The sequence below is a fragment of the Haliotis asinina genome, chromosome 1, assembly GCF_037392515.1.
Source record: "Haliotis asinina isolate JCU_RB_2024 chromosome 1, JCU_Hal_asi_v2, whole genome shotgun sequence".
Taxonomy (NCBI): domain Eukaryota; kingdom Metazoa; phylum Mollusca; class Gastropoda; order Lepetellida; family Haliotidae; genus Haliotis; species Haliotis asinina.
In genome coordinates, this window is record NC_090280.1 from 6,775,680 (window position 1) to 6,836,627 (window position 60,948).

Consider the following 60,948-nt stretch of genomic DNA (forward strand, 5'->3'; position numbering starts at 1 on the left):
CCAAATCTGGTCAGAGAATGCCTAACCTAAAAATGCAAAATGACACACTATTCCCGACTACATTGTTTTCAAACGTGCAAATATCAAAAGCAATATGAAAAGTCGTAACAAGCACATTAGCAATAATATACCAGAGATATTTGTGATTTATTTTTTTCTTGCAAAGATAATTCATTAACACATTGAACCATTTTAATCGTGTGTGAGCTGATCCAAATCACAGTAATATTGAGTTCTTGAATTAACCGAGTGCTGAGTGAAGGAAGCCATACATCTCTCTTGCTAAGAATTCGACACGCATTTGTTTACCGAGGTCCATCAAGTCTAAAATTTCATATGTATTGTAGTAGTTACTTATTTACGTTAAACATTACGAATAACATGTGCTATTGCTTTTTTCAAGAAAATAACACTGTACCTGACCAGATCGTGGAATGTTCCTTTTCTCCCGCGGCGATCGACGACTGCTGCTGTTCTCAATTTTTCACGTATCCGAATCTCAAAAGCTTCCATTGTAAATGTCATTGCCAGTCTCTTGAATCAGATAACAGGGGCAAACGTAGGAATACTGCACTGTGTTGACTTCCTTGTCGTCGTTACTGGACATACCGGGTGAGAACTGCTTTCAAAATAGTCGTCTCAAAACAACTTGGGATCAAGTGACAAAATGGCGGCAACTGTGCGTAGGGGCATTGTGGGTAATAAGAAATACCTGATCCTTTTTCGACTGGCAGGCACGAAATCCTTCTCTGACCCAATTTGGATGTGATTTTAAGACAAAGACTGAAAACGACCACTTCAGTACATAAAACTGTTGCTTTCATAAAATGTCACGAGTTCGCGTGCCCATGGATTACCGGTTCATAACTTCCGGGTTTGTCTGTCAACACCTGACTCAGGTAAGTTCTATTGTTTTTACAGCTAGCTAATTTTGATAATAGGAGCCTGTTAAGTGGGGACTGCCCCAGTGAAGCCGACACACGAACCCCGACACACTAATGACCTGACACTGATTAGTTGTCAAGTATTTGAACTCAGTGTCAAAGTATGCCAACTATAAATGCTTTTAACGCTAAACTTTACCGCACTGCCTCAGTTTATTGTATAATTCACGTATATTCTGCATAAATATCATCATGTAAGTACCGAACTGACAATTGTTTTAATGACTTATACTAATCTTCCTAAATGCTTATACTCTTTCACATTCTCAGGAGTTGGCAGTCTATAGCCTGTTTTTTATATATATATTGCATCATTTACCTTTTAATTATTAATATATATCTGAACTATTGCTAAAGTGGCTTTAATTTTGTTTATTTTTATACAATATATTTACTGAAAGGAATACAAGCCCGTGCACAACTCAATAATCCAATAAGTTATAATTAATATATAATAATAGTTTGAGCAATGTTTCTATGCAGAGTCAACTCACCTTTTATTCTTGTATATAGATATCACTGTTTTATTATTTCTTTTCAGGTAAAGAAAGCGTTTGATCCTCAATTTGACAAAGCAGACAACCGAAACCTGGACTTGCCCCATTCATCCCAATCTAGAGAAACGGAACTAAGTGTGCCTAGCACCATTTGCATGTTTAGTGCGGTTATTGTGAAGTTTGTGTGCATGGTAGTTGGAATATGATGCTTCATTACATTACGAATAAACAAGAATGTGAAGGAAAAAAGTGTATAGTTTGTTCTTGTATCATCAGTTTGAAGCCACATTTAATATTGTGATATCCACAGAATGATGCGTCAGCAATTTACTTTTGTTGTCTTGTTCATCTAAGCAAAGAACCGACTCTACTATTCCTTCCCCAGGCACATTCAGATGGATACTGAATGGACACCAACTGGATGTCAGGATGGTAAACAATTACACATTTTATGTTACTTAGTTCAAAACCGCGCAATGGAAACCAACATGAAACTACATTTTCTACTTTTATGTTGGTTTCCATTTAGTGAGATCTGAGAGTTTGCAAATTCCAAGTATGGAAACCAACAAGAAACCCCCGAACTTAGTTTCATTTTGGTTTCCATTTACAGAAAAACCAAAATCACATTTCAAAAATGGAAACTAGTTGGAAACTCAGTTAGTGAGTTTCCGAGAATGGAAACCAACTGGATTCCACAATTACCCACATTACGGATGGTTTCCAGGTTTCTGGAAACCAAGTCATTTTTGCAGTGAAATATCTCATGTAACGGCCATTCGTGAAGCCGACACGCTTAGTTGTGTTAATTTGGTAGAAATAAGTTCAAAATGCCAAAGATCCTACTCATTTACTAATTCTTGATTTCAAAACATTCGAATTCTGACTTTTATAGTTATCGTTGTCCATGCCTATCATATAATTATTGCATATATATTGATTATATTTTTCGTGACTGTGCTGTGTATTTTTGTCTCATGAGAATAATACTTCTAAAATTAGGGTCAAATGTGATCCATCATATTTTTTCGTCCAGTGTCAGACCACAAACACAAACAATGCATAATGCAAGACTAATATCCTCAAGCGTAAATTAGCATGCAAACACGAATACACAATGCCTCGAGTGCCGTGTGTTAGATCGGTACACAGGTTGATAAACAGTAACAGCTAACAGATATCCGTTTCAGTGGTTAGCACGGTGCCAAAGTCAAGTGCCCAAATCCCACTTCTACTTTACTGTACTTTATATACGTCATGGCTATACTTCAATAAATTCTCACAACCTAGACACATACCTAGACGTTTTCAAAAGTTCTGTTGTTTTCTGGATGGGGGCAAAATATACTAGACACAAAAGGTTTCTAAGGTTAAATATGAACATTGGCACATATAACATTTATTAATAAATACAGGTGTGAACACAGCAAGTATTGGAGACAACCAAACGCTCATGCACGTACCAGGTGGCGTAACGTCATTGATGATGGCCTATGGACTTGCAGTGTGTTACCCGTGCAACTGCACTCATCCTGTGAAACAGTGAAATTTCTGTCAGTGTCAGATGTTTGATTTATTCCTCATTCAAACGTTCACAAATTCACATAAAACGTCACATACACATCATGCCAAGATTAACATCTGCTCAGTCATGAATCCATTGGAATGGGTCGAACAGGAATGAGTCAGCTAAAGGTGGCAGCACACTTCCAACGCCATCGCAACACGATATGTGCATTGGTCAGACGTTATCGTAACGCCAATGACGTCGATGTTCACCCGCGTTCTGGGCGTCTTTCAGTAACGACGCCAAGATAAGGCAGATGGATTCGGTGACTCTTCTTCGACGACACTGACCACACCCAGACCATTCCAGGACTGCGCCGTATCACAGCAGGAATGTCAGTTTTTGATTGAACCACGAAACCCTGCTCAACAACCCATTCTGAAATAAGCTCATTGAGACAACCGCATGCGGTGGTCATACCCTTTCTTGACTTTGTGACTTCATCGTGTGACCCCTTACTCGATTTTTATCTTCTGATGTCATCGTTACGGATATTGTTCAGGTTCTTTTGACATCTTGTGGTGGTCGGATACAGCTTATGAAGTGTCTTCTTAATTTCGTTTTCGCTGCGCTGTAATCCAATTCTGAATGCATTTTTGCGTGCACATTTTAAATGGGCTAGTGTTCATTTTGCTGAACTGTACCATTTTCCAGGTGCAGGTCGTACGTCGCACAAAAATGTATGTAAACAGTAGGACACAAGAAGGTATACATTTGGACATGGATTTGACTAGCACAATACAAACATTATCTGAAAACTATCAAGCAGTGACCTGAAGGTCAAGAACACAGTAACTATGCCCCTCTGAAATACATCCGAATCGAATACCAATTTGTGTTTGCTGCATAGATAACCGCCATCAGCCATGGGCGTACGCTATCTACCCACTCGCGACTATGTGTACTAAAAGGTTTAACATCAAACACCCAACAAGATAGACTGCACGAGATGAGACACATGATCACAAAATTGTGCACGTAGGTGTCGAGATAGAAATTTAATTATATGTGAGATCGCCAAATGCCTGACCAAAAAAATAACGGTCAAAAATAGTGAATAGCCGAATGAGTTATGACTTTTTCATTTATCAAATCATTTCTGTAGCCTTTGTCCCTACACCGTTTTTGTTGTAGTATATGCTTGGTATTGGACAAAGTATTTTGGACAAAGTGTTATTGGTCTGTGAGCATCCGTCAGGGAAATCCTGCAGGAAAGAGAAAGTATTTCAAGTCCCAAACAGCTCTGGGAATGATGTAATGATGCTGGCGATATAGAACCTAATTGTGTATACTGCGTTGTTGAATATTGATAAAATGATGCCCAACTGGTGTTAAGTATTATGAGTAATAATTTAGTTCTTACTTCTGTGACAGTAGTTTATAAAGTATAGTACGTATATTTGTTACTACTGCAGGACTTTTTATCGTCACGATATGGATAAAAGTAATATTGACATAACATTCTCTTTCTAACTATGGTTTGGGGGCAAAGCAGTATATTTCAGTCAAGCTCTCTCGATCGGTTCGTACAGTCTAACAGACAGATGGTCAGTTAATTCAGGAAGGAGCCCGTGGTTCCTCATTACAAAGCTTCATTCCATGAATAACGAAATGAGTGAAGCAACTAAACGTGAGTCGACTGACACTACACGAATAAACACGTGATACATGCATATGAATGGAAAATAATAACAATCAATATTTTAAGTATATAGCAAAATGAAAATAAGTTAAAACAGAAACATGCATATTTCTTTAAATCAGTTTTTCAGTTACAGAAATAGGAGACCTACCTGTGGCTTTACAACATATCAGCAGAGCCACCCACGTCGCTGTATCACTGATGCTCATTCTGGTGTGGAGACAAGATGAGTATTGGGAGACGTGCAGGGATGGAGGCATGCATGGCCATTCACCTTGTGTCCGCGGGCAATGACCACCCAACACAACAACAACGTGATATCAATCACTTGTCAAACACATCAAACAGGGATGCAGGGTCGTTGAACTCGATATCAATTGAAGAAGGTTACCCTTTGGTTTGCAGCCTCTTTCCAACATATGTAAACAATATAAACGTAATTCAGTCTTATTGTTATCTTAGGTATGTGAATTACAAACGTGTGTATAGTGGAGTAATGTTTAAATGTAACGTATTGTACAATATATACTACAAACAGAAATCATGGGAACATCCTGAAAGTTGATGGTCGTGCATAAAATTAAACATGGTAAGGTCATGTATACTGTAAGGTATACATTTTCTGTGCACTTTCAATGACATGTTAGAACATGCAGTGAAGCAACGTATTCAATATTTGTTTAGTTTGCGTGAAATGAAACATTGTCACAAACAGCAAGAAGCAAGGGTAGTGAAACATATCAGCACCATAGTTGAATCCAATGCCTACGCACAACAGCCTAGTGTATGCGGATGACAGACTTCCCAGGCAGCTTGCTTCACTGACGGTTCTAACGTGTCAATTGACGTTTCCATTAAGCACATAAAAAGTTGCATCTACCTTAGTATATAAATGGTCTCTGCAAGGTTAAGTTTATGTATGACTATCGTATCTATTTTCATGCTATCAATGTCATTGGGCATATAACAGCATGAGTGAGGGAGTCAGTGAAGAAGTGACTGCACTATGTGAATCCACAACAGATTTAATAGTTCATTTCTTGTTCGTTTACTTTGGAACTACTAATGTTAGGTCGTTTAAAGCATTTAATATAGCTTGGTGTACGTAATGCCTTGGTGTACGTTCTTACGAGTGTTTGTCGATTCTGTGCAAATGAAAGTTTCTTGCCTATTTAATACTTCAGTGTTGGTATGAATATTGCACAATCCTTAACACATGGATATTTTGTTTGTCTGGTACTACATGATCCTTAACACATGGATATTTTGTTTGTCTGGTACTACACAATCCTTAACCCCTGCCTAATTATAAACAGTATGGCTTGTATTTTTCTTTAAAAAAATACATATTAGTGAGATCATCTGTAATGCAGTATATCCATTTCAAGTTTGCACAAACATGGGTGAGTTTTGTTTTATGCCGCAATATTCCAGCAAATATTAAGGCGAGGAACACCAGTATTTATACCCATATTGGGTATCGAATTGAATTGACGTGTCGAGGGAATGCTTTAACAACCGGCCTATCTCAGTGCCCACGCCCCACGCGACCATGAGACTTTATCACTTCACCTCATGTGTGACCTGAGTACAGAAACACAAGCTAAGTGGTTTCATATTCTTACTATACAATTTATACAATATATGTCCTATTTCGGACATATTCAGACATGGTTTCTGGAATAACATATGTTACAAAGTTAATGTCCTTTGACAGCCTTCCCACGTATATCTTTAGGTGTATTTCACTGTTTTTCATCACCAGAAGAACATATTTGAGTTGTCATTTATCTAACATTTATGTGACAAGGTATCCATGGCAAAGAGCTTGGTGTCCTTGTACGGTGACACATATCGCCTGCAGCAGGTATGACCTTACACTGATCGGCCCTTGACGTGGCCTCGCTCTTGTTTGATCTCACGACCGTGATTGTCCACGATGCCCTCGCTACTGTCGCCACATACAGGTTATATACAGTGACCCTAGCAGGAGGGTCAGAAACCTTCCGATGTTCCTCATGTATGTCCCGCGAACCAACAAAAGTAGGCACCAGCGCAGTTGCTTAACCGATTGCACTTCACCACACGTGGATGGACCTATGTTCTTGTTATCAACCATCGTTATATATTTGGTCCTGCTGGAATATATAGTACATAACTTTCATTCATATGATGTAGAGAGTGAGTTGGGTTTTACGTCGCTTTTACCAGTAGTACAGGGATATCACGGAGGGGACCCCGGAAACTGGCATCACACATTGTACCCATGTGGGGAATCGAACCCAGACCTTGAGAGTGAACGCTTTAACTACTAGACTGGCTCACCGCCCTCAAGTGAAGTAATCGGAAAATGCAGGCATGAACGTATTCAAGGTTCTCTCACCCACAAATGCATATTAACGACAAATGAAAATGACTGAAAGGTTAAATAAGTTCATATGTACCATATAAATCTATGATTTCCTCTAAAATGTCAGAAAGTAAAGTGTGTAGTCCGAACACCTTGTTTGTCTACTCAATACAAGTGTCTGTAATCACAGCGCTAGATGTTATATTCTGCATCACTTTGTGCGTTCTTTCATCATGAGATGTAATATGTATCACGAGGCTGCAAACCAGATGGCTGTGAGTCCGGTTGCCCACAGTCAGGGGATGCAGCAGTGGGTTATTTTAAGGCCGCTTCAAATGATCTCTCTCGCTCGACTCGCTCGACTGCAAAACAAATTTACCTACATAATCCGTGTATATATTATTTATCACACCATTATGCATTAATCATAACTATGTATACATCTTAGATTGTGTGTAGTCTAAGTTAGTCTTTAATATTACGTCATCGGCTTATTTTATGCATACATGTTAAGTTGTTCATCTACGTGAGTGTTTATTAATATATTATACATTTTTATATTATACAATTTTCATCACGTTTATTGCATCATGCAAACGTTGGTCCTAATGCAGTGGTATTACTGCTGATTCTCACTTAACGTCAGTTTATAAGTCAACACATATATATGACAGTCCACACAGTCGAGTTACTGCTAGCCTATTATGAGTCCTCAGTTACAGAGTTCATCAACGAGGACTGTTGTAAATTACAACCCGTCATCTTGTACTCAGCCTCTCACGGACGGGTGGGTAGGGTAGCTGTTGCTTTTTACTAATCAAGACCCAAGACTGGAAAATCATTGAATGGCGTGACAAAATCCGGTCCAATAAGAAATGAAGAGCTAGTCAACCTGCTCACTCGATATCCACCTCACTCACTCATTCACTCACTCACTCACTCACCAATGAACATGGAAAAGCCTTTGTTGCATACGCATGGTCATCAGAACAAACAGCACGCGCGCTTTTGTCGTGACGCATGAGTCCGTAATTATCAGGGCTTAAAACGCTATAATTTAATAGTTGTTTAATTGTCAGGTGAGCAACGAAAATAACCACAATACATCTTAATACATAGCCTTTACAAAGGACATAAAAATACCATTAAGTTCCTAAAGAATCCCAGATGTTGACAGGATGACAGATTAACCTGTTGGACAGAGATGAAGGGATCCAGACAGTGTCCCGCTGCATGGAGGTGTACATGGCAGGTGCCGACACCAGGTAGACAGGTAGACCTACTGCCAGGTCGGGACTGTAGTGTAAATTCTATGTCAGCTGTGATTTTTATGGGGAATATTACATTACGATTGTATTTTGACTTACATAATATACTGAGTTGCAGCTGATCCCCATGTTTTGTCCAGCTAACTATATTATGATTCAATATATTCAAGTCCCGGGTGATCAAACGTTAAATATGCCGCAACTTGGGGTGTAAGACTTTGTCCTCAGGCTACTCGTGGTTCCGATCCCAGATCTCACCTGCTTAAGTGCATACATTGTAAACAGTGACAAAAGTATCCATATTCACTAAGGGGTTTTGACATATAGATAAAACGTGCTTAATCATTTGATAAATCTTCAGACGACCTTCAAATGTCAGACCATGGAAACGTCCGAGGAGATTAGGTTCTCATGACTTCATGTTTCATCGAAGAACACCTTGTGGTTTTAAACGTCACCTGTGACTTACCCGGATGGGTGTCATCGTACAAGCTAGTACAAGCAGCCACACATGCACAAGCTTGCATGTCGTAATATGAGCGACATATTCTTAGGTACCACGTTAAAACACATTTCGCTTCACCGCACCCACCATTATTCAATGTAAGAGAAACTTCCATTCGCTGACATGACAGGTTATCGAGTCACAGAAGAGTGCCATTATACGCATATGTGATACGTTTGTGCTTCATGCCGAGAGGAAGGACAAGGAGTTTCATATTTTATACAGGAACACAAAACTGAACATCTTATTGTTTCGAGGTGCCCTGTTAAGTATAGAGTCACTTTAATACTGGAAAGCGACAACAGGACAGTGAAGGTAAGATATTGTAGCAATGTAGGGGATTGCGTTGAGGTCATCGGGTAGGGATGTGGGCCTTTAGTGACTGGTTTAGTCCTAGTGAAGGTGATCACGTTTGCATCCTGTGCATGTGACTGATCTGAGGGACCACATCGGCCCTAGTGATGACGACGGAAGACATGGCGTGTGGCGTGAAACAACATTCATTTGTCAGTGTGTCAAGGTCTCAAGTGAAGAGAAGACAACCCTAGACAACTTTAGACATGAAACGTTGTTTGTCCATCTGAATACCTCTTTTAATTTCACACGTAAATTCAAATATAGTTGACAGTAGTGTAACAGCACGGTTGTGTCATCAAGTTTTGTCAGTTGATGGATGCAGGTGTCATGTGAGAGTTCAGTGTTCAGACTCTGTCTGCTATTAGGAGTCATGTTAACAAGGGATACCTTACGTATTTGCCTTTCTCATGAGGTTTCGTCATGCACAGGCATCCGTTGTAATAATCTGATCACCACACAACCACTGATCGGGAGAGTGAGTGAGTGAGTGAGTGAGTGAGTGAGTGAGTGAGTGAGTGAGTGATACTCTATATTCTAGAAATATTGCCACTGGTGACACCCAAAATCGGAAATCGAACCCGGATCTTCAGCGAGACGAGCGAACGCTTTAAGCATTAGACGTACCCAGTCCCCACCCCTTGCCTCCATAGAGTGAGCGATGACATGAGTTTGCCCTTGTCCCCTTGTAAACCTGGAGATGCAAGATTGATGTGAGTTCCTCTAAAAGATTTCAGATCACACCTTTAGAAGCAAGAAACACTCCTGTTCCCACACAACTGCTCACATACGTAAATAATATATTCCTGACAACAAAGTGTTGTTAGAAAATAATGTTGTGAATAATGGCGAATCCTGACTGAAAGAACGTTAATGTGCTTATTAACTGGTGTGCCACACATTCTTCTGCCTATGTCCCCTTTGCTATAACGCATGTTTTAATTCTGTCATACAATCGCATCACCTGTTTTACTTGAGTCAACGGTATCACTAACAGCAATTTTAACTGGCGCAACACCGAACACGTGGCGTTGGTGTAACAAGTGATATATCGAAAACCGTACATCCTGATGACATCAGGTATTTACGGCTTATCCCATACACATGTAGTTGGCAATATTACTGAACAAGCATAATGGAATGTCTACAATGAAGAAAACGCGTCTATATGTTACCATGAGTCACTGTCGTATATTGTGAAACAGTGTTGTAACTGAGTTACAATAATTGTTGCAAGATTCAGTAGCTAGGAGGGGTACGCTACGTAATTTAATTATTTAGTGTGGGAGTCCAGTGTAGTAATATATGACATGTCTCACTGTTACAGTGAGGTGAAGGTTATTGGTGTCCTCACAGCTGTAGTTTAATTCCTTTGTAGTGATTTGTTTGAATGTGTGGAATCAAACAAGTTTCGAATACAACTGTTAATTATATCACCATTCTGAGTTCTTTGTTTCGTGCGCACCTTATTAAATCGACACGAACAACCATTTCTACTTCGTTTTCAATCAGGACTATATTGTTCCAGACATATCACGAATATAGGAGTTGCATCAAGTGTTGCCTTCTCAGTGAACCGACTTCAGTCGTCTGTTGCACAGAAAAAAAGTGAAACAAAACCATTTAAAAAACAGGCAAAATGTAATACGTTTAACCAATCGACGTTCAAAATTTGAGGCTACATTCCTTGATACCCAGACACCTAGGACTCACGGACATGACTCGACCTGGGACTCACGGACATGACTCGACCTGGGACTCACGGACATGACTCGACATGGGACTCACGGACATGACTCGACCTGGGATTCACGGACATGACTTGACCTGGGACTCACGGACATGACTCGACCTGGGACTCACGGACATGACTCGACCGTCAACAAGTGAAATGATGAACGCTCGTTTACATTTCGCAGCAGCCTGATAATATGGTATACCTTTTCGGTATCTGAACTAAGCCAAACATAGAAAGTCTATATCAGTGTTTTGTACAATTATGACAGTCCCTCTCATAAATAGACAAAGTTTAGTAATTTGAGCGTCACCCTTTACGGAAAAGCTGCAGAACGTCCGCACTTCTGAACAGCAGGTGCAACAACAAACTGGCATACAGATGTGATGACAATGTATGTGACAGGCGGCGCCAGGGATCGACATATGTTTACTGGTTTTATCGAACATTATGACGGAGTTTCAGTGATCAACAACATTCCATCTATATGGCGTCCGTCTGTACATAATCGAGTCTGGAACACACAATCCAGTGATCAACAGCATAAGCATCGATCTGGGGAATTGGTAACCGATGACATATGTCAAACAAATCAGCGAGTCTGACCAGGTAACGGGTAACGTGTGTTATTCCCAAACAAGAAAATGACAACAGCCAATCACACAAACATCGATAGCTCTGCTAACCGCAAAACCGGCCCTACATGACTGCCCCATCGCGTTGACAAGAACTTGATAGAAGGCTTGAGGAAATTCAACAAATGAATGTTTTGACTTTACCCTTTTTACAAACAAGCCATTTATGCATGTAAAGTACATTTGTACCAGGGAAAAATGGAAATCGAATACACTTACTGGTCTGAGATCATCACACACGCTGCTCATCTTAGATAACGATCTGAGGTTTGGGGCTAATGTATAGATAGATGCACTGGCGCAGTTACATAAAGTCTATTAGATCACCCGAGCTGACCATTGATCTACCCTCCCAATATGACCTTACAAAGCAATCTATTCTAAGTGGACATCATTGGAGTACATTCACCTTGTAATACACGGTACGCAATGTACTGGTAAAGACAGCTTGTGCTACTGAAATCTCGAAAAACTCCATCATCCTACTGGCTACACGTTTGTATGTCCGCTAACCTCAAGTCCCGGATTGGCAATATATTGCATGTGCTGATATTCCAATTGTTGGGGTGGCAAAAGTTGTCTGTACGTACAATGTCTTTCAATGGAACAGGTGGGTTAACAATGCCACAAATGTCAGCAAAGTTGATATATATTCCAATAAATCGTTCCACTTTCCGAACAACAGTGGAGTAAGATGCTAGAGGGGCATCGGCCAACCCATTTATAATACTTTGTATCAGTTGTAGCAGACAGTGTTTCTGGTGCGACTGTTACAAGTCTCATGTATCATTATTATGACAGAAAGCACGCCAACCTCCTAGGAAAGGTACACTGTGAGAGGAATACTAATGTTGTACCATACCCTGACGACGGTCCCATTTGAGCTTACCCGTGGTCTACCTAGTAGTTACACCACGTCTTAAAGGAACCTAGGACCTCCACTATCTGGCTGGCTCATTACTGGCTCGAGTATGCCTTGTGTTTATTTTAACCACTACATCAAATTCATTGTCGAAGACTTCATAATCATTGTGGAAAGTTCTCATGAGATGGACTGCTCATGTCTATATCATGACCTCAGTAAGTGTACAGTTTGAAAGTTCAGGAAACGTCGCACCTTCGTCTCTGTTTGACAACTGAGTCAACCCATCTTACACGGCCGACTGAGCTTCCTACCCTCAGCAACTTGCGAAAGAATTGTGTCTTCTGTTGTCTCATCCCATTCCAGTCCATTACTTTCAACTTCGTCCATTATTTGTGATAATATAATGTCGTCTATGGTGTCATCCCACTCTTGACCTGACATCGCGACGGTGTGCAACAGGATGATTTCCAGTTCAAACTTCCCGCACAGATTTTGAAAACGCGCATTGAGGGTCTGGTACATAGCAGTTACGCTATCCAATCACTCGAAGTTTGTCGAGACAGACGATGGGTGAGCCGGTGTTGACTGACAGCTGAACATGTGTCTGCGCCCAGGACACATATTCATCTGTCAATCAGCTGTTTACACTGCAGCAGAGTATGTCAATGATAAAGCGCTATATCCTCCGCATGCACAGACACATACCCACACACTCTCTCGCACGCATGCACAGACACATACCCACACACTCTCTCGCACGCATGCACAGACACATACCCACACACTCTCTCGCACGCATGCACAGACACATACCCACACACTCTCTCGCACGCATGCACAGACACATACCCACACACTCTCTCGCACGCATGCACAGACACATACCCACACACTCTCTCGCACGCATGCACAGACACATACCCACACACTCTCTCGCACGCATGCACAGACACATACCCACACACTCTCTCGCACGCATGCACGTGAATACAGTAAGGAAGTGAAATATGCTTGAACACAACGTCTTACCTATTCAGATAAAAATATTTTCTGTCTTTTGTTGGCCAATGTAAGAATTAGCCACTTATATATATATATATATATATATACGACTAGCAAATCTTGGTCATTAGCATTTTGAACTCAGTCTTGAGCGAGTGTGCACTTCGGTTTGATTTGACATAAAGGCATGACGTGATTCAGGCTCATGTCAGACTGTTAGTATGTTTTGTTTTAACTCCCAAAGCACGAGCGTGGTGCCGTCAATGCAAGAAGCATAAATAAACTGAACCAGGCGTCAAACTCGCAATCAAAGGGACGACTCCATTTACAATAAAATGGCGTCTTAAACGTTCAGACCACTCGTCTGTTGAAGATTGGTTTGAAGGAAAGGGTTTTCATGTGTCTATCATCATAACTGCACAGCAATTAAAATAAGGGGGGCTGAAACTGAACGCGGTCGACTGCAGACGAGCGTGCACAACACAGGACAGGCCCATACGGGTTTGTCACTGATGTGCCACCTCCATGTACAGTTTCATCAATACCGGGATTGCGTTCTGGACTGAGGCATTATTCGGACTGATCAGAAGGCTTAATCCTTCATTGACTAATAGTGGATGAACATTCCTTGGGCTACTTCAGAATCTGATTGGTTCCGCTGGGCAACATTGGGCAGTTTCGTTACTCTGGTCAAGACCATCAAGATGTTGAGAAAAGATGTGACCTTCACCTTGACATGTGTGTCATGACGAACCTCGATCAGTTACAATAGTTTATCCAAATTTAAACAAAGTGTTACAATCTGTTAACATTGCAATATCCATATAGAAGCTGCTTTTACTTTCTTCGTTTTGTGCAGGGTATACATTGAATATGTCGGATTTCGAAGTTAAGGAACAACGTTCCACTGTTGTTTTCCACAATTTCGGAAATGTCCATGGGGAGATGAAAGCGTTCGCGGATCTTGTGCACAGGATGTTACAGAGTCAATAAAATATAAGTGATGCCCATCGTCCTTTTACAGGATGGTACAGAGGGCACCCAGATCTGCTGATGATGGATTTCACTTGACGTATGGCATCATAATATATACGACAGAGCGACATACTCTACTTTCTTCATCACTTCAGATTGTGGACAGTGAAATGGCTTCACGTAACGTAATGCTCTGTCACTGTCATGTAAATATATACCTTCATTAGTCTTCACTAAGGTTATTTGGTCTGCATTTGCAAACGTCCCATTTATGGAAGTGCTAGGCCATGCGCTTGTGATGAGGAAGCGCCCATTTAGCATTCACCGATAATATGTCATCTTTCGCTGTTTCACATTAAAAGACTATTGTGGTGAATATCACGACATATCCCACAACTACTACTGTAGAATAATGTGGTGTTTCACGGTAATGAGTTCTTTGAATTATGCTTAGTACTTGGAAGGTTCAGCCGGGTGGTGAAGGATACACTAAACTTCCTACGTGGTGCCATCCCGTCTTGATAGTAATTTGTCCCTGGGATGACTACTGAGAGGGAAACAACTATTGTGATTCTCTATTGCCACAAACTATTGCAATAGCGATAGGCTATTGCGACCAACTATTGCAATGCTATTCCGAGAGTGTGTATGTTCTCCTTGAGTTGTCTCATGTCACAAAAATAGCTCTATCATGTGTATACCTATAATCATCAGGAGTGGATAGCCCAAACACAGCCACGAGTGGCTCATCCAAACACAGCCAAGAGTGGCTCATCCAAACACAGCCACGAGTGGCTCATCCAAACACAGCCAAGAGTGGCTCATCCAAACACAGCCACGAGTGGCTCATCCAAACACAGCCAAGAGTGGCTCATCCAAACACAGCCACGAGTGGCTCATCCAAACACAGCCACGAGTGGCTCATCCAAACACAGCCAAGAGCGGCTCATCCAAACACAGCCAAGAGTGGCTCATCCAAACACAGCCACGAGTGGCTCATCCAAACACAGCCAAGAGTGGCTCATCCAAACACAGCCACGAGTGGCTCATCCAAACACAGCCACGAGTGGCTCATCCAAACACAGCCAAGAGCGGCTCATCCAAACACAGCCAAGAGCGGCTCATCCAAACACTGCCACGAGCGGCTCATCCAAACACGGCCACGAGTGGCTCATCCAAACACGGCCAAGAGTGGCTCATCCAAACACAGCCAAGAGTGGCTCATCCAAACACAGCCAAGAGTGGCTCATCCAAACACAGCCAAGAGTGGCTCATCCAAACACAGCCAAGAGTGGCTCATCCAAACACAGCCACGAGTGGCTCATCCAAACACAGCCACGAGTGGCTCATCCAAACACAGCCAAGAGTGGCTCATCCAAACACAGCCAAGAGTGGCTCATCCAAACACAGCCAAGAGTGGCTCATCCAAACACAGCCACGAGTGGCTCATCCAAACACAGCCACGAGTGGCTCATCCAAACACAGCCAAGAGTGGCTCATCCAAACACAGCCAAGAGTGGCTCATCCAAACACAGCCAAGAGAGGCTCATCCAAACACAGCCAAGAGAGGCTCATCCACACACAGCCAAGAGTGGCTCATCCAAACACAGCCAAGGGTGGCTCATCCAAACACAGCCACGAGTGGCTCATCCAAACACAGCCAAGAGTGGCTCATCCAAACACAGCCAAGGGTGGCTCATCCAAACACAGCCAAGAGTGGCTCATCCAAACACAGCCAAGAGTGGCTCATCCAAACACAGCCAAGAGTGGCTCATCCAAACACAGCCAAGTGTGACTCATGCAAACACAGCCAAGAGTGGCTCATCCAAACACAGCCAAGGGTGGCTCATCCAAACACAGCCAAGGGTGGCTCATCCAAACACAGCCAAGAGGGGCTCATCCAAACACAGCCAAGAGTGGCTCATCCAAACACAGCCAAGAGTGGCTCATCCAAACACAGCCAAGAGTGGCTCATCCAAACACAGCCAAGAGTGGCTCATCCAAACACAGCCAAGAGTGGCTCATCCAAACACAGCCAAGAGTGGCTCATCCAAACACAGCCAAGAGTGGCTCATCCAAACACAGCCAAGAGTGGCTCATCCAAACACAGCCAAGGATGGCTCATCCAAACACAGCCAAGAGTGGCTCATCCAAACACAGCCAAGAGTGGCTCATCCAAACACAGCCAAGAGTGGCTCATCCAAACACAGCCAAGGGTGGCTCATCCAAACACAGCCAAGAGTGGCTCATCCAAACACAACCAAGGGTAGCTCATCCAAACACGGCCAAGTGTGGCTCATCCAAACACAGCCAAGAGTGGCTCATCCAAACACAGCCACGAGTGGCTCATCCAAACACAGCCACGAGTGGCTCATCCAAACACAGCCAAGAGTGGCTCATCCAAACACAGCCAAGAGTGGCTCATCCAAACACAGCCAAGAGAGGCTCATCCAAACACAGCCAAGAGAGGCTCATCCACACACAGCCAAGAGTGGCTCATCCAAACACAGCCAAGGGTGGCTCATCCAAACACAGCCACGAGTGGCTCATCCAAACACAGCCAAGAGTGGCTCATCCAAACACAGCCAAGGGTGGCTCATCCAAACACAGCCAAGAGTGGCTCATCCAAACACAGCCAAGAGTGGCTCATCCAAACACAGCCAAGAGTGGCTCATCCAAACACAGCCAAGTGTGACTCATGCAAACACAGCCAAGAGTGGCTCATCCAAACACAGCCAAGGGTGGCTCATCCAAACACAGCCAAGGGTGGCTCATCCAAACACAGCCAAGAGGGGCTCATCCAAACACAGCCAAGAGTGGCTCATCCAAACACAGCCAAGAGTGGCTCATCCAAACACAGCCAAGAGTGGCTCATCCAAACACAGCCAAGAGTGGCTCATCCAAACACAGCCAAGAGTGGCTCATCCAAACACAGCCAAGAGTGGCTCATCCAAACACAGCCAAGAGTGGCTCATCCAAACACAGCCAAGAGTGGCTCATCCAAACACAGCCAAGGATGGCTCATCCAAACACAGCCAAGAGTGGCTCATCCAAACACAGCCAAGAGTGGCTCATCCAAACACAGCCAAGAGTGGCTCATCCAAACACAGCCAAGGGTGGCTCATCCAAACACAGCCAAGAGTGGCTCATCCAAACACAACCAAGGGTAGCTCATCCAAACACGGCCAAGTGTGGCTCATCCAAACACAGCCAAGAGTGGCTCATCCAAACACAGCCAAGAGTGGCTCATCCAAACACAGCCAAGAGTGGCTCATCCAAACACAGCCAAGAGTGGCTCATCCAAACACGGCCAAGAGTGGCTCATCCAAACACAGCCAAGGGTGGCTCATCCAAACACAGCCAAGAGCGGCTCATCCAAACACAGCCAGGAGGGGCTCATCCAAACACAGCCAAGAGAGGCTCATCCAAACACAGCCAAGAGTGGCTCATCGAAACACAGCCAAGTGTGACTCATCCAAACACAGCCAAGACTGGCTCGTCCAAACACAGCCAAGGGTGGCTCATCCAAACACAGCCAAGAGCGGCTCATCCAAACACAGCCAAGAGGGGCTCATCCAAACACAGCCAAGGGTGGCTCATCCAAACACAGCCAAGAGTGGCTCATCCAAACACAGCCAAGAGTGGCTCATCCAAACACAGCCAAGAGTGGCTCATCCAAACACAGCCAAGGGTGGCTCATCCAAACACAGCCAAGAGTGGCTCATCCAAACACAGCCAAGAGTGGCTCATCCAAACACCAAACACAGCCAAGGGTGGTCATCCAAACACAGCCAAGGGTGGCTCATCGAAACACGGCCAAGATTGGCTCATCCAAACACGGCCAAGGGTGGCTCATCTAAACAAGGCCAAGGGTGGCTCATCCAAACACAGCAAGATTGGCTCATCCAAACACAGCCAATAGTGGCTCATCCAAACACAGCCAAGGGTGGCTCATCCAAACACAGCCAACAGTGGTTCATCCAAACACAGCCAAGAGTGGCTCATCCAAACACAGCCAAGAGTGGCTCATCCAAACACAGCCAAGGGTGGCTCATCCAAACACAGCCAAGAGTGGCTCATCCAAACACAGCCAAGAGTGGCTCATCCAAACACAGCCAAGAGTGGCTCATCCAAACACAGCCAAGAGTGGCTCATCCAAACACAGCCAAGAGTGGCTCATCCAAACACAGCCAAGAGTGGCTCATCCAAACACAGCCAAGGGTGGCTCATCCAAACACAGCCAAGGGTGGCTCATCCAAACACAGCCAAGAGTGGCTCATCCAAACACAGCCAAGAGTGGCTCATCCAAACACAGCCAAGAGTGGCTCATCCAAACACAGCCAAGAGTGGCTCATCCAAACACAGCCAAGAGTGGCTCATCCAAACACAGCCAAGAGTGGCTCATCCAAACACAGCCAAGAGTGGCTCATCCAAACACAGCCAAGAGTGGCTCATCCAAACACAGCCAAGAGTGGCTCATCCAAACACAGCCAAGGGTGGCTCATCCAAACACGGCCAAGAGTGGCTCATCCAAACACAGCCAAGGGTAGCTCATCCAAACATGGCTAAGAGTGGCTCATCCAAACATAGCCAAGAGTGGCTCATCCAAACACAGCCAAGAGTGGCTCATCCAAACACAGCCAAAAGTGGCTCATCCAAACACAGCCAAGAGTGGCTCATCCAAACACAGCCAAGGGTGGCTCATCCAAACACAGCCAAGAGTGGCTCATCCAAACACAGCCAAGAGTGGCTCATCCAAACACAGCCAAGGGTGGCTCATCCAAACACAGCTAAGAGTGGCTCATCCAAACACGGCCAAGAGTGGCTCATCCAAACACAGCCAAGAGTGGCTCATCCAAACACACCATCTGAGGGATGTTGATGCATGTGCTGCATGGAGAAAACATGTGTTGATCTGCAATCAAGGAGTGATTTAGAGATGAGTGTTCATGAGAATGATGCTAATTTCGTTTCAATTTCGCTTGGGCTATTGTGAGGGGTTTTTTGTTTTGTTTTTTTTTTAGTTTTTTTTTTTTTTTTTTTTTTTTTTTGTGGGGGGGGGGGGGGGGAGTAGAATTGTTTCAACATTTGTGTTTTGATTGCAATTTTCACTTTCTGTGGTACGTTCTGATAAAAAAATGTTTCACTTAACACCTGTTATGTTGAATTTGGAAAAGATTCAGGTGGTTTATTTTGGGTAATGTAATTATGCTGCTGATATTGCAGCTATACACATTCACAATTTGCGGTTGAGCTATATTATGTAGATACTACACTAGTGTCTATTTATTGCAGTGATGAAGTTGAACATCAGAGCATGGTAAGTGATGACACGCCTACGTACTGGCATGTGTGACGTCAGGATTGAGACACTGTCGTCAGCTTTGTGGTAAGTCGTGGCACGTCGTCACGTAACCGATGTAACCGAGAGATTTAAGCTGCTGCTTTGACTGTGTAATGCATTTATAGTTCATCCCACGTTGTAGCAGCGCAATTGTGCATTAGATGCACATTGACAAACTCTTCACACATGTGTATAACTTGTACTCACATCTCATGCTATGTTGAGACATTGGTGTTACAATGCCTGAAGCCATTCAAGCGTATGGCATGTAGTATGACCTGCGTTATGAATGATCACTAGTGCTTTAACTGTACATCAACTGTCAGATATTTCACTTGTATTAGTACTTGTATTTTGTACTGCCCCGTAACTTTCATTTCATGTGTTAAGTGTTTTCTTGTGTGAAAGTTTGTGTTTGGTGGGTGTGAAGGCTTGGGTGAATAGAGTTGATGAGGGATGACGATCACTAACATTTGAATACATGAAGTGCTTTTGTTAATAAACTTTATTTTGTTTACAATTTCCTGATCTTTTTGCATTTAAAGTCGGGTAAGCACGTGACATCTCATTTGAAGTTATTTCCCAAACGGGAGAGTTCTTTATGAGAAAAAAACCCAGCTGAAGTGTTAGTTTCAGTCCCTTTTTACTACCTAATCAGAAACTTGAAACAGATCAAGTCTGATAAAGTGATAACAGGAGCTAAGTCAAAGTGAACGAGTCTGGTACCTCCTGTATTTTACGTTGCGCATTTATCAACTATCGATATTCCCACTTAGTTTTTCATCTCTGCCATCATTTAATGACTGAGATTCAACAACTGCAGTCAATATATAGTTCGATGCATCGTTACATAATACTTACTAGCCACCTGCAAACTACCTTCTTTACTAAAATGAAATAGATTTTGTTGCTTTTATCACGTTAGCCACGGCGCAGTCACCAAACCCAGGGTTACGCAAATCCGACATGGTGATGTTGTCGTGACGGTAGAGGTCCTGTTCATACAGTTGTTGGTTTCATTAATTAGTTGTCAATTTGAAAGGGAAAAAAAACTAAATAAAAGTGTAGCGGCCACAAAATTTCCGAGCACCGTGCTGGGATCCGAACGACGGACCCTCTGATCCGAAGTCGGACGCCTTGTCCACATGACCAAAGAGGTTAACCCCGTCAGCAAGCTGACAAGATAAGGATGTCATCTGTGGGATGACTCCACGCCCTGCTACATACTCCCCCGTCAACAGAAGGCCGTCCCGGGCCGCATAGTTGTGTACTGAGGCTTATTTTGTTCAAATTTGATATGCACGTGCTCAGCCACAAAATTTCCGAGTCCCGTGCTGGGATTCGAACGACGGACCCTCTGATCCGAAGTCGGACGCCTTGTCCACATGACCAAAGAGGTTAACCCCGTCATGTTGTATGACATGGATTAACATTCAGGTTGCATAAATTGAATTAAAATAATCATGTATTGCAATACACTGGGTTACAACATTCACACAATACAGTGAGAAAAATAAATTGTACATTTAAGAAAATAAACCTTACCCATCTGTGGAAAGGAATGGCAGTTTAATTTACCCAGTTTGGCACCTGCAAATAACATTTGCCAAATTCATACCACTGCAAGGCATACAATAATTGAAATACTTTAAGTACTTGTTATGTTGAAAATAATTATTTATTATGTTTCTTAAATTATATTTAAACAGTGTAAATGATAACATTTTATCTTAAGTGCATTTGAATAAAAGAATATCAAATTAAACTAACCTGTGGCAAGTAACACTGTTGTTTCTGTGCTGTTCTGTCGCTGGATACTAAGTGCCATGTTCCACAAAGGGGCATAATTTAGATGCACCTCAACCACATAGAATTTTCTACCACACCCTCAACAAAACCTCTTATAAGTTTTGAACATCAAATTTAAAAAAAACAAACACAATGTTTATTGAATAACCCTTCACCAAAGAAACTTTTAAACATATTTTTGGAATTTAGTAGTTTATACTTTTTATTTGCATGATTTTATAATTACATAAAACACCTTCACCTGACAACAATAAAATCTGTCATGTCTCAATTGACATCACTTCCTGTTACAAAAGCATTTAAGAGTTGCACCTTTTGTCATTTGTCTGTATCCAAATTAATGAAACATTGTAATCCACGTAATCGAATTAGTTGTTACGTAGGTCACTCTTGAGATCGATTGTACCAGCATGTGTGATTATTTCTTGACGATACAGTATCACAGTAACGGGTGATAATCAAATATGAAACGCAGTAATTGTTTTCGAGCGATATCCCTGAGAATGTTTTTATTTATTTATTTATTTATTTATTTATTTATTTATTTATTTATTTATTTATTTATTTATTTATTTATTTATTTATTTATTTATTTATTTATTTATTTATTTATTTATTTATTTATTTATTTTATGTTCCTTCATACCAAGTATAAAATAAATGCTAAGGTACACGCCCGGATGTTCATGTTGCTTTTCCACACAAATGACCCGTGAAACTGTATCTCACTCTGCTCTTTTTGAAAATATGGATGTATTGCTATTTGAAAGGCAGATGATCACCTGTTGTCGTCACGTAAATTTCGTTGTAACTTCAGGGTACAAAGAGCTCCTGCAAGGTGATTGTTTGTGCCAGAGTGCTGAATATTTACTAACAGATTCTCAGATAATTGTATTTCATGAAAGGTGAAAACGAAATTCACTGCAGTTTAGTGGGCATGAAACAGCTTTTTCCCGCGAGTTTCCACTGGCAATTTTACATTTTAGCTGAGAATGAATGGCTGAATGCACATAACTGTTATCTCAGCATTGCTGATTCAGACACAATTATCTAATCTCACACGTAAACGTCGCTTTCTGACTGGCTAAACGCTCGCCTATTTTCAATGTACCCAACTTACAAGCGAGGTACATTGCAATGTGCCCCGCAGCCAACAACTCATTCGGTACTTCGTGCAAGTGTTTCTTTATCTCCAATAACATTGAATCACGCATGATGCACGGAAATTACTGATGTTGTACGAATGAATGGAAGGGAAATAACTCTAAATCGTGTTTCTTGTTTCGTCTGCAAAATCTAGAGACCGCTACGAAAACATTTTCCTTGCATTCAAATTTTGACAAATGTAATCCCTGTGAATATTAATAATAATAATAATGGATTTATATAGCGCCATTTGCTCAACGGCGCTGAAAGGAGAGAGTAAGAAAACTCTATGAGAGGGCTAATGTGAAAAGATGGGGTTTTAGGGCTTTTTTTGAAACAGTCTATACAGCTGATTTCTCTGATAGTAATATGAAGGCTGTTCCAGAGTGATGGGGCTGCCACTGAGAAGGCTCTGTCACCCATAGTGCATTTGGTGAAGGGCTGAGAGAGAACAAGGGAGTTCCTGGAGCGGAGTGCTCTGCTGGGAGCGTGGAGAGTTAAGAGGTTCTTCAGATATTTGGGAAAGTCATCATCGTAGATGCAGCTGTGGGTGAAGAGGAAAAGCTTGAAGTTGATTCTGAAGGATATTGGGAGCCAGTGCAGTCGTTCAAGGATGGGAGTGAACACGGGCAACGACTCAGGCAGCAGAGTTTTGAATTCTTTGCAACTTGGATAGCAGATGGCCAGGAATGTTAAAGTAGAGAGAGTTGCAGTAGTCGAGTTTGGAGATTACACGATTTGTCATGAGTAACTGAGCAGTGTTAGAGTCCAAAAGGTGACGGATTTTGCTTATGTTGAAGATATGAAAGTAACTGGATTTGGAAAGGGCACTGATTTGTTGTTGAGGCAACATTGTTTCCTCAAAGATGATAACTAATTTCTTTGCTGAACGTGCAGATGTGATAACGTCATCACCGATTGTGAGACAGAGAGACTGTTGCTCGTTGAGTTTCAGATAGTTTAGCGCCATCCACGTTCTTATTTCTGCGATAGTCTTGGATTTGTAATGCACCGTTTTTCACATACTTGGGTTCGGCAGACAAATATAGCTGGTCGTCATCTGCATAGAGGTGGAAGTTCACAGAATATTGTCTAATGATGTCTCCTATTTGGTAGAATGTAAATACTGAACTGCAAAGCACCAAGAACCGAGCCCTGGGGCACTCCACGACGGAGTGGCATAGAATCCGACAGAACAGTGCCGATCTTGACAGATTGGCACCCGCCAGATAGGTAAGATTTCAGCAAGTTGAGAGCTGTTCCTCTGATCCCTGTCCTGGTGTTGAGACGCTGAAAGAGGATGCTGTGATCGATGGTATCAAAGCCACTTGATAGGTCAAGGAGAACAACCAGCGTTACCTTTTGATTGTCCATAGCGGACATGATGTCACTATCTACTTTGACTGGAACTGTCTCCGTACTATGTCTTGGTTGGTACGCAGATTGAAATATTGATGGTCGGTTAGCCTTTTGGCAACAATTCGCTCCATACAATTAGAGACAAAGGAAAGGTTGGAGACTGGCCTGTAATTTCTGAAGTCATCAGGGTCTAATGACCCTCTATAGTAAGAAGGGGATTTACACTGTAGCGACTTTACTACGATAATACTTGCGGGGATAAACAGCAAGATGCAAGATTCGAATTGTTTGTTTCAGAAGTTGTGGCTGAAGTGCACAATCGATACCCATGCTTTTAGAGGTGTTCGGTAAGATAAATACGTTCTTGACTGATCCCTCGCGGCCAATGGGTTGATGTACCCTCGATGGTTATTTATTCCCCTCGCCCTTCAGGCTCAGGAAACACAAACAAATATCGAGGGTACACCACCCATGCTAGACCAGTGACCAACTTATAATGTACCATTGACGCAGTATGTATATAAACCAACGATCAAAAGAAATGTTCTCTTTTACATAACAGTGACTGGTAAACTCGGTTGTTTCCGGCAACATTTTGAAGCGGCGATAAACAACAAGCAAACAACAGTTTGTACAACGTAACCTGTGACTGAAAATGGCTGACGAATTACTTCAATTATGACTAGAATCTGAAAAGTAAATTTGTGCCGAAAAAGTAGCTATATCAATTTTCGTACATACGGTGTAAGTATTAAATGTGGAATCACAAATGTTTTTTAAAGACCTTTACCATGCCGATGTACGATGAGTTAATTATGAGGACATTACTATTGCTAAAGTAAGATACTTTTGTCTGAAGATATTTTATATGCTAAAATCAACTGAGAGGTAAAGTTTTTATCATGTTCCTGTCAGTCATAACAGCGAAGTGTCATCCCAAACTCATACCGTTCACAGTAATAGTTCGAAATGGCTATCATAACACCGTAAATGTCCTCGAAGGAATTCACGTAAACATCGTTTATGTCGCCCTCTATTGGGGCATGGTGGGCGAGCTGGCTAAGGCGCCAGGCTAGTGATCCAGCGAGGTTTCGGTTTCGGGATCGAGCCCACCTGTAACCGGGTGTAAAAACCTTGGAGTCAACTTTGTGTGCAGACTCTTTCAGTGTTGTCACAACCCCTAGTGTACAGTACACAACCCTTTGCACTTAAAAGAACCCACGAATCCGTTGGTATATGACCAGATGGTGGCCACATGAACACGTGCCAACACCTAGTTGCAGGTACAGCAACGTGCAGTAAACTTGGACAAAGTGCTGTGACTATGTGTCCCAGTCCACCCACCTGTCAATTGGGTACCTCGTTAGGATGAGAGAGCCACAATAAACTCGGTGCGCCTAGTGGCAGCAAGAGTTGTATACTCCCCAGGGAGTTGAGATTGAAATATGATGTACTGTTGAGATTGACATCCGGGGATCGAGGGAAAATACCAGCTTCAATGTAGCGCTTTCAGCATGCTTTATGTGTGGAATTCAGCGCATTATAAATACACACACACATATATAAATAAAAAGAACCTGGAAAAATATAACTGTTACACATCCGTTGACGTTGTAACAAACATGACGTTTGTCAGTTGTGTTACCTTTTTATTCACGTTCGATTCGGGGGGAGGAGGTCATTATCACTTAAGGAATCAGTGCATACTTGTAGGACTGGTCCACCAGAGGGATACAAAAATAGAAATCGGTGCAATGGCTTACCGAAGTGACAATGAATTCCCCCAGGGCGGGAATGTGCATAACATGGACACAAGCAGCTTGTGCAGCTGCATGTTAACTGTTATGTCTAGCTATTCCACAGTCGGATATCTGTTTACTGTTATACAACTGGATGTTTGGGTCAGCCATCTTTGACACGTGATGTCATATACAAAAGTCACGTGCTTTCGTGATGGACATTTATGGCATAATAATAACTCGGAACAACATTTTTTAGAATATTATAATCTTGCGATGACTGACGAAACACGTTAAAGTATGACATGTGATGTTGGCGCTTGATGAATGAATGAACATTCGGCATCCGTCGACTTTTTTCCTTAGCATGTTGAAAGAGTTTACAAGTCTACATGTTGAAAATGATCTAATGAAGTTGTGAGCCTTGGTTAAAAAACAAATTTCAGTTAATCAGTTAACTTCCGTCCATCAATTGACTTTAAGGGACCCAACATTTCGCATTCGTAGAAATGAGCAAGTTCGGGAGGATTGATATGGTTGGCTGGTTGTTGAAAGCCGAACCCAGGACTATGGTCTGTAAATAATCGCGACTGGACACAGTGAGTGAGCGAGTCACATGCTTCCAAACACACCTGTGCACATGACATCGGGCGGTGGAACCCTGGTGGTTGAAAGGTTCGGTTCCCTACATGGGTTTCAGGTGTCGCCACCTGTGATATGTCAGGGATACAGCCAAAAGTCTAGAAAATATCAGTCAGTGTAAACGGATACATTTGAATCAAGCTGAACGGGTTTATATCAGTTCAAACGGGTACAACCAGGTATAAATCAGTCGTTTGTGAATACACTGCATAAAGTCATAAGCAGCAGCTACATGCATCTGCACGAGGTGAGAAAATGCAGCAGTGCGTCGTCGTGAGATGAAACGGTGACAAGCTCCGTGGTCATGAGAAACTTGTTCTACACGGGCGCATTTGTCTGAGAGATGATACTTTCAACATGAGAACTGAGAATTAAAGTGGCATAGCGTGGGACATTCCATTGGCGTTTAACTTTAAAATAGCTTGGGGACTCCGTTGCTGTATTTAATTTTAAAAGTGGACGTTTTTGAAAGTATTCAGTAAAAGATATTTGTGAAACTGACCACTGTCGTTTGTTTTTCGCTTAATTACATCTTTTACTCTGGCTGTATTTCAAACGAGGAGGGCCGTGAAGATCGGGGGTAGAATAGGCCCTCAGTAACCCATGCTTGCACGAAAAGGCGACTATGCTTGTCGTAAGAGGCGACTAACGGGATCGGGTGGTCATTCTCGCGGACTTGGTTGACACAAGTCATCAGTCCCCAGTTGCGCAGGTCAATGCTCATGTTGTTGATCACTGGGTTGTCTAGTCCAGATTCGATTATTTACAGACCGCCATCATATAGCTGGAATATTGCTGTGTGCAGCGTAAAACTAAACTCGTCCACTCAAACGAAGAGAAGCAGATTACTTGTATCAGTCAAAAGCACATCATGTCTTTGTCGTGGTGGGATGTTAGCATGTAGCCCAATTTTAGAACACACTTTTTAAGATTTTTTCTAAATGTTCAAATCGTGCAAACAGGATATTTTTCGGGTTTTTTTCATAATTAATTCTAGCTGTTGTTTTAAACAATGATGCATCCGGGGACCAGTTCTTGAAAACAACACATGCGTGATGATACACACGCTCATAAATTGTCAGATAATTCGTGACAACATTTCACGTCTTCCTCCAAACACGTCAGTCCTCGAACAAAGAAGTGCATCTAAAACCACCTGAGATAATGCTTTCTTGCAAACTGATTACTTTATGCTTGACGGTTACAGAACTTCGGAATGAAACGGGGCGGGTTTGCATTCATCACCCAAGACGTAGCATTAGCGTCGGTGACAAGGATATCCCCCCACCCACACCCTGGGGTTATATAAGGCTGTTGGGCCCTGCAACATTATTCACTGCCCATGCATTCTTCACGGGGTCTGCAAACATGGTTCGATTGAGGGTTGGCATCATTTTACTAAGCATAATTACAGGTAGGTTACCGGAAAGTAGTATAAAGTAGTGAACGTATATAAGCACTTCCAGTTTTAGGGTATATCACTTCCATGATGCATGTTTTTGTCCAAGACAGAGTTCGCCTTTATTCTTTTAGTTTATCACCTTGCTGCATATGTTACTGCTTTGAACATTCTTAAAGACGGGAAAATGTGCCTGCCAGTTTAATGCTGTTTCTAGATATTGATATAGAAACTTACAACTGTAAATCCTGATTTGATCCTGGTAAAGCAGTACGTAATAGAGGCATTCAGGAGTGACTGAGTGAGTTTAGTTTTACGCCACACTCAGCAATATTCCAGTTATATGGCGGTGGTATGTAAATAATCGAATCTGGATCAGACCATCCAATGACCAACAACATGAGCATCAATCTGCGCAATTGGGAACCGATGACTTGTGTCAACCAAGTCAGCAGTGCATTCAGGAACAATGTTTATATGGACAAGAGGTTTGCTTTTGCAAAGGGTAGATATTAAGTATCGGGGTATCAGTTTCTACAATTGCAATGTAAACTGAGGAGCGACTGATTGTTGTTGTTTGGGGATTTTGTTGTTGCATTTTTTTATTACTTTGGAAGTTAAAAATTCCTGGAACTGTTGATAAAATGGTCTTTTGTTACGGAATTATATCTTTTGTAATGGCGTGGTGTTCCGATATCACCTACCTTATTTGACATTTTATAAAATCTATATGTAAAGTTTTCACGTCACATTTATAATTATATAGGTAGCAAAATTTCTAAACAGAACCGTGTAGATATGCTCTTCACGTGCAGACTATGAGCCAGTAAATTTCATAATATCAATATGGCCGGTTTTGCTCATTTAAACTATTTTCTCTTGTTCCCTCTTATATTTCACTAAGAATTTTAGAAACTTTGTCACCTTCCTTAGTCGGTTCCTAGAATTGCTGTCACATTTCCTGGCCTTTTCCTTTACTGGACCTTGTCGCTCTAGCTGTTTTCTGTGTGACTGGTCGATATCATAACAATTATTACTCTTATATCATAAATGCTATAAACTGTATATATTTTCAGAGATGAAGCAAACGCCATGAAAATGCCTTAATATATATTAAAAGACACCCGAAATATAAGTAATATATAATCTTTTCTTGCCGTCAAGCTATTAAAAATCTATGTGCTAATCAGAAATTTCTGAATTATATAATGTTCTTTCTACACTCCATAACGGCATCGTTTTTTGCTGGTTACCCAACCACATTGGCATTTTTGGGAACATCAAGGTCGCTTTTGCTGCCAAGGCAGGGTACAACAAATCTGTGATACCACTTCTTATTCTATACTCTGATTGCAAGGCTCAGAGTAGATCGTGCATGAGTGATCTGAAAACCCTGTGTTGGTTGTGCCAACTTGGGCTGTCAGTCCAGGTTTGAAGAGGTCATCATGCAACAATGTCGTATTGGCCACAAAAGATTTCCGGCCTGATAGTGTTGAGGGATAAATATATAAACAATAAAGGAACGTTTAATAATCTTGTTATTTATCATTGATTTCATAAAAAATATAGATTTGTTAAATGAATTTTATATCTGATTTGGAAATAGATAAGATTTATTAATTGGTAGTTTAGATTATAAACTTTGATTGTTAATGGCAGGGCCCACAAAGGGGTTTGAACTATTGTGAAAATATTGTAATCCTGAGTGTGTACGTAAGTCCCAACACACTCGAAATACATTTACACTTTGCCGCGTTTTTAGAATATGTGTAATTATAATCTATGGCTGTATGTTTCTTCTGTCACCGCTGGCTGAAGGTATGGTGTAAATACAACTAGGGTCCATGCAGATAGCAAAGGTAATTTAAGTCCCCATGGACTCTAGTATGGTGATCTACCCTCAGCTGCTGACGATTTATAGCCCGGTTTTATTTTGTTCAGTCTATAGTGATTTACGTTTATGATAGCGTATTAGATTTAACTTTAACTTTATTTATTTAAAAAAAAATTTATTTAACTTTTATAGCTGTGATACCCACATATTTTCACGTTGACAGGTTTTCATTGCTAAGTTTATAAATAAAAATAATTGTTTTTCATAATGATACAAACTAGATTGTTTTCTTCACGAGATGGTGGAAATAATGACCAAGTGACGCTAAATAATAACTCAGTGACGCTATAGGCTGTGTAAATGTTTACCTTTGAGAATAGTATATGCTTTCAAATATGCAGGAATAAAGCATTCTTGTCTTATAATATTTCAGGTGCAGTGAGTCTCCTGTCCCCTGGTCCCGGACAACCCCCACCGCGTCCAGATTACCTCCCTCAACCTAAAACCACTCCTAAGCCACAGGGTGCATCCCCATCTCTTGCCCAGGGTGGCTCCATCCTGCCTGCCCTCACCGCCCCGAGGACCTCCCTGCTTCCCCTAGCCAGTTCCAACTCTGCTCTCCTCCCTCAGGGTGCTGCTTTCGCACCCCTAGTTCCAAGCGTTGCTGCTACAGTCAGTGCACCCCTAGCTCCAAATGTTGCCGCATCCGTCAACGTACCCTCAGCTGCAGGTGCTCCAAACAGCGCCTCACAACAGCTGCATCAGCACCAACCCCAGCTGCCTCCCACTGGGGCTCTGATTCCTTACCTACTTCCCGGGGCCCCTTTACCAAACACACCACCGGTAAACATGTATTACCTACCACCCGGGGCTGCACCGATCAGGCCTGTCCCATCTCCAGTTCAACATCCACAAACGTTACCACCTGGTGCCGCTTCTTTCCTACCCCCAGGGACAGCGCAGGTATTACCCCCGCCAGGCCAGCAGTATCCCCTTGGAGCAGCTACGTCTAACATCCCTCCTCAATATGCGCGCTCGACACTCCAACCAACTGGTTTGACCTCCAGGGCGCAGAGTTACCCGACAAATACCAACCCAGTACCTTCAGCTAAAGGAAACTTGGTTCTTCCCCTCAACTGGCAGCTGCTAAGCTCCCCAGCTAGTCAAATCCCGACTCAGTCTACAACTACCTTCCGCTCTAATCCTCCCCTTCCCCCTGTCGTCCCTGGTAGACGAAACACATCCCCTTTCTTCTTCCCAAAGCCTACCAGACCATCAAGTTTCAGGCAGATTCTCGACTTCCTTGGGAGAATCCGGGCAACGAAGGAGCTTGACTGTAAGACCGTCTCCGAAGCACTGAGTCTGAACCTGCCCAAGTTCTATTACCCACTGAGCTGTGATGACAAGTGTCCGCCTCCTTCAGTGTGCAGACACGTGGGACTGGTTGGCTTTTGCTGTCCTCCTCATGGTGAGTAGAAGTAATAGTGCTCTACAGAACGACGGACCAGTCTCCATGACGTGGTCGATGCACGTCAAGTGTGAATGTTATTGTACCTCAGCTCCATCGATGTTAATGATTTCAATCACTGCATTCTCCCATCCAGACATGATTACTGACCGGCAACCGTTATCTAACAAGCATATTGCTGACTACTGAGGTAAACATGAAACAAGCAAAAGGTGGTCGCATGGTTGTGTGCCATTATATCCTGACGGGCAGGTTCGTTGTTTTCAGTGTCTGGATTATCTGGTCCAGTCTTTATAATTTTCTTATTTTAATATTGGTATTGCTAGTCCAGTGTGTGTGCCCGTCGTGACATTGCTGGAATACTGCAAAAAGCAGCATAAACCTAAACTCTCACACACACACACTGGTCAGTGAGTGAGTTTGGTTTAACAGCAGACACAAATGGGTCTCACACATCATACCTATGTTGGGAATCGAAAACTAGTAGATAACACGGCTATAATCAAGATAGATTAGTGTCACATGAGGTGGCGAGATCTGGAACTCATTGCTCGTCACTTGATGACAACATTTTTGTTTGACATAATAACACAGTTGTGTGACATGCTTTGAATGATACGGTTGCGTCTTGTTGTCAGTCACGGATCAGCTTATCTGGATGGTGGGACTAGCGGAGAGGTTCAAAGTCCTTGGCGGTTAGCTGAAGAGGTCCGAAAACTGAAGTTAAAAACTGAAGTCTTCAAGTTGTGCTCGGTGTTGGTGGATCTTCAGAATATGTTCCCGGACGACCAACACGGATCGATTCCCATTCAATACTCAGGGCCTCAGGGCCTCGGCTCTCCAACAGATCAGCGTTTCAGACCAAACCCATGTCTACGTGCAACGTTCACAGAGTGTAATACGATAAACACACGCTACTCGAGACAAACTGTAACGTACAGCGGAAATCGTATTTTTCATATATACATAGTACGCTAAACATTACTCAGGACCAAAACAGAGAATGAAATAGAACACAGAATTTGATATGCATATACTAGTATATAAAAATATATAATACCCACACGTGTGTTGATATTCATTTTGTGTGTCTTCACACATTCCATTCAAGTCAGTGAAAGAAGGGGTAATGTAGGTAATATTTCTATTTTGTATCCGACCACACATATCAGCCATGCAATACGAGCTAGGGCTGATCTTCAGTAGCTTATCTATGTCGGGAAAGGCGGCCGAAAGGATCAGAAGCGAAGACTTGGTTGATACATGTAGTTTTATCGGAACTGAGTAAATAGATGCTCGTGTCACTGGATTGTATGGTCCAGACGGCCATCACATAGCTGGGATATTGCTGAGAGACAAAGACGCGTAAGGTTTTAATTAATACCGCTGTCGATGTATGCCGACAGTGTATTCGGTTGTTGGCCAAGGCAAGGGGTTATCGTCTGGTGTCGAAGTGTCTGCCTGCACATGGATTGTGCTAAGGATTGTGTGCATGTAGTATATCATGTCCTGATTATAGTTTCAGCTTCTGAACCAATGAAACTCGCTTCTGCGATGGACGATATAAGCCGGTTATCGTTGAAATATGTTTTATTCACGTATGACGTTTACGAGGGAGAGGAGAAACAAAGACATTAATATGCTTTTACCGCACATTGTTTGAAAATAAAACGGGGAAGTTAATAAAACGTACATATAAGTATATATTAGATGAAAAAATATCTCGGACAAATACAGACAAAAAATGACTGAATAGTGAAATTTCTTAAACAAAACGAAAATAACGAAAACATCAGCTTCTTCAACGGCAACAGTGAGTAAGCTAAGCTGTACCATGAGCACTTGAAGTGATAGTTCAACTGCAAATTGATATATACTAGACAGCAAAAGTTATATAACATTCACAACTTAAGGCGATGTATAATATCCAGTATGTTATATCAACTATGTTGCTTAACACTTCATAACAATCCACTTTATGTATAGTTATTTCTATGAGGTTGTAGAATTACAGATGCAACAGCTGACAAGGCAAATTCTCCACCTCCTGCAACAAGCTCGGTGACAGTGAAAAGGTGAAAAATACAACCAGATATAATAGAGAATATTTGAGGTCAACAAAAGTATTTACACTGGTATTATAACTGGTATATTATAACTTTAACAACAATATGTTTAAAGTCTCCAGGACCCTCGAATGAACGCTGGTTAGCTTATTTCGATCTCATTCGACGAGAAGTATTTACAATTTACACGTAAAGACGAAACAGAGAGAACGGATGCCAACAAATGGCCAGCTGTCATTGTTGCATGCCTTTGTAGAAAAATGTCAGTAGAAAGTACAAAATCTTCTAGTTTTGTCACCACCGATAAAGAGGCATGAATTTCAGGGAGATAGGAAAATAGGCCTGGTAGAGTGTTGTGTAATATTTCACTCATGAGCAGGGACTGAACAAATCTGTGAAGAGTTTAAACAAACAATGATGGACGTTCGACATGATCACTCCGGGTGTGGCACATGTTCCAACATCCAGCTGAGAGGACTAGCCAGGTATCACAAATCGTGTTACCATTCCCTTTCTAAATATTTCACAGAACTTCTTCCTCTGCAGTTCTTCTTTTCCGACTTGGCAGAAGATCCAGAATATCAACTGGAAAGCTTTCAAAAGACAATTAGTGTCAGTGTCACGTTATACTGACATGTCGTGGTCGTCACTGAGTTTATCGTACTGTCATGTCATCTTTCGGCTTTTCTAAATGTCACTCACGTATGAAGTTATACAATATCAGCTAGGATGATAACTGTATACGAAAATGTATCCAAACGATACACTATATCACAAGGTAAGCCATTGATCGACAACGTCCGAAGGTTCTCCCTATTTAAGTAAGCCTCATAGTTAAGGCTTTAAACATGTTTAACGATGCATTTCAAAACGGCTTCTTAGTCAAATTCGACTCCAGTTATGGTGTATCCAAGAACGATAACTCTCACAGCTTCTCGTCCTGGGACTCGGGCTCCAACACCATATACACTGCCTCCTGGAACTGGTCGAGCTGTATGTAGTCCGCCTCCTTCTCAAGCAGGTACTCCACGTGCTGCACTAGGTCCTTGAAGTGGGGTCGGTCTTGTGGCAGTTGTTCCCAACACTTGCTCATAAGTGAGTACCTGGTGAACATGAATTGAGAAATCACTTTAAATTCCTGTACCAACCGATGACAGACTCCGTATATTCACGTTCCAGGGTGATGGGTATTGATGAGCATTTTATGCGCAAATTGGGCCATATACTATGTGGACAACTCCGCATTGATATATATTTCAAATGATCTCGATATCGGGACGGTGGTATTTTCAAAGCGAATCTCAGTTCTATCGATAAACAGAAATTTGTTTTTCAGTTGCAACGAAGCTGCCCAAGCAGATCACATCTTATTAAGCTATATTTACGTTCTCATCTAAGAGGGTGGGCACATGCTAGCGGGGAGTGAGTGAGTGTTGTTTCATTCCGCAGTACACCCACCCTACGCTGATTCTGTATACTCGGGAACAAGACAAACCAGTTCTCGTGTATTGTTTCTTTTCACACCAATTTCATGACATGGTATTCAACTTACTCGCAAAAGAACGTGTACGCTGCTGGTACATGGACATATGCGGAACCTAGCTCAGATTTCATGTTTACTGATGTGATTCGTGTATATTCCTACAGAATCCAACTGACAGCAAACACCGGAATTGGTTTCACACTTACAGTTCGTCCATACAGTACTGGGGCCGCTCCAGACGTTTCCCAGCAACAACAGCGTCAATGACCCCTCGTAGTGTCATCGTGGAGTAGGGACTGGCTCCTGGCGAGAGAGACATCAGTTAGTGAGTTAGTGGAACTTGAAGTGTGTGTGTGTGGGGGGGGGAGTGGAGGGGAGGGGACAGTTTTAGAATTCAATGGGCCTGGGATGAGGATTAAATGTATATTTGTTGTTGAACGCAAAACTATTCAGTATCCCAGCTAATATAGCGATGGTCTGCGACTAATCGAGTCTAGATCAAGTCTTTGAAGGGCATTTAGAAGTGAAATACATAAGAATGAATATTTTTTATGGATATCAACTTCTTTATGTGAGAACACATCGTTTCGGAGTTAATGCTTACTCCTTCATCAGGTGACATCTCTGTACCCCATTCTCAATCACCTGATGAAGGAGTAAGCATTAACTCCGAAACGTTGTGTTCTCACATAAAGAAGTTGATATCCATAAAAAATCTTCATTCTTGAGTCTAGATCAGACAATAAAGTATTAGCATTGGTCGAGGCATTTGGGGTACGATGGCCGTTGGGGTTTAAATTGTATTGTATTGTAATTGTATTGTAAGTTCACTTTGTGATGCTAACAAAGAGCTGTCCTTTGTGTCGATCACATTTCAGAAAACACCGAGGACATAAAATAAAAATTATTTAGTTTTAATATAAAATTAGCGATATGTAATATCGTGCAATGTGATCAAGGGAATACAAAATGATCTATTTGACTACCTAGTGTGACGATTTCCCACAGTAACACCCCGAAGGACCACACGTCCGCCTTGTGGCTGTGAAACCCCTCCATTAAAGCTTCAGGGGGCATCCATCTGACTGGGAGCGGTCCCTTGGACGTCCTCTCGTACACGTCCACGCCCTCAACATCTCTCGCGAGACCGAAGTCCGAGATCTTGCACACACAGTTGTAACCAACCAACACGTTCCTGGCGGCAACGTCACGATGTACGATCTGTACAAACGTTGAATAACAAGCAAGAAATCAGTAGCAGTGTCGTGAAATCAGCAGCCATACGGTGTAGAGGATGTTTTACGCCACAGGCAGCAACAAAATCAAACCCGAGCCAGTGGATACTATACGGGGTAATGGTTATGTACATTCTCTGGTTATATCTCAGCGTCTGATTAGACGTATTTTTAAATTCATTTTCTATTAACATATACACTTTGACACATACACTGTTCGCTTCAAGGTGCTGCATTCCTCTCGCAGTCTGTAAAGCAAAGGACAGTAGATCCTTGGCCGTCAGCTCCCCATCATCTTTAGGCAGTTCCTCCTCCGCTAGGGGGCTCTCCTGTACACTGACTGGACTTTCCCAAGTCTTGTCGTAGGCAGGTCGGCGTCTGCGCAGGTAGCTGCGTAGATCACCACCAGGGACATACTCCAAGATGAGAAGCAGAGGCTCTGTAATGCCGGAACGTGTATATGTATTCGTATAGTCATCATAGCTTTTCACAACTTCACGAAAATACATGAAATTGACTTGGTCGTTGACAAAGTATGGTCCTCATCAAAGCTCATTCAAATCAGTAGAAATGCTTATACTGTTGATGTTTTCCCAGTAGGTACGAGGAAATCTTATTCAGACCCACGAACCAATATTCCAGTGTAGTTCATATAGAGAAAAGGTTTCGTTCAAAGAAAACCTACCCAAATAGCGTGCACATTCCAGGAACTAACCCCTGCGTAATGAATCGCTATCGGGCAAATTTGTTAAATTGTTTTGCTGCTTGTAACTGCCTTATTATATTCCTGTGAGGTGATATCTGGGACAGAGGAACACTCACACCACTGTGGTGGGCCATGTAGTAGATCGCAGCCCTTTCACGGAGCAGAAGATCTGATCCATGGTGGTAGCATTTGTCGTGGAATTATCAGCCTAGGAGACAGGGATTTTGGTCGGAGTATCACACCTTAGAGCCGCCTTTAGAGCAGATTCTATAACGTCGCACGAACACTACAAAACGACGACTTACCTCCGTATGTGCAGGTACCGTAGAAGCTGACGACGTTGATATGCTTAGGGATTTTCCTGATGATCATCAACTCATTGTACAGATCCTCTTTATCCAGATCTGTGGCAGACTCTAGGAACATCGAGGACAAACGAGTCAAGGCCAGTACGTAGATAATGAAACCCCAAAATAGACATTCCACCGTTATGCCCAGTCTTCATGATATAATACCAGGCTAGTACTGTTTCAAATTACCTCCCAAATAAACAGCCGAAATTTGAACAATAAACTGTTGAAACACATATTTGCAGGAGGCTTTTAACCTATTAGAAACACACATTTAGAGACGTCTTGGACACTGCTCCTTATAGTGTTTTACCATCGCCAAGCAATAATGTAGGTAAGTTGTGCCTATTGTCTTGTGTCATATGACGTAAAGGGAAGGGAAACTGATAATGTATTATAATCTCATGTATTTACGTACATTAAGACACAATGTACGTGGTTTGGGGTCCTGAAACATTATGCTTCACATTGCATACTTTTGAAAAACAGTCAGTCGGGTCAGTTTTCCTTTTTTTCTTTTTCTTTCTTTTGGTCTTGTTTTTCTTCCTTTCAGATTATTTTCTTTTTTCTCTGACATTCTTTGATTCCTTTTTCTAAAAAAAACAAATCCCTACCAGGGCTTATAAATTCATTATAGAGATAAAGAAAAGGGCGAGAAATAGATCTGAACATTGTAAGGCTTCAATGTGAACAGAATTCGATGTATGTTTCGTTGGTAATCTTATCTTAAAGATTCCCCGTAGCGAGGTGAATTCTCTGTGACCATGAGAGCAACACCCGTCAAACTAAGGGTGGTGGTTCTTCCACCTACGCTGTGGCGCTTTTGCGTATGGCATGCGCAGTTTTATGTAATTCTTTACCACCTCATCCAAACATTTTGAATGCAGCTAAGTATGGCCGATGCAGAAGAGAAATTGACTTTTGAATATACAATTCTTGGTGCTCTACGCTGACAGAATGTAAAGTATATCAACATCATATACAACATGGATTAAATTACTTACCATGTGGATTTCAGTGTTTGTTTTCTAGATAAGTTGATTTTAAGAACACTGTTGTGAATGCTTTGCTCTGTCGCACTGAGAATGTTAAATGTGCGATGATCAACACGTAGCTTTTATTTTTGTCAGGGGGACTATACTGTAATTTGCTCTCTGGTCACGAGGGGGCATGGGTTAATGTACCATCGATGTTTGTTTTTATCTTACCGAACACCTCAATGTTAATTTTGAACTGTTTGAGGCATGGGTATCGGATCCTGCACATCACCCAACCTGTCTGAATCACACGATTCGAATCTTGCATCTTGCTGATTTTCCGGCAGGTATTGTCTTAGTAAAGTCACCATGGTGTATTTTCCCCTCTTAATATTCACAAGGACTACACATGAACGATCTGACAAAATTTATCTACTGGAATATGAGGTGAATCTTTTCATAGCCACCGCTAGATTTTGCAGACGACACAGGAAAAAAAACAGATTTAGAATTGTCTCACATCCATCGATTTACAATTGCTAAACATCTATAATTTCCGTGCATCATGCGTGATTCAATGTTATTCGAGATAAAGAAGTACTGCCACAAAGTACTGAATGAGTTGCCACTGGCAATGAGGTCACTGAAATGTAACTCGCTTGTAAGTGGGGTACATTGGAAGCAACAGAAAAGCGCTTAGTCAATCAGGAAACGACATCTTACGATATAAAATAACATGTTATAAATTATCTTTCCTTTTGTTGAAACTGACCTTGACACATTTTGACCGCTACATCTTCCCAGGATCCCGTGCGGTTGATGCTAAGAGCTTCCGCCTTCATCACCCGGCCAAACTTTCCGATTCCAAGTGCGTGAAGAAATCTCAGGCGTTCTCGCGGGAACTCGTCACTGGGTCTCGTGATGATCTCGTAGATGTTGGAGGTGGCATACTAGAACGCAATATAAATGTATGTATGAAAACCTAAGAATATCAGAAAATGTACCATGGGCGCATGCACGTAAGATTTATTGTAATATGTTCTGCAGACGTCTTGCACACCCGCTCACAAGTGCACATGCTCTCATCATTAATACTAATAACATAAAGACATCCATACCTTGGAAAGTTTGTTTTGTGCAATAATATTATAATGAACGAACGGTGAAGAAAGTGAGTTTACATTTCATTTAGTCCCAAACATAAATTATTTCATTCGATAACAAAGACTAGTGTATGCTACGTTTCACGTCGTCCAATCGCTGCCGCGTTTAAGTAGACACGAACTCGGTCAAGAACTGGTTGCGCCTACCTGAGCGTGGGAATATGCTGCGTTAGTGAGTGCGAATGTGTTTGACTTGACTTGTTTCCGCTTGAGCTGGAAAGGGAAAAGTAATGTCATGTTCAGGTGCGTAATGAAAATTGAAAATTGAAGTTATGAAAAACAGGGAAAGGTACTGATTCCTAATATCACATTTTGAGGAACATTTTCAACCACACAAGCCATATCGTGACAAGCAAAGCGCTGCCTTTTTGCTGGTAAATCTCGTGGTTTGATCCGTCTCTGTACCAAGCATTCATCTACTTGGAGTGAGCATTATTTCACTGTGTGTCGCATACATAAACGCTGGTTGTTGTGTTGTGTGACATGGAAGAACACACACGGACTTACAATCGGGATGATTCTGGAATTCCGCATCTGCCTATCAACGCCTGTTTCTGAACAATATCATCCCATGTACATCACGGTCGTTTGACACAGTCTGGCAGACTACTCACTTTGTAAATGCATTCATTGTAAATGGCAACATTCTCGTTTGTTAATATTTGGATATTTGTGACCTATTACCTTAGACCTGTGACTCAACTGCATTGTGCTAGATATCTGAAATGTGATTCAGTGTATCTTGCGCATTGTTTGCTCAATATATCATTGAATATTTTATACTTGTCTGTGTCATGATTTTGCTGGTTCAAAGGGGATGTCTTCTTATACCTTTTGTCACGGCAATTTATTAACCATAACACATTAAACTGCGGCTTTGTATCTCAGCCTAGTAGGGCTATTAAAGCGATATACGTCCTTTCCAGGCAATGCAACCGCACACGCACGCGAGAAGTACTATACTGAACGTAACGTTAAAGCTCAGCCCACCAAAAGGTATTTGTATAGCCGGATACTGACCAGATTGGTCCGTCTCTTCCAGCACATATACAGGATGCTGCCCATAGCCAACGTGACCACGAGCACGCTGCAGGCGCCCACGACTGCCCACACAGATGTCTCCATATCATGTGTCTGTGGAGCAGACTCTGGAAAACATGTGAAGAATTATAAAAACATTGGTCGTAGATCCCTCCTTAGCTAGTAATCTTGACATGAAATTATTTAGTGGTGGTATGTTTTGTTTTAATACATTCGTTTAGTGACGTTGCCATGAAAGGCCATATAATCAATTTGCAAACAGTGAATGAGAAGATATTCCAAGCTTTTAACATGCTTGCCACACGCACGTGAGGCCGAACACGGTCCTAACGCTTAAAATACTTAAGCTGTTATGGCAACGTTCAATGTCGTTTAACGCCGCGGCGAACAGTGTTAAAGCTGTACCAGGACATCTCTACTCCTTAGTTTCGACACAAGAACGCCAGCATGTCAGACTAATTTTATACCATAGTAAGCAGTTATACAGCTATATCGAGACAGCTCTGTTCCCGTGTCCGGCCACGTCATCAGTATACAGTGACCATCAACAGACAGCTGAGCCTGATCTCACGTTCTTCGTTCTCGACACTTTATAACACGTACATCTATGTGGTCAGTAATACCGAAGTCACCTTTACAGACGCCGTCTTTGCCCTCGGCATATCCTTGTGGACACACGCAGGCGAAGTTGTCCTCGTCACAGAGCTTGTCCTTGGGACACCAACTGCTCCTACACCAGTTGAACATTGCCGCTGCAAGAACGGTATACAGACAAGTACAGGAAGGTAGTAGATGGTCGCAGCCATTTATGTATGTAACTACAGGAAGATTGGTGTCCGTACCCAAATATGCATGAACTACATGAAGGTAGTAGATGTTCTTGCCTGAACTAGAGGCAGAAACCAGGTACTCTCACCGATGGATGTAGTAGGTGTTCACATCCACGTATGCATAAACTACAGTAAGATACTAGATGTTCTGACTCATGTGTGCATGAACTAAAGATAGTAGATGTTTTCATCCATGTATGCATGAACTACAGTTAGGTACTAGATGCTCCCTGATCTATGCAAGGGCTACACACGTACTGGTTGTTCCCCCGGTGTATGCATGGACTGCACGTAGGTACTAGGTTCTCTCTGATGTATACATATGTAGGGTGCTCCCTGACATATGCATGAACTACAAGTAGGTACTGGGTGCACCCCAACATATGCATGAACTACAAGTAGGTCCTGGATGCTCCCCAACATATGCATGAACTACAAGTAGGTATTGGGTGCTCCCCGACCTATGCATGAACTGCAAGTAGGTACTGGGTGCTCCTCGACCTATGCATGAACTACAAGTAGGTACTGGGTGCTCCCCGACCTATGCATGAACTACAAGTAGGTACTGGGTGCTCCCCGACCTATGCATGGACTGCACGTAGGTACTAGGTTCTCTCTGATGTATACATATGTAGGGTGCTCCCTGACATATGCATGAACTACAAGTAGGTACTGGGTGCACCCCAACATATGCATGAACTACAAGTAGGTACTGGGTGCTCCCCGACCTATGCATGAACTACAAGTAGGTACTGGGTGCTCCCCGACCTATGCATGAACTACAAGTAGGTACTGGGTGCTCCCCGACCTATGCGTGGACTACAAGTAGGTACTGGGTGCTCCCTGATGTTTGCATAGACTACAGACAGGGGCTAGGTACTCTCACCGCTATGAACCACAGGAAGGTACCCGAGAGTCTCCCCTAAGTATGCATGGATGACAAGTAGGTCTTACCCATGAGGTGAATGGTGTAACCATTGGTGCCGTACATGTTTGTCACCTGACACATGTAGACTCCGTAGTCTTCTAATGTTGTCCCTTCAACCACATGTTTCATTTCCATAGTCACGTCTCGTGAAGTCCAATTGCTGTAAATTACATTCATCATATCGATCATTTGTTTCATTGGTGCCATCATCACCTAAGTCTTATTGTTCAATATGCACACAACTGGTTTTTTTTTCATTACCACGCATTTAATGGAAATCAGGTTGCCTTCAGTCTTAGTCTTTGCATAATGACTGATATGCTACGGACAAACACACATTTTATCCAAAAACGGCAAGGTGCTACGTGTAATATCATTTTTATAATATATTTTAAGGAAATCACATTTAAACAGTGGTGAAAAATGGAGCTGAGTTTAGGCATGGTAAAGTAACTGATCCTGAAATATCCAGCCAATCTGCCGGTTCAATGATATAATATAAAAACCGGCTCAGTGAAAGGTCTCGCGAAAATGACTTGAATTCTTTGTATAATTTGATTTATTTTGAATTTTATTATTGACGTACTGAAACGAAGAAAGTTGTATACATAAATGAGAATACACACGCGGCAAACTTCTGGAACTTGACAGTGTTTCTGTTGAACAGCCACTGGACTTGTGTCGGGGGTGGGTTGGACGACACGTTACATTGCAACTCCACCGTCTCCCCCAAATGCGCCCGCACAGACCTCATGCTTGACTGGATCATCGGCGACCCTGGAACAGAGACATGGCGACATACTACAATACATTCTGATCTTGGGTGCCGTCAAATGAACACAATCAAAGTGTAGATAAGTTCTTTTCTTTACGGGGTCGTTAAAGACAGCAATGAGCAATATTCCAACTGTTTGACAGTAGTATATCAGTAACCGACCAGAAAATTCAGTGAGTAAATGGATTGATTTGGGGTGTGTCAGTGAGTTAGTGAGTGAGACATGATGGCAAGGATGGTCAGCAATTGTCTATATCACAATGTAGATGGTTTGTAAGAAAGAGAAAACCAGTCATTGGTGTAGTGAGCACTGTCTTTTATATAGAGTTTGGAATTATTGACCCAAATAAATATCAACAATATATTCTAGAACAGCACAGACCGTAACATCTGTACCCGACTCGGAACCTCCATCTCACGACTCCTACCCTCATTCAATCATACTCTTCTTCTAAGATGTTAATAATGAGGAATTCCATGGTATTGCTGGACTTTACAGCGAAAGCTCTCTGGACACCTACCGATGACGTTGATGGCGTTGCTGTCGACGTATACCTCCCCGAGCTCGGACGCTGCACACTCAATGACGCCAATGAATTTGTAGTTGACGCCTCGGATCGTCACCGTTGACAACCACGTGGTTACATTACTGGTCATGCTCTTCTCTGTTGCCAAGGTTATGCTTCTGGTAGCAGGCATTCCCAGCAAATCCCTTTTTGCCCAACCATGGTGCCACATGAACTAATAGAACATTCAGAACAGTAATAGTTGCCTGTTGTTATTATTTTTATTTTGTTCGTTTGTTTGTTTGCGTGTCTGTTTCCTTGTTTTGTTTGATGACCTAGTTAGCAGTGTTTAAGTTAAATAGTTAAACGGCGGTGAGCATTAATACTGGTTTTAAACCAGACACTCCTAGTGATCGACAGCCTGAGCAACTATCCATGCAATAAATAAAAATACGGTTGTATAACTAATTCTGCAAATCCATAAGAGCAAGCATATCACATCTAACTTTCTAAATAGGGCGAAAGCCCGCACAGACCCTAGATAACTATATGAAGGTCCGGTCGCAGTCACAAATAGTGTTGTGTCGACTGTACACTTATGAGTCGAAACATCACCCGTGAGTTGACTCTCTTGAGTTAGTGAAAAGTGACATGCGACACGTGACTGCTTAATAATTACTGCAGGTAATCATTCGCAATATCAGGATTCCCGTACCACAGTCTGGCTTGTGAAGGTGGTAACAGTCAGTTATTGACTATAGGTGTGATGTGCTTACCATAGGTTGGCTCCTGAAGTTGGTGGCCCGGCAGATGAATACTGCAGTGGAACCATGGGGGAACGTGGTTGAGTTGGGAGTGACGACCTGCAGGAAAGGGTCCGCTGCAACACAAAACTACATTCTACATTCAATATTGTGATGGCATGTATCATCAGTACAAAAGTACCGGTGGCGAGATGTTAACGACTTCGCTCGTCGAAAACGGCATGGAGTTATTTCCCTTTATGGAGGCACTAAGGTGTCTAAACGGGTTCAGATAGTCACTCATCCTAGGACTTCAGGGTTTGTGCCAGTAATGTGTTGTTTTTATCTAGTGTGTGCTTATGTGTGTGTGCGTGCGTGCGTGTGTGTGTGTGTGCTCGTGCGCTTCAGTCGCATTTTCCCTTATAGTCTGTTTGCAGTGAAAACGTACCAATGAATTTCACGTTGCGCATTATGATAAATGGATGAAAATGAAATTAAGATTGCGAATCGTCATAATGTCACCTTACTAACTGAAAATTCAAATCTCAAAATTTTATTCATCTTAGGATAAACGTTGTTTAACAAACATTCAGAGTTTCAAATGGGTACCTTTGCTTTGTATTAGTACGAGCTTTGCATATTACATGAAGTCAACGTTTATCACATACTGCACTTGCATTTGGTTCACTGTTCCATCTACTGCGCTTACCCCCTTGTAATACAACCAATAATACCGATGATCTATGATCTTTTGTTAACGTTATTTGAAAACAAATTCTGAGATTTAAATGTTCATTTGATAAAATTATGAGGATTCGCAGTTTTAATCTCACTTCATTTCATATGCATTTTTATAAGTGAAAGTCATCGGTGCGTTTTCACTGCAAACAGACTATACTATAATGTATTTACTTTAAATATCATCCTTAGAGAGGTCGAAACACGCATTCTATCTGTCTTGTTTGAAGTTTCTTTTATTTTTGTTCACAGTAAAAACTAATGTCATGAATATTTGTAAAAAGGATTGAAGAAAGTGATCTATATAAATGTTAAAGTTATGTATGTTGATAAATCCTACATTAACTCTCTAATAACTTCAGTACATTTGACGTTAAAGATGAAGCAGGCAGGTTGAAAAAAGAACAAAAATATTAATTCCTTTAATGTTTGATTTGAGTTATCCCGTTGCGCGTAAAGTTGAGTGACGTACTCTAGTTTCATGATTACATAACGCCATGCGCATGCTAACAGGGATAGCCTCTAGACCGCCTCGACACCGCGTAGACGGTAGCTCTGTCCCTCAACTTACCGTGAAACTCATACTCCACACTGTCCTCTCCCATGTCATTGCCGAGAACGACCCTGTACGTCCCCTTGTCGTCACGGGAGAAGTTGCTGATGTGTAAGACTACCACCCCCTTCGTTTCACTCAGTTGCGACTCCTGGATGTATACTCTGACAGAGACAAACCATATGTAAGGATTAGAGTTGGAGCTGTCTGCACCTCTATCTGATTGACACACATCTTCACTGCTGGGCAGCCTTTTTAACATCTCCATAGAAAGTGTTTGACAAAGGATGCTATATATTGGAAGACTGACACTCAATGCTAGACTGATAATTTGAACTGGTGGTTTCAAGCGGTGTTTATGTCTTTGTAAGATTATTTCAGAGCCAATGTTTCATTGTGAATTCTTGCCAGGGACTGTTCATTGGGAATGTTAAAGGTCACATGCAACCAAAAAATCAAACATAATTAAAACACATTTATCACTTATTCATGACATATAATATACATTGCTACTTTTAAAAAAACAAATAAACAAAATTATAAGCGTACAATCGCGATTCAAAAGTGCGATATTTTGTACTTGGGCTTACTTCCCCCGAAACGAAGCCGTCGGGAGACCGAACCCAGTCATAGCGGGTGGATATGCACTCAAGTGTAACGACGGATTCTGATTGGCTGTTCCATTTGCTGACATGCTGAGGGTTCATTGTGTCAGGGATACTCTCTATATAGGCTCCCTGATTGTGTGTACAGAAAGATGATCTGTTTGATGGGCATTTTAGAAGTATAGCCAGTCACAAGAAAGTAAGATTCTTTGTGGATAACAGCTTCTTTTTGTGTACTTGATGCGTCGTTTCAGTATTGATTCATATTCTGTTGTCAAGCAAAATCATATACACCAAAAGAAGTCGATATCCATGACGAATGTATATAGAGATGTTAGGTTTTGAAAATACATGTTCTCTGAATTTGCGCTCGATCCAATAAAAAATCATGTCAGTAGAGATGGTAAACTACTGCGTGGCTCCAGCCATCTGTCATTCGTCCAAGTACAAAACAGGACTGGAATCTGGAGTTTGCACAAGTTTCCATCACATCCAGTCATCCGAATAAAATGAATGTAGTTTGTTTGCAACCCACAGACATAAAAACATGTCATGTGTATCACACGTGCCTAATTACATAATGTCGCAGACACGGGACTCGGGTGCACGAGTCATAAATCAACTTATTTTCTTTATGTCGTATAGTCTGATAGGTGTTAAGTTCAAATTGCACGTTGTCAATGATTGAAGCTGTGTATTGCATGTTGTCTTTAGCAGACAGGCAGACAGACATATAGGTGTGAATAAACGAGACACTGAGTTTTCTCTGTGACAGAGACTGCTTGCCACAGTCAACAAGTTGTTTTCCGTAACGAGTAGATTATGTACTTGTTTGTGTACACAACCGAGATTAGACTATTGCTCACGACCTCAGACGCTGGGCATGCATACTGTTTCAAGCTCCGCGAACCTATTCACTGCGCATGCGTTATGGACGCAGCGCTGCACAGCTGTTGAAACCAGTTTTCCCCCCAGCGCTGGGTGGGAATTTAGTGAAACGTTTGAACTCCGATTTCGCGGGCTTTTTTTCATCGCGTTTTTTTTCAACTTTACAGGTTGAATTGGCATTTTTTATGATTTGTTTCGGTAAGTGCACACCGAAAGGTACCAGAATCTGCAAAGTTGTATTCTACGTTGCATGTGACCTTTAAACTTTCGGATGTGGATAGAGAATGTTCAGAAGCGAAATGTGGATAAAAAATGTTTGATGGTTAAAAGAGAATGACGGATAGGGAATACAGGACAGAAAGCGTTTGTCACAAAATGGTAAAAAGACCATAATGGGCAGAAATCTTTTGACAGATATTGTTGAACTTTGATAGAGCTTTCATAAACAACAGAGAATGTTTCACAGAAAGTACTTCAAAAAGAATGACTCATCATAATTAGATTATTCAACATTAAATATTTTGACAGTGTCTATACCTTACCTGGAGGTGTTGGTGTCCAGTACGTCTCCGGAGGGACCATACCAGGTGACGCTGTCGAGGTGGGGTCGGGCGATGTACTCTACCTTGATCATTTCATGGTATCCCACAATGCCATTTTTCTCCGAGTCCATTGGAAAAATATCGGGTCTACCTGGAATAACCAGTACACGTCGTCAGTTTCATATTCCGGAAAAACAAGAAAAGTTCAAAATTGTCTGTGCGGCAGCCACACAATCTCCCGACAGACTATGCCTAGATAGAGATGACCAAAGCTCGACACCAAATGAAGATAAACGCAGCCGACACCAGGAATAAGCCGAGCCAGGCGTGCCCTGCTGGTGGCAGACATCAGCGGCGAAATACAAGCCATGATTCCCACTCACGAAAGCTGCAAGAGAACGATGACATACCAGTGACCAACATCACCACTTCCGTCCAATCTCAGTGACCTTGGTATCACTCCAGAAGAATTTGCATCTACAACTGACAGACAACCATTTCTCATTTGTGGTAATGGCGCCAACAACCCCAACAGAATTCTGGCTTTTTCATCTACGGATTGTTTCAACCTTCAAAACAGAGCCAAGAATCCTCTCGTATGTATTTTGCCTTAGGATGGTACTTCAGTCACAGCAGTGTATGCTTCACTACCAGACAAGACCCGTTCGGCATATGAAGAGCTCTGGTAGTAGATAAATGTGAAGAACTTGGACTGGATTTATTTGTTGAAACTGTTGTCACAGACTTTGAAGAAAGACAGCATATTGCGTTCTGTGGAGTCAGTATTTGGCTGAGATGTCCAATCTCGTGGATCTTCTATCACCTCACGCAAGCAACCTGGTGCCACATACAAGACTTGAGATAAGTGCCACACTACAGAGCCGATTACGAATTCCGATATTACTGTGGTATGCTTGATGGTCTGGCATTCCTTCCGTCTGACCAAGTGAAAGAGGCCATGGAGCACCATCAAACCCGAAGTACCGGATGTTATCGGATGTGACATACTTTGATCGGGTGTAGGTCAGTGGATCCCACCGCCCTGGTCAAGGTCTGTCCGTCAACATGAGACATAACATCCCGTTATGTTCTCCCCACAGCTCTGAAATGTCCATAACGCTGGAAGGTGATCCTCGCACTAAGAACATTTATGAAGGTTGAAACAAGAGGTTCCATTACTTGGTTGCCCAGAACCACCCTTCTGTGTGGAGAGATGTGGAATGGTTCAAGAAAGAGCGTATGCAGGGATCGCGTGAACTGGTTCTGTTATTTATGGTCAGAATCAGACATGCTAAACAGACAAAAAGCTCTTTTTACCTGTGACCTTTTTCCCTAGCCCAAAATGTGACTTTTTATCCATGACATTTTTTCCTGTGACTTTCTTTCCGATCACCTTTCCTCAAGGTGATCACTTTAAAACCTTCTGCCTGTCTTTTGGCTTATTTGTCTAACATCAACCTAATATGAACATTCTAATACACAACTATTTTCCAGTGATATTAAAAACAAATCGCAACTACCAATTCCCCCACGTTCAGTATGATCTGCTTCGGTGTATAGTCGAAAATGTTTATCCTGAGACGTTGCTCGCCTTCGCAGGCAATAATTGTGGGGTGGCGGTTGTTGGGGACGGGGTTGGAAAGGGACACGCACGAAGTCGTGGCGACGCAGGATAATTTAACCCACCTTCTACATCCATCTCGTAGATGTCGCTCAAGTTGTATATGCCTCTGTAGAAACCGCACACGTAGCCACCATCGTCGTTGTAGGTTAGAGAATGTATCGTGAGGAAGGAGTGCTAAAGCCAAAGAGACTGATCAGTTAGGGGAATGTACATGTATCTGTAACGTACCACACAAAAGACGTTCTAGAACACCGGGTGTTCTCTATGCGACCATAGCCACTCTGATAAGGTTGGTGGATCCCGCAACGCACAATCTTGATGTGTTTGACTGAGTTTGAGCACAATATGTAGTTAACCGGAAGTAGTGGAACTAATGTTTTGATTATTTTTTCATCTCATTTAAAGACTGTTATTGGCATATTGATATGAACTGTATTGACAATTCTGAGCAAACTGTAACTACAGGCTTATCAGTATGGGCGACACCTTTTTTTGTCAAACATACGCATATATGATACAAGATTTCATTTAAGTCGTACAATTGGTATCATCTTTATAAATATTACCAAACGAATATTTAACAGCATATGAAGCCTCATTAATGAGTGATTGTGACTTAATTTTAAACTCTATTTTATATACTCGTTTAAAGACAATTGACATGCTACCATTGTCTGAGGTTGTACTGAGGGTTAGTACATGAACAATGGAGCATATGTCACCTGTTCGTGACGGGTACTAGTGCCAGCCCGCTTGCTGTATTTGGTGACACCAGGTGAGCTCTCGGTGGCACTGTCTGAACCTACACCACGGTCGAATAGGTGCTCCAGATTTCCCTTGCCTCTTTCAGACCTCCTCATCCAGAATACCTAGCAATACAAACACATGGCACACACATGTGGGGATTTTTTCTCATATTATGACCCGTTGGTCATATTACGAGAGCAGTGCTAACAAGGCGTAAAACAATACAATTAACTCATTTTGATCCAGACTCGTGTATTTACTGACCGAAATGGTGTACCGTAAATATTACTGACCTGTTAACAAACATACAACGTTTGGACATTTTCTTATCCTGATTGGCCACGAATACACAGTGCAGACAAGTTTCTATCCGACTTTATGGATATAGATTGAAGATCATCTCGTTTAATAAACCAATTGCATGTGTAAATCATGTCTCAGCATGTATACCTTTCATCTTAGCAGGTTTCACTCTCACCTCAACAATCTCGTGAGCACTTTGGATAGAACACTGGAGCACGAAGTCCTGGCCAACAGTCGGTGTCTGGTTCGAGCTGTACGGGGTGATGGTCACGCTTGTATCGGAGGAAAACCCTGCTGACCCAACGGTCACAACGCTGAACAGAAACGCTGAAAGAGATTCGAACTTTGTGATGAAGGACATCATCAGGCAATATCCGAAAACTGGAAAACCTAAAGAAATATGTGACCTCACAAGCCCCCATTTGTCCACTAGTTGGTGCTTTAACAAGCACGTAGTAGACGGACGAAAGGCCTTATAATGTACGCTTCGCGTGTACAGGAGGAAATCGTGCAGTGCCCAACGTTTCGAGACAACAGACGTTGCATACATCGGCGACAGTATCTCGAACTCGAATTTGAGATTTTGCCATGTGTAAAGTTCACAGGAAGCTTGCTTGGTTAGGACTGTTTGGGTTCTCACTCCAGTGCACATGCAAAATATTCTTACACTACACTGTCTGTATGAAGTTAGTAGTCTTCGGCGACAATTTAGTGAAAGCTCTGCCGTGGGCATGACGGATCTGAGGCTCTCATAGATGACGAAGAGTCATAATCAGGTGAGATCCTGGTTTCGAAATCCACGAACGCAGGACTATGGCACTTCAAAGGACAAACCCTGTGATCCTATTTGCTCAGGTAAATCGTGTCATTCTTGCAAAGACAGAAATTGTTGTCATTCTATAATGGCATCACCCATGATCATCTCACATTACGTAAAGACCCGTGAAGACCGGGCTTAGAATCGTTCTTCAGTAACCTATACTTGTAGTGAGCAGGAGACTGGTGGAGGTGGTTAGGCTTGTTGACTTGGCTGACATGTGTCATCGTATCCCACATGCAAAGATTGAAGCTGCTGATCACTGGAATAACTCGATTATTTACAGACCGCCGCCACATAGATGATATGTGGGGTTATACCACAAGCAAACAATACAACACAAATCACGTTGCGTGTCCAAGCATTGCCTTACTGAAACGGCAAGATACCCATGCAAAAGGGTGGTCGAACAGTACTTATGCACATATGCAAATCTGTATGATTTCTGTCCCATGATGCCTTCCTGAGAATCATTCGTTTCTAAATTATTATGGATCTTTTTTATTGTTTTAGAGAGAAAACAGTAGTTGAAATAAGATATCAAATTATCATTATAAAATATCGTCTGAAGCTGCCCAGAAACTCGCTTCAATATCCTCTACAGTTGAGGCTTTACTAACTAATACAGACTTGCATGGGCTGAACTCATCACAGGGGTCACTAGTGACAAAGCACCGTTACGTTCACGAAATGTGTATGCTTTGTACACAAAGCCCGCTGCTCTGGCTGACGCTGAGCAGTCCTTGTAAATAGAATACTTTCAATCTAGCCGAATGTTGACAGGAGACCTTATCCACAAACCCAAGACTCCATAAGTATCTATGTTTATCTATGCAGGTAAATGTATATTCGTACCATGCGTATAGCCGAATTTCGACACATGCGTGTATCTCTGTGACACGACACGCAAAGTGAGGGATCACTTGACGTGCGCAGTACCTTTTATTTTAGGTCTATTTTTCTGCTAAATTTAAGTGTCTCTAACATTCTAGACCTCGATGCGAATTTGTATGCGCACAATGTAATATTGACGATGTGTTAACTGTTTGCCCACTCTGTACTAGTAATGGCTTCTAATTGTATTTAAGCCAGAGATCTATTCTCAGTGATTGTAGTCACACCTTCGTGAAAAACACGTATATAGGGTTTAACATTCTGTGACAACTGACATTTTGTCACAAACGTTTATTATTTTTTTGCAGACCCGTCAGAGAGAGGTTGGTGTGTGTACATAGAGATGACATTTCTGATGGTATAGTCGAGGCCTGAGCAACGTCATCATAATCGATGTGTCACTGGAAGCACGTGAACTGTCCTGTGTATGGAGTAAAGGCATTTACGGCGGTTAAAATATGGTTATAAGTTATACTGTAGGCAAGAAGCCTTGGTAATGTTCACATTTTATACGACATCCCACCTCTTGTAACTGCTGCATGAAATGAGGTGCTTTCGTGTATGTTCATATCTATATACGCAGAAATTTCATTAAAAGTTAAATACTCTTGAAAAGATATTGCACACATGACAGGAAGCGTAGGCCGAGAACAATAAGGGGGTGTTGACAATCTCCCGATATGATCAAGAATATTTGTGCTCAATATACGTGACAGTCGCATAATAGATAATGGGCTCTATATTCTGTCGTAACTGGACCTCAAACAATGCTTACCCATACAGTTTGGTTCTTTAATTGTTTTAACTCTTATGGTTAAATAGGTATCAGGCAGGGGATACAACAGCGCTCAGCTATGGACTTGTAGCAGTATGGTTTTCCATCGAATAATGGCCAGGGCCCAATACACCGAATGGTTTGTTTGTTGATTTAGATTTTGTTTTTTCAGCGCATTTGGGTTTTTTTTTTTTGGTTGTTGCTGTTAATTTTCATTTATCTTTTCTGGGTTTTTTTGTGTGTGTGGTTTTTTTGTGTGTGTGTGTGTGTGTGTGGGGGGGGGGGGGGGGGGTTGTTTTGTTTTTTGTTGTTGTTGTTTTGTTTTGCTTTGGTTTGGTTTTCATTGTATTATTTGTTTTTGGGGGGGATTGATTTGTTGGTTGTTTTTGTTTGTTTTGATATTTTTGTTTTGGGAATATGTATGTTTTGTTTGTTCGTTGCGGTTAATAGTATTAACTATTATCTTATGCACGCACAATCACCATTAGACACACGTAATACGAGTGGCAAATCAAGAGGCAACAGTACAAGACTGAGACTGTAGTCTTAACTTCAAGTCCCTTGTGGGACAGTGCCATAACATTTCTGCTTTATATTTCTGAATCCAGGTTTTTGCATGTAAATTTACCTCTGTGTCAGGTGACAGAGTTAATGAGGTACACAAGTAGGTCAGCGTACCATACAGGAAGTGTTCAGTCCCCATCCCCGGGGCAGGTGTTAGGAGGTAGCTGGCGTCACCCCCAAGCAGTCTCACATCCGCCGTGTGGGAAACCTTCAACTACATTCGATGTGACGCAACCTCGTCGTCATGGACACATTTCTACAGCTCACGTGGGGACTAGCGAGCGGTTTCGTTTATTTTGTGATTTGGGCATAGCAATATTTACACTGATTCGTACGGAAGCACCCTAACATCACTATACAGATAATACAAGATAAATTATGCTTTAAACCGTCCCGCAATATCCAATTAATATACATATACTTCTTACTGACGTGTCAGGGGTCGATTGCGTGCTACGACGTGTGATGGAGATGAAGGACAGCCCGCACTGAGTTTTCATTAGGGCGAAAAGAATTAAAAGGGTTTCTATCCCCATTTTCATTGCCGCTCTGGAAATGTATTCCCAATTGTAACATACAAGAAACAAACAACTCTTACCCATTAAAACCCGTGATTTCGTGCCCATTAAAACCCGTGACTCCGTAAGAAAATTAATACCCCGTACCCATTAAAACCCCGTACCCATTAAACTCGTGACTTTCTCCTCTAAACAAAGTCACTATAGATACAGCGTAAATCGGTACATAGATTATTAGCCAGTTATCCGAGCTTCATAACATATGTCATAAAATGAGTAGAGAACATTTTATACTTTTTTATGATCCTGTTACTGCTTCTCGTGCTGCTACCGTGGACATGACAAACACAGGAACAGCGGAAGTCGTGCAATCCGCGAAACACCCGTCAGGAGAATTTGCTTCTGTAATGTTGTTTAAGACGAGTTCCGACCTGTGATTATTTACAACAGATGCATGGTCCTCTACATATCATATGCGGCCAAGTATTCATAAATCGTCATGTTCTATTGTCTACCATAAAGAAAAATTATATTGCCAATCTCTCTAAATAGAGTGTATACAGCCGGCGACTTTGACCTGATTATTATATTCATACATGGAGAAGTAAGAGCTGAACAAGCAGGGAGTCTATAGATATCAGCACAACCAGCATCACGTCAAGGGAGAATATCAGGTGATCAGACTCAATAACGACGCTGACTGCACATAAGTAAACTCATTATATCAACCACTGGGTTGTTTTGGTCCGAACCAAGTTCCCAAGTTCAATTTATTACTGAAACGCCACCAACGGTGACACGTGAGAATACAATATTACTATAGTCATATAAATGTCAAGATGGCAGACAAAGAACCACAATTGCTTTGAAATCTTTGAAGATGTAAACATTACATGAATGTACAAAGCAAGACTTTTAAGACAGCGTGTTTAGACGAGAACAGTTTGAGGACCGATGGAACAAATATGAGCGTAAAACAACAATCAAGCTAAATGTGAAGACTCTCATGCTGTAGTGTCCCAATACAGCACAGCAAAAAGATTTTCGTTGTCTGAATAACGATTTTGAGGTGACACTTGAAGCTAAAGTGATTTACCACAAATCTGAAGAGTTTTAAAGTTCAAGCCGAACGTGTTTGTGCATACACCTCCAGATATCTCAAGTGAATGTCGCCATAACACTCATACTGGTGACAAATTAAACAAATAAGCTGTGCTTCCAGCATGATGATGTATTTGACTCAGGTATCATGAGCGATGCTACACGCACTGGATCAAAGAAAATTTCACAACAGGTCATGTAGACGTGACGTTTTAAGGGACTCGAGGGTCGCAGTTTCACGGAGTTCAGTACCTTTTCCAGTGCCATGTGGACGTAACAGAGCATGTTTCCGTGTTGACAGAAAAAACAGCAATTTTGACTGACAGAAGTTTTCGTATAGGAATAACAGATGATGATGCTGAACAGCTGCCACAAAACAAATCTGTCTTCAGCATATGAAAATGACAGTCCTTTCCATGTTCCTTACACTTATATATGTTGCACATAGCTAACAAGTTAAGCAGAAACTTCGATTTGTCGTTTTCTTCCAACACACCATAACATTCAGTGTTCGTAGCATTTGTAAATAATTTAAAATTGCTGATATGTCTTAACCCCCTCGCGAGACAGACAAGATAACAGATCACGTCTTAAGGTATCTACTCTTTTCAAAAACTAATTACATGTACCTTACTTGTAATGAATGAATGAACGAACGAACGAACGAATGAACGAACGAATGAAGGAATGAAAACATGAATGAATACCTAATTGAATGCACGTTTTATGGATCTAACTGTGGAATACATTCTGGAACATCGATCATTGAATAAATAATGCAGTATCTTAAAAAGGAGTTGCCACAGGATGCTCTAACAACGAAACAAAACGATGTCGAGAGTGTTTTTCAAGGTGCCTTTTACTTTTCCCCGACCGTTCACATACATTGTATCTGTGCAGGTATGTTATAGGCCGGGGCTACTCATATGCAGGTACTTCACAACAGTACCGACATGCCATAATTCACATTGTAACGCAACGTTCACCGCTGCACCGACATGATGCACGTTTATTCCTGAAACTTTGACGTCTTATGATTCATACAAGAAATAAATATTTCTTCAGTAATAATAATAATAGTCCTTTTAATTACAAACATGATATTGTTCACGTTTAAGCATTTGTTTCGATGCATCTCAAATAAACGTCAAAAAAGACGTTTCTGTTCAAATTAATCTTATTCGTCCTAAGAGTACATCACGTCGTTGCAAAGTGGGATGGCTGGACAATTTACACAGTTCATTGTAGGCTATATATAGGCGATGACTCAGTGACATGGGACTGTTCCGACCAGCGGGAATTAGGGTAGGGGTGGTAAGAAGGGGGTGTGGTGGTGGGAGGGGGACCGGTGAGAGGGGACGTGTTTAAAGCTGCAATGCAGTACCGTTATTTATTAGTTCTGTAAGCCATAAATATTAACCGACTGAACACACATTTATCTTTTCAGCTGAGTGGATGGGTCCGAGTGCATATGATGTTCCAGTGTATGATTAGCAGGCAGCAGCCTGTCCCACCTTGCCAGAACTTCTGGGTGGTGTCACCTGACCGACCATACTATATGTGAACACCAGGTCAGAATATATATACATATATCTGTTCTACATTTAGAGAACCCATTTGAGAAGTCAAATGTTGTGTGTCCCATGGGAAAACAGTTTTTTTCAAAGGTTGGGTTTCTCCGTTGTGCCAGTCCTTCACAAAAAGTAACTTGTATTTGTTAGTCGTTAGGCTGCTTCTCCCTTCTGTTGTGCGTATCTGTGTAACCCATGTGGGACATAAACTTTATGAATCCATGGCAAAACCGAAACACACTTAATTCCGTTAGAAACATAAAATATTCCGGACCAAGCGCACATAACGTCAGGGATTCCAGTTTCTCAACCGTTGGAGATTGAAACAAGTGTTTCATGTAGCATACAGTATATGTTTGGATAACTACCCTGAAATCTATACTCGTAGTATCTAGAATTTATATTTCAGTTAATTCATTGCATGAGTTTAACTGTTATAACAAATCAGAGCTGACTCACCTAACTCAAGTACAATCCTCCCTGCCATCGCTCTCCGCTCTACCCCCGGGCACAGTCACGTGACTAGCAGTTTTGTCGAGTCAGAGCCCCACCCTGCACAGCGGCCGACATATATGCGTGTTAGCAAGACCCTCAGGTTTCTAGCGTGGTGCGTCAGACGGAGTGACGGAGCATGAAGGAAGGTCGTGTACCCGTACGCTGTCAACATAGGGGGGTATATTACGAGCGCCGGGCTCACCGTGGAAGTCAGCCGAACATCAAAAACTCGAGTATTCACAGTACGCAGACTGTAAACTGTCCTTGGCCTATTTCAGAAGGTCTGAACCATTGTATTGACCCAAAAAGGACAACAAATTAGGTGAAAGGGCTATACCGCATTTGTTAGATCGTCAGTCTGCTCACGGTTTAGGCTCCACTGTGGATATAAGAAGTAGAAGGTATTCACCAATAGGAACGTATCATGACCAATGGCTTATAATAAATAAACCAATCCGCTTTGGAAAGAGGAAACCTCCTTTGCATTCTACTTGTAATACTTGACACATATTGAACGAAGTTTTGTGTCAAGAAAAGATTAAAATAAACTCATCAAAAGTTGTTAAGCATAATTCAACCACTAAGTGCTGCCAGTGAACAAACGATAGCGTAGAGACTTCACGTAGATCTCTCCGTGGAGAGAAGACAACAGAAGGGCACTCTACCGTTTTGGTAAAACTGTCTGTGATAAACTGATAACTTTGACCACAGTGACGTCAATAGAATTAAATATTATGAGATATATGTATAAAAACATAATTAATGATAAAATGTTTGAAATTAGAGACGGTTAATGTCTCACCTGTGTTTCGTCGTTAACATTCACTGACCCCGCGTACCCTCAGATGACCGGCTCGGAAGGCATGGAGTCGATCACTGGTTAATGTTATGAATGATGGAGACAGGAGGCACAGATGTCTCTCATTACAGCGACCTCATGGTTCACAATTCTGATACAGAAGAAACAATATTCATACATTCCTTATTTAGAGCACTTGTTATTCAGCCCTGAGATCGAGCGATCTGAGCCGACAAGTGTACTGCCTTAAGTAGCTGTATACCTCCAACAAAGTGTATTTGTCACGCACCACACTTGTCAGGACATCTTTTCAGCAAACACGTCCTGTAGCTCGCAATGTAAATACACCAACTGTTCTGCTGTGGGTACCTGTGCCAATCTACCACAGGGATCAGTATCATGTATCATACAGTCACTGTATTCCCAATATTGTGGGTTTCAGCGACTCACTCCCAAACAGAGCACTCACAACCTTCGCAGTCTCACATTCCCTAACTGAGCACTCACAGCCTTCGCAGTGTCACACTCTCAAACAGAGCACTTACAGTCTTCACAATGCCACACTCCCGAATAGAGCACTTACAGTCTTCACAATGCCACACTCCCGAATAGAGCACTTACAGTCTTCACAATGCCACACTCCCAAACAGAGCACCCTCTGCCTCCACAATGCCACACTCCCGAACAGAGCACTCACTGCCTCCACAATGCCACACTCCCAAACAGAGCACTCGCTGCCTCCACAATGCCACACTCCCAAACAGAGCACTCACTGCCTCCACAATGTCACACTCTCAAACAGAGCACTCACTGCCTCCACAATGTCACACTCCCAAACAGAGCACTCACTGCCTCCACAATGTCACACTCCCAAACAGAGCACTCACTGCCTCCACAATGTCACACTCCCAAACAGAGCACTCACTGCCTCCACAATGTCACACTCCCAAACAGAGCACTCACTGCCTCCACAATGTCACGCTCTCAAACAGAACACTCACTGCCTCCACAATGTCACACTCCCAAACAGAGCAGACACAACCTTCGCAATGTCTCGAAGCATGTCCTATATATATACCATATATACCATGAACATATGTCACATTCACATCGGGTACAGACACCATGAACATAATGTCACATTCACATCGGGTACAGACACCATCAACACAATGTCACAATCCTGTAGAACATAGGCACAATCAACATTGTGTCACCTTCCTATAGAGCACAGACGCCATGAACACAATGTCTCCCTATTCCCTATGCATTAGATACCATGGACACAACGTCACATTCCTGTGGAGCGTGATCACTTCCAATCACTTTTCTTTCAGTGTAGGTAACGTTGACGACTAAAGTGTAGTGCCGTATCGGATGTGAAAGTCCGTATCACTGTTACTTGCGTATTGCCAAAAGATGACAGAGTAAATCTGTGAATCTCATATGAATCTCATATTTTTCATATGAAGAACGTATGTACCTGGTGGAAGATCGAAATACACATGTATGAATTACACCAATACATTAAAAAATAAAATTATATTTCCTATATTTGGGGGTTTGATTTCATCATTGATGATATAAATAGACGTCACTTGTCACTTGTCACTTGTCACTTGTCACTTGTCACTTGTCACTCTCTAAACGCGGACTGTGTAATAATGAGGGTTGTACAAGCTGCCCCTGGTGACGGCCAGTTATCGGGTCAGTGGACCTGGTTTTGTCCTGCAGGTTAACATTGAGTGACGTTCATGTGTAGTATCCATATGTCTCTGGGCATTTCTCGCCACCAGCTGGAAGCTACACCTCAAAAACACTGGTCGTTATGATGATATTGAAGACACCTCCTTAGTCATTAAATATTAAAATTAGTCAACCTTGATGTCTGTGAATTATTACTTTGAATTCATATGACACATGGTGTTAATCGTTTAGTTTTCAGTTCGGTGTGCTCTTGTCTAGTGTCTAGGTGACACTTTGTGATATATGACGTGCCGTCCGGTAATGGAAGTGATCTGTATTGTCGCCAGGTCTGTACATCGGGGTTCAATACCAGCATAATGCTATGTAAACAGTTGCATTGGTCGGTTCGAATTCATTATACTGAGGTCGTTAGGGGAGGGCGTATTCATATTAAATAGGGCAGTGGGGCAGTCTTGTGGTTGAAGCGTCACTCGTCACACCGTAGTCACAGGTTTGATAGAACACATGGGTACAATGAGTGAACCCCCATTACTGGTGATATTTCTGGAAAATTGCTAACTGTGGAGCAAAACTCACTCACTCACACATTAAAATGGTGCATCGCATTTCAGTAAGCAAGCACGGAACACTAGGGAAGCAGGCACGTGCACACGTATGCACGCGCGCTGGCATGCACACACATATACCTCACCTATCCCCATAGTTTGCACATCGGAACACCAGTGGTGTGGTCACAGTTAAACTGTACACTTTCGCAGTCGAAAGAAAAACGAACAAAACTCGAAGGTATCTACGAAGAACGTCTATACAACTTGTCTAGGGAGGACCTGTCTTGTCCGATACTCAAGACTGGTCCTATTCCAGCAAGAGTTACGTCCCTTGGAATCTCGAACGCCACGTGAACACTCCATAATGAAACACAGAAAAGGTAAAAAATACCTATCAATGAATACACTTTATTTCCCCCAATAATTTTGAGAGCACATGAATAGTCGTTACAATACATCCATTGGTAATGGCAATAAATGCATGTAGATGCAAGTGTGTGTGTGTGTGTGTGTGTGTGTGTGTGTGTGTGTGTGTGTGTGTGTGTGTGTGTGTGTGTGTGTGTGTGTGTGTGTGTGTGTGTGTGTGTGTGAAAGAGAGAGACGGGAGGGGTGGGGAGAGGGGGAGGAGGGGGTTAAACGAGGAAGAAAAATATGAACAACTGTATTTACATGGTGTTTGGTATAATACAATAGACACCTGAAGTTCCTTCGAGTCTGAGACAGGTGTTAAGGTTTAGGTTCTCAAAACCGACTCACTTCGACAAAACTTTCACAGTAAAACAATTGGTGCTTAACACTGTCCTCACATTCTCAGTCACAGAGCATACACTGTCCAGGTATTAAAGGTACTGCTTATCCAGAACATGTCACAAAAATCGTAAGTTTAATCATCAACTGTTTCACGTCAGCATTCAACTAAACTTTTCATCAGGCAGGGGTATCCCGCGCACGACGTGGCTGTTACGTTACTACGGTTTCACAAGGCGCGACAGATGACATCTTTTGCGTTTTTAATGACGATAGTTTCTTAAACAACATTTAGGTGGAGTCCGGAAAATGTTCAGATATGTGAAAGCCGTTAGGTATTAGTAAATGATAAACATGGGTACCATTTATATTTATGTGGCAATTTGTGCAATGCTAAAACTTGCAATTCGTCGGTCCGTTTCTGACACACAATGTAGTGTACAGGAACCGTATTTGTTTTGGGCAAAGGGAGGTAACTCCTTTGATTGGGTGTAACTCGTCCAATTGAGAAAGAGAGAAGCCCATGTCTC

The 60,948-nt window shown here is 42.1% G+C and overlaps 2 protein-coding genes across 2 annotated transcripts; one reads left to right on the plus strand and one right to left on the minus strand.

The window, feature by feature from the left end:
- The first annotated feature begins 27,697 nt into the window (after positions 1-27,697).
- LOC137286654 (uncharacterized) lies at positions 27,698-32,142 on the plus strand. Its single transcript, XM_067818630.1, has 3 exons — positions 27,698-27,792; positions 30,045-31,079; positions 31,718-32,142. The coding sequence occupies exons 1-3, from the start codon at positions 27,747-27,749 to the stop codon at positions 31,777-31,779; spliced, it is 1,143 nt and encodes a 380-aa protein (XP_067674731.1). The 5' UTR covers positions 27,698-27,746; the 3' UTR covers positions 31,780-32,142.
- Positions 32,143-32,651: 509 nt separating this feature from the next.
- LOC137286663 (fibroblast growth factor receptor-like) lies at positions 32,652-56,674 on the minus strand. The gene is made up of 19 exons (XM_067818642.1): positions 56,582-56,674; positions 50,058-50,209; positions 49,555-49,701; positions 48,895-49,006; positions 47,209-47,359; positions 45,192-45,337; positions 43,916-44,019; positions 43,155-43,374; positions 42,485-42,635; positions 41,885-42,018; positions 40,733-40,852; positions 40,080-40,207; positions 39,207-39,272; positions 38,669-38,846; positions 36,875-36,985; positions 36,076-36,302; positions 35,615-35,849; positions 34,835-34,931; positions 32,652-34,248 (listed from the first exon to the last, which is right to left on the minus strand). Exons 1-19 carry the CDS (start codon positions 56,607-56,609, stop codon positions 34,071-34,073), a joined length of 2,685 nt encoding a protein of 894 aa, XP_067674743.1. The 5' UTR covers positions 56,610-56,674; the 3' UTR covers positions 32,652-34,070.
- Positions 56,675-60,948: the final 4,274 nt, after the last annotated feature.

What these genes read in the sequence shown, in the direction of transcription:
- LOC137286663 (XM_067818642.1), bottom strand. Translation starts at nt 56,609, where the DNA reads ATGGCAGGGAGGATTGTACTTGAGTTAG. An exon ending in AGCGGTCAAAATGTGTCAAG is followed by an intron (nt 36,986 to 38,668) that starts GTCAGTTTCAAC and finishes CGATGTTCCTAG; the next exon opens with AGTCTGCCACAGATCTGGAT. An exon ending in CGGTACCTGCACATACGGAG is followed by an intron (nt 36,303 to 36,874) that starts GTAAGTCGTCGT and finishes CCGGCATTACAG; the next exon opens with AGCCTCTGCTTCTCATCTTG.
- LOC137286654 (XM_067818630.1), top strand. Translation starts at nt 27,747, where the DNA reads ATGGTTCGATTGAGGGTTGGCATCATTTTACTAAGCATAATTACAG. An exon ending in TTTACTAAGCATAATTACAG is followed by an intron (nt 27,793 to 30,044) that starts GTAGGTTACCGG and finishes ATAATATTTCAG; the next exon opens with GTGCAGTGAGTCTCCTGTCC. An exon ending in CTTTTGCTGTCCTCCTCATG is followed by an intron (nt 31,080 to 31,717) that starts GTGAGTAGAAGT and finishes TCTTGTTGTCAG; the next exon opens with TCACGGATCAGCTTATCTGG.